Source organism: Microchirus variegatus (genome assembly GCF_963457635.1).
Source record: "Microchirus variegatus genome assembly, chromosome: 8".
In the NCBI taxonomy this organism is placed as follows: Eukaryota; Metazoa; Chordata; class Actinopteri; order Pleuronectiformes; family Soleidae; genus Microchirus; species Microchirus variegatus.
In genome coordinates, this window is record NC_139809.1 from 9,615,048 (window position 1) to 9,687,136 (window position 72,089).

Below are 72,089 nucleotides of genomic sequence, written 5' to 3' on the forward strand. Positions count from 1 at the left end.
GAGTTTTCCAACCAGGTTCCAGACTGTCTACCTCAACAAGTGTGGTGTCCACTTCCTCTGAATTACCTCACTGGACATCCACTACTCCTTCTCTACCTCAGCACATACTGTGCACTCAGCAGAGTTATCAGAGAGTTATCAGCAGGCTCAGAAACTCACTCACTTTTGCACTGCTGCTCCCAGGTATCAGTCATCCAGCGTAAGTGTACTAGTCGGAACGTGTTCTTCCTGCTTTACAGCCATAATTGTTATCTGACCCTGAGCCGGGAGGCGCTGCCAGAAGCAGCGATGTTACGAGTTAGTTTGTGATGTGCGAGCCCGGCGACGGACCTGGAGAGCGAGAAGGGGCGAGAGGAGGGTGGGGTGACACGGACGTTCATCCAATTGTGGTCGGCAGTGAAGATGATGTGCAGCACTTGGATGAAATGGAGACGAGCATGAAGAACGAGATGTTTCAAGAAGAAGAAATGGAGGATGATGACGATGAGTCGGTAAGTTGTAGGTTGTTAGGTTTGCACATAATCTGAGTCCAAGGTTTACGCGTGTATCATGAGGCAAACCTTGTACCTTGCATCTCCTCGGGTACTAAGATGGTTTTCTGTTTCAACTTTATGAGTTAAAACGTGGCACAGTTTATTTTTACGTTGAAGTTTTATCTCATTTTAACAATAACAGTCAAATGTTCTCTGTTGACTATATATGGACTTGGGAGGGAAAAAGAGTTAATTTTGGCTTCAGTGTTGGTTATTTTTAGGCAGTGGAAAATTAACAGGCCTGGAAAACTAAGAAGGGGATGTTTTATTTGGAATTGGATAGTGGAAAAAAAATTATCTTTTTAAAGTTTGGTGAGAGAACAATACAGTTTACGTCAATAACTTTAATCTCTGGTCTCTTTTATATTCCCCTCTATACATGGACTCTATGGTAGTAGTGCATTAGCTGCTTGCCCAGTGTACATAATCAGAAGAAGTTATTGAACAGGTTGTGTTTCAGGTCATATACTGGTCACACTAGCAAAGAAGCAGAGGCTTCTCATTGTTGTTGGAACAAATGAGCACAATGTTCTATTGGTGTGTTGTGCAATGAAATAGGTTATTGTAATTCTTCTATTAATGGGATAGCTTTTTATACGCAATCTTAACAGCCCTAATTGTTTGTTAAATTTCAGGTTTCAAAAAGTAATCAAATCACTGACATTGACATACATTCAAAACCAAATCGGTTGTCATCATCATCATCATTGCTGATTTTTATGGATTTACATTTCAGACTCAACTGTCGTTCACACTCTGTGTAAACTTAACTAAGCGTTTTATCAGGTGGTAAATTATAACACATTGTTGTTAGTTGTCTATATGTTTGCATGTATCCTGTCTCCAACCTCTCTGTGTCCTCCCCACCAGCCACCAGAGCGACAGATTGTGGTTGGCATATGTGCCATGATGAAGAAGTCCAAATCCAAGCCCATGACTCAGATCCTGGAGCGCCTTTGTAAGTTTGACTACATTGATGTGGTCATCTTTCCAGAGGAGGTGATCCTGGAGGAACCTGTGGCGAGGTGGCCCCTCTGTGACTGCCTCATCTCCTTCCACTCCAAAGGTAAAATCATTTAGAATATCTAGGTATATAAAGACCCACACCTGGTGTGTGTAGCGTCAACATCACTATCAACTTACATAAAATGCCTTACACAACGAATCAGTTCTGGTCATTGTCATAGAGCTATGCTGTGCTTTGCTATTGTGTAACAACATCTTTAGCTCTTAATGGAAAATCCCAATCGGAAACAAAAGGCATATAGTATATAGGAGTATAATTTAAAGAATAAACCATGCCACTGTGTTTGCACATCTGGTGTCTGTTAAAGTGGATGGAATAAAGTTATGATAAGTACAGTGTTCATCACTTCTGAGGTCACCAACAGTTGCCAAAAAATGCTTTGCTTCAGAGGCTGATGAAATCAGCAGAGTCCTGAACTTGATCTTTGTGTAGATTCTTAATAATTTGGTATGTAATTGTTGGTTGAGGGTGGATTGTTGATCATTGTCTGTGGTCTGACACTGTTTTTTTTATGTGACACATTTTCAGGTTTTCCTCTGGACAAAGCGGTGGACTATGTCAAACTCAGGAATCCACTGCTCATCAATGACCTCAACATGCAGTATTTCATACAGGACAGGTGTGTTAACATACACCCAGTTACACACAAACAAGCCAATGGGGTTTTACGGGATAATTGTCACATCGCATTATTGTATATCAAAGGACTCTCACTACAATGCAGATGATCTAACAATCGTCTGTAAGCTGATATTTAGTGGCCTTAACTGTTTTAAGGGTTGTATAAAAGAAATTACTAGTACAGTCTCACATTATCCATGTAGTCCCCAAAGTTTGCCTTTGAAAGAAATTCTGTCAAACATAATCATTCAAAAGGTACACTATAGTCCCGAGACAGCACAACAAAAAGCAAAATCTGGTAGCTACACTTGTCACTATAAACACTGCTCATGCTGTCACACAAAAGCAGCACATTGGAAATGATCTGTAACAGTTGCTTGATTCCCTGTCAGGAGAGAAGTGTACCGTATCCTAAAGGAAGAGGGCATTGACCTACCACGTTACGCTGTGTTGAACCGAGATCCCGACAATCCTGAAGGTGTGTAAGAGTTCCCACTGCTGACTTTATGCCAACAAAATGAATCAGAAATGAATATCAACCGAATCAACCTCGGTCATAAAGTAAAATACTGATCATTATTTACTTTGCCAGTTTCCCCGCGTGTGAGATAATGTAACTAGAGCTGCAACGAATGCATCCATTATTCATTATTCATGCATTATTCTCATAATCCATTAATCTGTTGATTTATTTTTTTGATTAATCAAGTATTTGTTTGGTCCATAAAGATGTTGAAAAACCACACAATTATGATGTTCTCAGATGTTTGAATGTGTGAACAATGAAACCAGAAAATATTCACATTAGGAAGCTGAAATATCAGAAAGCTTGTTTCAATTATTGAAACAACACTCTGGTTGTAGTCTGTCAATAGTTTTGTGAGACTTTGTGAATTTGCAATTATTGAAGGATTATCTTATGAAATTGTCCCATTTTTCCAGAGTGTAATTTGGTGGAGGCAGAGGACCACGTTGAGGTGAACGGAGAGGTGTTCCACAAACCCTTTGTAGAGAAACCTGTGTGCGCCGAAGACCACAATGTCTACATCTACTACCCAACATCTGCCGGAGGAGGAAGCCAGAGACTCTTCAGAAAGGTAACCGTCTTCAAAGTAACAGCAGCAAAATGTGGTGAAGATGATCAAATTCACACACTGAATTCTGAGAGTCCTTTGTCTCTCTGTCTGTTTGCTGTAGATCGGGAGTCGCAGCAGTGTATACTCACCAGAAACCAGTGTACGAAAGACTGGGTCCTACATCTATGAGGAGTTCATGCCCACGGATGGTACTGATGTGAAGGTATGATGCAAGTTCCCCTTGGTGGTCTTTTACAGATTTATGTACCAGTGATGTGATGAGTTATCAACTCTGAGACAATGTTTTTTGTTTGTTTCTGTTTTCTCTGTGTGCATTTGTTATGGACATGTCAGGTTTACACAGTCGGTCCAGACTACGCCCATGCTGAGGCGCGGAAGTCCCCTGCCTTGGATGGAAAGGTAGAGAGGGACAGTGAGGGCAAGGAGATCCGTTACCCCGTCATGCTGACTGCCATGGAGAAACTAGTGGCCCGCAAGGTCTGCCTGGCCTTTAAGGTAAACTTGAGATATCATCATATTTTTACTTATCAGCATAGTGACCCACCTTAGCTTTGCTTTTATTTTTTTAAACACTGGATTATTTGTGATTTTATGTCTTTTTTGCTTAATTTCAAGCAATTAGTGGCTGGAGAATTTTAACTCTGGACCTTGTTATGTGCAATTATCTATTTGTAGCCAACACAAACACTGCAACAACATCTGTATGGGAAGAGTGTATATTTAAACCAATTACTGAAACTATTATCCTTAAGGAAGAAACATTTTACCTGGAGCCTATTTACATCACACTGCTAAAATCTTCCCACATGTATTATGAATAATTTAGAGAACAATACACATTCCCAACAGCCTAATACAGATGGCTACTGGGGTGACAGAGAAAATTAATAATTCATCGTTTTCTGTATATTATGCACAGCTTTGGGCAAAAATACATATCAGAATATCAGTGCTCTGTTTTTTTAGATGGTGCTTTGAAAAATAGTAAATTTGATTCAGAAATATTTGATGTTGAAAAGCTTTGTTATTGTTAATTAATTTTTGCTTGAGAAATATATACACAATTAAGGTAAGTTAGGCACTTTAAAATCAATGAGTACATGTGTATGATCTGCTGGTATATGTTGCCTTATTTAAACCATCTCCATTTAGATCAGCTCTGCATTGGGCTCCAGTCATTCCTGTTCGCTCACATCTCGAAATGCAATTTAACACATTTTTGTGTGATCTTTCTTTTTAGCAAACCGTTTGTGGGTTTGATTTGCTCAGAGCCAATGGCCACTCGTTCGTCTGTGATGTTAATGGTTTCAGCTTTGTCAAAAACTCCATGAAGTACTATGACGACTGTGCCAAAGTCTTGGGGTAAGTGACTTTTGCCCACCCCCGAGCTGGGGTTCAGTACTGATCACAAGGTTTTTTTTTTTTCCTTTTCTCTGTTAATGATTCTCTGCTTCACCAGGAACATGGTAATGAGGGAGTTAGCTCCCCATTTCCACATCCCCTGGTCCATCCCCATGGAGGCTGAAGACATTCCCATAGTCCCAACCACCTCAGGAACCATGTACGTACTGTATAGATATGACATTATATGGAATCATGTCTTTGCAAACTTTATTTAAAAACATTTTGTAATGTTGGTGGATTTAAACTAATTAAGCCTCAAAGGTTTTTAATAAATTAAAATATATTGTTAACATGTATAATTTCCTCCTGATTTATTTATTTGTCTTTAATTAAGGATGGAGCTGCGCTGTGTTATTGCCATCATCCGCCATGGAGATCGTACACCAAAGCAAAAGATGAAAATGGAGGTCCGGCATCCTCTGTAAGTCTTATACGTTATGCATTACAATATCCTCGGTGTGAAGCCTATTCTTTAGAGAAAAAAAAAAAAAAACATTATCAATTTTTGGATTTTTGAAAACCTGACTTGCCCACTGACGCTGCTTTACATTTTTAAAGAAATTTAAATGACCCAGACTGCCTCCTTCTGTCCAATACTCTAACCAACACTCTTTTGTTTAATTCTGTCTGTTTTTCACAGATTCTTTGAGTTGTTTGAGAAACATGGAGGCAACAAGTCAGGAAAGCTGAAGCTAAAAAAGCCAAAACAGCTGCAGGTGAGTGAGATTGATTGTAATCATAGTTCCTTCTTTTTCCCACACTAATGAATGTTTTGTTTAACAAAATACTGATGTTTATATATACAGTGCTGCGTCACAGTCTCATTGTTTGGGGTCTAAGTATTTATTATTGGTTGAAAGAGACCTGTCATCCTGTCTGTGAAGCGTCTTATGTGAACCAAGTCATTGTAGAAGAAAAAATGTGATTTCCATCTATGCATAATTTCGGTGTGTAGTAACATTAATTAAAGGTCAATAAAGGATAGAAATTAATTCAGAATAACTGTCTCTTTGTCTCTAGGAAGTACTAGACATTGCCCGACTTCTGCTGGTTGAACTGGGCCAGCACACTGACTGTGAGATTGAGGAGAAGAAATCTAAACTGGAGCAACTCAAGACCGTTTTGGAGATGTGAGTGGTACACATCAGACACACACACATCTTCTCACTCTCATTATCTTCCCGTTTCTTGCCGTCACTGTTCTTCTGCAGTCGCCTCATCTCTCAACACTCTACCAAGGTTCAGTCATCTCTCGTGCTCAGAGGAAGAAACAGATTTACTGTGATTTTACTCCCTACCTCTTTCTCGTGTCTCTAACTCTGTACTTTGTCTTCTCTTCCCTCTGCCATCCATCTTTTCTCCTGCCAATCCATCCCTCCTCTTTTCTCTCCAAAAGGGAATCCAGCTTGATTGACACTCAGTACGCACCCTTTCCCTTCTCATTTTCAAGGATGAGATTTTACCTACCTCTATTTCTTTAGTCTTCACGTACTGTACGTGCAAAATATTAGGAAGTTTTCTTTTCTTTCGGACAAATACCAAAGAAAATTTAGGTTAAACCTGGCAGAAATTATCGAAACTAATTGAAGACCGTTGTTTAGGTCTAGTTTGTGTGAGGTCAGAAACTAGACTTGATTTCTGCGAGATATTCCTAATGTTTTGTACACAGTACAGAACGTACTGTATCATTTCTATTAACAGCCATTCATTTTTAGCCACTAACAGTGGACACATACACAGTTGAATGTTTTTGGTTTCACTGTGTTACTGTGTGTGTAAAGAAGTGTGTGTTGTGCTACTTGGTCTGCATGTCGTCCTCACCACATATCACTTGGTCTCTAGATCCTCTAATGTTTTTCTTCCCTCTGCCTTCCATCATGATCAACGTGTCTCTGTCATATTCCCTCTTCTAAATACTTCTACATACAAAATACCTCGGAAATAAAGGGGACATTGTGATATATGATAGATTGGTAAACTCATTATCACATTCTTGTACATTTCTCAAAAAATCCAAATTCAAATTCCTAAATCATGATTCTGCAACAACAAGCTAGCAAAGTGCTGTGACGAGACCACAATTCTCCTGCTACATACTTCTAAGTTTGGGCTCACTTAAATACAGGCTCTGTATGTACTGTACATCCTGTCAAGTAAAATATTTTTGAACAGCTGGCAGCATGATGTTAATCCCTAAAATCTATTTCCACAGGCATCTACACCTCAGGGACTTTATGGGTCATAACTTTGAGAGTTTTCCATTGTGGTCTTTGTCGACCCCATCCTCAAAATGTAGTTGCCAGCCCTCCCTTTTTATTTCACCCATCAAATTCTTGAAATAATCCAGAGTTATATGATCAAAGTCCTGTGTGATTGTGCTAATCTTTAAGTGTGGGTCTTTAGCAGCAGCTTTAATTCTCTGGCTCCCTGCTAGAATTATTTATCCTGCTTCAGGGTCAATCATCGTGTGGCTTTGTGAGGCGTCCACTCAGCTGCCTGTCTCATTACAGGACGCCCTGTGGTCATTAGTGTGGAGGATGTGCCAAATTCTTGACGGCACTACACGCTGTAGATGGAGGCTCCTGATATGTGCTTGTTTGTTTGTGTGTGACTTAAAACAAATGCAACAAGATTATGACTGGCAATGATTTTCACATTGTGTCATTTTTTTTAAATCAAACATAAAAATGACTCTGTTTAAGCTATTTAGCTCCAAAGAGTGCAATTATCATTAAACTGTCTGCTAATAGTTGATGAGCAGTGTGTAAGAGCTGACAAAGCTGTGGATATGATTCTTCTTTTTAAGCTTTTGTTGGAATGAAGGTCACATGTGCTTGGTGTGAAACGATGCAATGTATCTGTGAGATTTGCTCCTTTCTGCCTGTGTGCACATCAACATTGTTGTCTATCTTTGTGTGTGTGATCATTCCCACCAGGTATGGTCATTTCTCGGGTATTAATAGGAAAGTCCAGCTGACATACCTGCGCAGTGGCCAGCCCAAAGCATCCAGTGAAGAAGAAGGTACATTTGGAGTATTTGGAGTTATAATGGCTCCTTTTGAGCTAGTGTGCATGTCTGTATAGAAGAGAGATGACAAGATGAGTCAGATTTCCCAATGAAGAATTTATGATGGCCAAATAAATTAACAGCTTCTTTCTAAATCCATTTTTTGTGAGAAAATAAGGGGTACAATAGTGATTATAGATGATTACATATGACTTATATTTTCCACTTCTTGGCATGTAACCAGTAATTCTAACAAGATTAAGTAGAAGACGATGTCAAACTATGTATGCAGCTTAGAAGCTTTTCTTTAGCAAAAACATTCACAAGATGCAGCCAGGAAAATGTGAATCATCACTACATTTTAGAAAATGAAGAACCAAATTATGAAAGGAAGGCTGGAGGCGTATGTGTTGAGAAGTGGCAATCAAGCACAGTGACACAAACATGCTCACCAGCTACAAAGATGTCTAGTTTTCTGTGATTTTTAGTCGTCGTAGTAGTAGTAAAACACTGCCACTACATTGATACTAAATACGACACAAACACAATTTGAGGGTAATATACAGCATGTAGTGTTTATTGCTATGACTAACAAAACTGCTGGCCTTTTTCCAGACTCTAAGAAGGACGGCCCTTCTCTGCTGCTGGTGTTGAAGTGGGGTGGGGAGCTGACGCCTGCAGGCCGGGTTCAGGCTGAGGAGCTGGGCAGGGCGTTTCGCTGCATGTACCCTGGAGGCCAAGGTACCAGTTAGACAGTCAGAAACATGCAATAACTAATACATGTGTGTACAATGACCTGTTTGGCTCCTGCGAAAAATATGTTCTTATGTGGTAAAGTTTTTGTTGTTGCTGATACTTTTTGAAAAATCTTGGAAGAATATTGAGTTAATGTCAACATTTTTGCATTTCTTGTAGTCACTGGTTCTTGTATTTTGTGTCATTCACTATTTGCCTTCGTAGATAACATGTTAGATAACATGTTGACGAATTGCTGGCCTCACAAAAACAACAATGTCTATCACTAACAATACTGTTACTGCTTGCCCTGTTGCCAATGGTTGAAACATAGTGTTTGATGAGGTCCGGTATGCACTCGACTGTTTAAAAAGTGTTTAACAAAAACTTAATCACAGTTGGGTGTGGGCAGCACACATAACCTCACCCAACTGTGATAATCATTGTTGTTCAAAATGCACAAGACGGAAATGCAGCAATTCTTTCCTTACATTCAGAGTTGAATGTGAGGTTACACCTAAATGTCTGGAAAGACCATGATTAAGTACAGAAAGCAGCTGCACATGCTTGTCTTCACTATTCAGGTTTTTACGGAGCAGTGCCTTTTCAGTCTTTCATTCCAAATGCTTTGTTTCACAGTGCATGCACACCGACTCCTAAAACTGAGTTACGTAGATTCATCCAACCTGCTTCTTTTTTCACGAAAAGAAGCCTTTTCTCGTCACAGCTACTGTTTTCTGACCTCTTTCTCTAGCACACATTTTGTCTTGTAACTCTGTTCTTCTCTTCTTGCCTGTTATTGCTCTGTGTAAACTACTAGCTGGTAACCATCGGTCCCTTGGCTGTGAGTCCCCTATTGACTCTGGTAAGAGAAGGGTCTCCTGGATGTCACTGCTCTTCTCCGCCTCTGTCTTTCTGCGCTTTTTTGCTCCGCCGACTAATATGCTCTGATTTTTTTTTTTCTCTCATAATTTTTATTAATTTCATGTGACGGCTAGTGCCGTTGAGATTGCTGTGTATCGTCTGTGTCATTAATGTGATTCAGGTGTATTTGCATTACTTGTACACACACAGGCAAGTAAAGTGATTGCTGCAAGTGCAGCCATCGCCTTCGAAGATAAAGCAGGTTCTCTATCAGTATCATTTATCCTGGATTAAATCTCAGATTAAACCCTGAACATATTCCAGTTCCTTCTTTTGAAATAAAGGCATGTTAACACAAAGTCACCAACAGTACCACATCAGGCAATTTGACTGGAGACTTGACTGCATGAAGCATTTGTGTGATTTGACTTGACTTTGAAATGGTTGGTATGCATCCACCTTCTGCAGCTTTATTACTTTAAAAGTATTCAACACTTTAAGAGATGTTTAACATCTCTTTTCAAGTGGTATTTACTACTTAATTTAACTTTAAACTTTTGAAAACACGAACCACACAATTTAAGTCGTGTAAAACCTCATTAGTATTGTCAGGGCAATGTATTTATGAACTCAAAGGGATGTTGCCCTGCGTACCTACTTTTAATGAAAATCCTGGGAACTTTTGGAGATGTTACTATTTTTTTCTTCCCCCTCAGCTGTGTCTCTTGTTGTTGAAATGTTATGTTTACTGTCCACTATCACAGTCCAGTAAACTGTTATGCTCTCCTCCTTGTAAAATCTTTAGGTGACTATGCTGGATTTCCTGGGTGTGGCCTTCTGCGCCTGCACAGCACATACCGCCATGACTTGAAGATCTACGCCTCTGATGAAGGCAGAGTGCAGATGACAGCTGCTGCCTTTGCCAAGGTAATTTCTACAGTTTTGCCTAAAAGTGTGCCTAAAAGCCTATTACTGCTGAAGACCTCATTTTACTTAATCACCACAGTGAGTTGTTTTGACAGAACGTTGAGATTTGAACCTCATCAGATGTTCCACTTGTTTCATTACCACATTTCAGTTTTGAAGTATGTTCACACTGGTCAAAGGCAAAACATGTTAAAATGACTGTTTTTGTCATTAATTCATTTATGTTTGTAAAACTTGTTTGGTCTTAATAATAAAGGTAAGCATTCCAGAAACGGTGGTGATTCCCTTCCTATGTAATGTGTTTTTAGAAATTGTGTGAAATTTGGAAAAAAAGAAGAAAGAATTTATTATCAGAATAAATGTCTCAACTAATGTTGAGTATTAATATGAACAAAACCTTTTTGGGTCAATGATACTAAAAGGTTTAAAGTGGTGATGGGGAGCCACACCAGAATAATGATTAGGCAGAAATAAAGTACAATGGGCTCAGTTTAACTTCTCTGGCTGCTCTGCAGGGTTTGCTGGCTCTCGAAGGCGAGTTGACACCGATCCTGGTTCAGATGGTCAAGAGTGCCAACATGAATGGACTGCTCGACAGTGACAGTGACTCTCTGACAGACTGCCAGCAGAAGGTGAAGACCAGTCTCCATGAAATCATGCAGAAGGATCAGGACTTTACACCAGAGAACTATGATAAGGTATGGCAAAGTGTGAGGTTGTGATGTTTACAATTATTTAGATTTTATTCATTTTTCAATACAATTTTTTGTCCTGTTCATTTTTTATATCATGCTGTGTAGACCAACTAATACTACTAATTCCCTTGTGTTTCCAGTTGGCTCCAACAGGTAGTCCATCACTGGTGAACTCCATGAAGGTCATAGAGAATCCAGTAAAGACCAGTGACAAGGTGTACGCCCTCATCCAGAGTCTTACCTCGCAAATACGGAAAAGACTGGAAGACCCCAAAAGTGCAGGTAGTGTGATTTCTCAGTACCTGTGTAAATATACTATACTGGGTCAGGTGTACAGATGAATAAATATCACACTGCAAGTTTTGTTTTGTGTTAAAGGAGAGATTTTTATTTATCTGCCTGTTCTACACACAAATATTACAATGATGAGTCACCCTGTGCTTTGCTCCAGACCTGCAGCTTTACCACAGCGAGACATTGGAGCTGATGTTGCAGCGCTGGTCTAAACTAGAGCGAGATTTCCGCATGAAGAACGGGCGTTACGACATCAGCAAGATCCCGGACATCTACGACTGCATCAAATACGACACGCAGCACAACTCGTCGCTTGCACTGGAGGACACGCTGGAACTATTCAGGCTCTCCCGCGCCCTCGCTGACATAGTCATACCACAGGTTAAAGCAGAACAATGTTATATTTAGTGTGTTTCCTTGACATCTTCCAACAACCATGTGATTATGTGATTAAAAATGATAGCTTTGTGTTCCTCTCATTTCATTCATATCAGGAGTATGGCATCAGCAAAGCTGAGAAACTGGACATATCTCAGGCCTATTGTGTTCCTCTGCTGAAGAAAATTCAGCTTGACCTACAGAGGACCCATGAGGACGAGGCTGTTAACAAGCTGCACCCACTGTGAGCATTAAACCCACAGCTGAAGCACACAAGCATGTTGACATGTGTTTGTTAGTTAATGGTGGTTTCTGGTGTTTTGCTGACTGATGGGGACTTGGGTAATCTGTTCCTTTGTGCTTAGGTATTCCCGTGGCGTGATGTCTCCTGGTCGTCACGTACGCACACGTCTCTACTTCACCAGTGAGAGTCACGTTCACTCCTTGCTCAGCATCTTCCGCTACGGAGGACTGCTGGATGTATGTTCTGTTTTTTTATTTTCTCTGACAAACATGTCTTGTCTGTGTCTGCGCCTAATGAATTGGCAAATCAAGAGTAGGTGTTTATTCTAACATTGCACTAACCATCAGCAGAGAGATTATAAATAGACAGAAGTTCAACATCAGAAATGTTCTCAGCTTTTCAAATTTCACAGTAATTAATTCAATAAAAAGGTATTTTTCATCAATAAGTATTATTTTGATTTTAAAAAGTCGTTACAGGCACGTGTCGCACTCTGATTTCATTTGTTTTATCATGTGTATTGCATGTGTGTTTATATATATATATATATATATATATGTGTGTCTGTATACCAGGAGGAAAAGGACCAGCAGTGGAAACAGGCGATGGACTACCTAAGTGCTGTGACAGAACTCAACTACATGACACAGATAGTCATCATGCTGTATGAAGACAACGATAAGGTCAGCCTGCAGGAATCTTATTTATTATTTTATTGGTTTAGTTAACATTTTTAAAGTGTAGTCCCTGGACTGATGTTAAAAGTCATCCTAGCAATAAACAGTAATAATAAATAAAAAAATAATATATCTACAATATCTACACGGATTTTTCATTTGATATTCTGTTAGGTGTTTATACTTTGAGTAATATAGTATATACTTTTACGTGTGTGTGTGTGTGTGTGTGTGTGTGTGTGTGTGTGTGGTGAGCAGGACCCCTCCTCAGAAGAGCGTTTCCATGTTGAGCTTCACTTCAGTCCAGGAGTCAAAGGATGTGATGATGAGGAAAATGTTCCACTTGGCTTTGGCTTTCGTCCAGCCTCGTCTGAGGTGTGTAAATAATGCTATATGCTAACTGTTTAGTTTTTCTCACAACAAATTAAACCACCTATGTCCCCTTCTGTGATCATATCAGAATCAAGACAAAAAGCCAAATCAGGGCAGTCTGGAGGATCTCTCTCAGGACCAGCCTGACCAGGCTCTTCACATTTCAGACCCGATCAACATCCAGCGAAAGTCTCCCATGATTCGCAACCGCAAGACGGGTTCCATGGAGGTATCAGACCATAGTGCGATTGCAATAATGTTTAAACCACATTTTGCTGTTTTCCACACAGAAGTAACATATCGCTAGTTCATAGGTTTTATTTGCCTTTAATTTTTTTGTACCAGTCACACAGTGTTCATGTTCTATTTTTTTTTTAATGAATTGGATTCATCAGATCCCTGATATACTTGGCAACCTCTCAGTATTAACCCTGGTGTCATGACCCCATTCAGGTCCTCTCTGAGACTTCTCCCACCCAGTCCACCAAAGGCTCCGTGTCCCATCGACTCTTCCCCTCCTGTTCACGCCAGTCTCCTGAGATCAAACCAACCATTGGCTTAGGTGGGCTTCACATTTCTGTGTGTGTGTTTGTGAGAGAGAGAGGAAGAGAGAGTTTGTGTGGGTGTGTGTGTGTCGTAGGAAGAAAAGGAGAGAACTTAATGACAAGAGACACTGGCCTCACAACTCGATTATCTCCAGCTGTCATCATTTAGCCTCCTCCTCATCACAACCCCCCATCTCAGACTTCTCCCGCACCCTCCTACCTTTTCCGTGTCTCATACCTTTCTTTGTGTATTTTTCCTTTCCTGTTTTCTTTCCATTACTGCCCCCGCTCACTCTCTGTCGGTCACATAGCTTCCACTCAGCTTAGCTTAGCAGCCAAACAGGCTTAGACTCTAAACTATGTAGGCAAGAGGTCAGTGAGGAGAGCTGTACAGGCAGGCTCTCTGGTGTCACAGTGTTCAGAGAGGCATAGATATCCCTGCTAAATGATAAGGTGGCAAGGTATCTTATAGGGACCAAACTGTGGGTGTTGCTATCAGTTTTTTTTCTGACGTCTGCACAGGAATTGAACAGCCAAAATTCTACAAAGAAAGGCCTTGATATGAGTGCCCTTCTATTTGATTAAAAATGTAGCACCACTTCTCTATCACAATCTTAAGATGTTACAAGAAATAAATCAAAATGTTGTTAAATGAGCATAAACAAGCAACAAATACACTTAAATATATATTTTATTTGGCTCCTCAGGGTTTTTTTGTTTATCTTTTCCCTGCACATTTCCTACAATGGGGTTTTTATTCAGTTGAATATATAACATTTTCCAAATCATCATAATCAGAAAAGCATTGACAAACAAATTAGGGAAGGGCATGAATATTTGTTTATTTGTTAGATTATGGAAAGTTGTTCAGTTAATGGGACTAATTGTTGTTATAACTTTTACTTTCTACTCCAATGACTACCCAATTTATGGTGCATCTATTATCAGAAGGTGGCAGCAGCAGCAACCATTTAGTTAGTGGCCTGCATGTGTGTTTTTTCAAATGCATCTTGATGCTGCTCCTCTAAGCACGGCACACTATACATTCCACAGAAGTGATGCAAATTTAAATAAGTCTCATTAGCTGCTCCTCTTAACTCGACCAGCTGTGAACCCTGGATTATTTTCAAGAACTCTTATGCATTGGAGTTCAGAATATATTAAAAATAATCCAGTCTAAATATACAAATAGCATTTTTTGATAGAAATGTCCATCACTAAAACATATCTGATGAACCTAGTCTCATCTATGAATACAGTAAAAGAAAAGTAATTGAAGATCCCCTTGAAGGAGTCTTGTTTCACTGTGTGTACAGATCCCAAGGGCATGAACCTTACAACAACCTGTTAACATGGTTACACTCACTCAAGCATGCACGTGTCATGTAACATCTAAATCTAGATTTGTGGTCCTCAAACTTCCTGTACCTCTTCAGACATTTGACCTTCAGCCATGTAACCCCTACTCTCGCACACTTAAAGAAAAAATGTGTCCGTCTATTTGGTGAACATTATTTCTCACCAAAAAGACCCAATTTAAAAATTACCAGCATTTTCAGTAAGCAACACCAGTGCACTTTAATTGAATCCACATGAAACTGTGGAAATGGCGGGTTAAAGTCTGGTCCAAAAATCAGGCAGTGGCTTCTGATTCAGTTCCATTTGCAGGGATCCATGTGTTATGACCTCAATGATCCTCTCCTGTTCAGATATTGAAAAAGCAGCAGACATGGCTGTAAGTGGATGACGTATCCAACTGCCTGACCCGCCGCTAAAATCCTTGATATTTAAAATGTCAGCATGTCTTTATCTCCCAGACGTGTAGTGTAGTACGACTTCCCCTTAAATGTGTTCATCATAAAGTCTCTCAGCATGTAAGTATCACAAGTAGCAATTGTTTCTGTGTGACATTTAAAGCCTGTGAGAATTTTTTTTAAGTGTAGCTTTTCAGTTTGTTGGCAAGTGTGAGGCTACAGTCAGATTATTCTCAGAGTATATGTTCATATCTATCACCACCACCACCACTGACTGCACATGCCACAGACAAGAGCAGCAGGTGTCATGGACGACCTCTCTCACTGTGAGCTGCTTTTCATACCTACATACTGTTTTTAGAACAAAGGATTGAGGCACCCGCTTAATATTGGGTGTATCAGTTTTGTTCATATTTTTCTCTTCTGTGCTGTCAACAAACCTAGTAATGATTTAAAATATTATTAGGAGAGATATAAATGTATAAAAAAGAGAATATAGCTGTTTATTATTTGCATAAATAGTTGGGTTCAGCAGGAGCAAGGATCCCTTTTCTAATCTTGGCAGGTTCAAAACACCTCTGTTGGTATGTTGCATACAAAACACATGTTCTTTATGCACTTGTGTACGCTCACTTAGTCTTGTGTTTACATATCTATACACCCATATACGTACACAAATATGGTGCTTTCACTGTTGTGTAAACGTTTGTAGCCTACATTATTATTGTCATCAGTTTCATCCTTATCAATATTTCTAGGAATTCACAGGCTTGTTCCCAGATTGTCAAATTGTTCTCTGTTTTGAAAGTTCAAAGATGAATGCAACCAAAACTGTACTTCCAAGGCATTTTTAAAGATGTTCACACACGAGTGCCAAAAACTGACCATAGCCACTGTTTGTTTTGACAATAATGGCATGTTGTGAAAGTAAAAACTAGTGCTCACCCTTAACACCTTCATCCATTTCCTCGACCCCTGCACACCTCCCCCCGGCTCCTCCTTACACAGGCTCGCTCTGCTCTGGCCTCTTCAGTGCCTCCGTCCTTGGGGTGTCCTGTAGCGCCCCCAACCTGCGAGACTACGTCCGCACGCACCACCACCACCGAAAACCACCTCTGTCCCCTGGCAGTCTGCCATGTCAGACTGGCATGTTTGGTATGTCACACGACTGTCTGTCTTTCTCCACCAAGACGGGGCTTTTTTTCTCCCTCAAATCCTTTATCTTTTTTTGTCTTCTTTTAAGGCTTTAAAATGCATTTGTTTTTCTTGTTTTTTTGTCTTCCTTAAGGTTCAGCTTCCTTTAATTTTTTTTAATTTTACCAGGGGATAATCTGTACTGCCACTGCCTTTTTGGATCGAAACGCCAATCCTTTCACTCCCTTTTCCAAAACAAATTGCAAACTGTTGCATCAGATTTTCTTGAGTGATTTACTTCACTGCATGATAATGGTTCTGATTTGACTGAAGAGGGATTGCTGAGCATGAAACTTTGCATTGGACTGTGTAATATAATCAGAAATAATTTGTGTTTGTTTTTTTCCAGATCAGCATGAAAATTCACTGATCCCTGCACTGTCTGTTTGGGTTTGAATTAGATGAAATATACGCTCTCTGTGCATGTAAATGTGCGGTATGTACATTTAGTAAATCGTCTCAGGGAATTCAATTCCATAATCCACTGTTGAGTAGTTTTTGAGCTTGGCTTTTTTTGATCAAAGTTTAGGGTAACTGTTACATTGAGAAACTTGTTCTGTTATTTGGATTGGATATATTTTCAAGACATGATTATCCACTGTTAAATATTACCCATTCTCCTTCCACACCCTTTCCCTCAGTGTTATGTTGCCAATGGTGAGTACAAAGAAGCTGTTTTCTCAACCGCAGGGCTCCTTATTTCACATTTAATTATCCCAAACATCTGTCTTGATTCTTGCAATCAGCTGTTTTTCCTCCAAAATATGAATATAATAGCTTTAGGTTATTTTGGCAGCCAGTAATTTTTGTTTGCATATGGATCTGGACATTTTCCCACTGAGGTTTATAAAGACCAGAGGCTGAGGTCTTCAGTTTGTCCACTGGGTGTCACTCTGACTGCAAGGAAATTTCCTGGAGCAAAATTAATTTTTCACTTCCCACTTCCCTTGCATTATGTTATGTGCTGCTAAGAGTGACAGGCGATGGTTTATAATTACACCATTGCTGATCATTCAGTGAAAAAGAGGACGTGTTTGTTATTGTTTGAATTCTGTTGTGTAAGCAGTGGAAGGAGGATCAGACGTGGTTTAAATGCAGACCAGAAAATCAACTGCAATGTGGGTTGGTACTTCAGAGCAGAGGTGCCTGTTTGTTAAACCCCCACACCGTGGTGATTTGAATTTTATCTTGAATTATTCATTAATTCATTGTTTACCACTTTATCATCCACATGAGGGTTGCGGCTTGCTGGAGCCAATACCAGCTGACAGGGCAAAAGGCGGGGCACACCCTGGACAGGTTACCAGGGCCAACATACAGCCAACAACCATTCACTCTCACATTCACACCTACAGGGTAATTTAGAGTGTCTAATTAACCTTTTTGTCTGTGGGAGGAAACCGGAGAACCTGGAGAAAACTCACGCGCACACTGCAAAAACATGCAAACTCCATCCAGAAAGGTCCTCAATCGGACCGGGTCGCAAATCAGGTCTTAAGGCGACAGTGCTAGCCACTACCCTTCTGCTGCTACTATTACTATTATAACTATTTGTTACGTGGCTATTATAATGAATAAATATTGATACATTTTAGATCATTATTTTTTTTTGTGAAAGTTTAAGAAATCAGTTAATTGTGGGCACAAAACATGCAGAGAATCAATCTAATGTAACACATTTAAAGCAATAATACTTTATATTGCAGAATATGTAGTACAACGAATAAAATTGCTATATAATTATTATTTAATCACCTGGCCCCATGGCAATAATTAATATTGCATGTGTGTTTCACTTGACTTTTTGGCACAAGAAACAAGAGTATTCTCTGGATCACTGAGATTGGAGGTACAAATACAACCATGCTATAATCCCCTTGCTTCAGGCTTTATACTAAGCTAACCTGCTGCTGTCTGCACCCTCACATTTACAGCGTAGACATCGGGGAGATGTCTTATATATTATTCTTACCAAGAATGTGGTAAGAACTATTTCCAAAAATGTCAGTGAGTAGCTGAGAGTAGGTCAGTGAAGTATAGAGACATGAGTGGATTCTTAAATTGTTTCCTGTCGGACTCGGCAACAGTCTTCTTGCATGTTTATTATTCAACCAAACCATCGACGCCATCGACTCCACCACATTTAATTTCTGGACTTTTTCTTGTGTTTCCTCTTCAGAGATGTCTCCCTTTTTCAGGCATGTTGGTTAGCAGGTAGACATGGATGAATGGACTCTCTCTGTTTGTTCTCTCCTCTTTCATTCTCACATTAACACGAACACGCAGACACACAGGCAGACAGGCAGTCCCAGTAATACCAGTTACCTTTCTTATCTCCTCAGAGCTGTTCTCTATGCCGGCAGTAAAGAGATTTTCTGTGTCGTTTGCCAGGCATCCAACTAATGGTATGTCTGCATTTATTCAAGATTATTCCGACACTCCTCCAGTTTTCCTTGTTATCTTGCATGGCCTCTCTGTGGGAAAACATTTTCTGTGTTGTCTATTTTTGGGAGTTTGACATTTGAGTTAATTACCTTAAACGTCTCCGGGAAAAAACCCACAAAAAATCTCACAGGTTTCTTTTCTCTCAACACGCCGTCCGTGTTTGTGTTTACCTTGTGTTGGTTTCAACACTCACCTCTAACACCACCTGCTCTGCCTGCATTTGTTTAATTAGCCTCTGATACTACTGTCTCTTCATAGGATGTGTGTATGTGCCTTACATGGTTTATGACTCCTTCCTTATGTTTTCACATGTAGATAATCTGTGCACACATCACAACATTATCATCTACTGCACATTATAAATCACTTATTCCATGAATTTCTTACTTTGGGGTGTTAATTTTAAAGAGCAACTTAAAGCAAGTGGAAAGCAGTGTTATGTCACCATTTCTAATTCAAAAGTTTCAAATGCAGCATCACTGAATGTGGTCAGTCGTACTCTCTTGCATCTGTAATCACACATTGGACAATGTTAAGTTTGTGCTGAAATCCTCTTCTATGTCCTTCCAGCAAGGTGAGAAATCAACCCCAGAAAAAAAGTGTTTCGTCGGTTTGCTCTTTTAATTACATGCAAGTTACATTTTAACACTTGCTCCTCACACAAATCACAAACAAAAAACAAAATGCATGCATTTTTTTTTCAGTGTTTCTGACTTAATTTGTTGATCTCCTGCTTAGATGCAGTTTTTTTAACTGGCTCACCCAACAGGACCAAAAAATGTGTTGTGTTCAGTTTTATTTTTATCATCAGCTGAGACCATAACACAGCTGGAATCTATCTTTTTTCCCCCCTCTGTTAAGGCTAGCTTACTTTGCTGCAAACACGTCTCTGGTGTGAGTTGTTATTTGTCTTGAAAATGGGATATTTTGACAGTTTAGACGGTTTTATATGTCCTGAAAAGATTTGTTGTTTTGTGGAGCTGTAGTTTGATGCATTTCAATGTGTTCGACCACAGTGTACAGGTTGATCTTTCATGGTTGAACTCCCTGGTGGCTGCAGTGGCTCATTTACACTGAAAAGGAGCAAGTACAGCTCATAACCAAGTTCTGTTAGGATATGACTTCTTCTAACTGTGTTTCTGCATAGAAAATATAGCCCAGATGATCCCATCACCTGCTGGTGGTCTCATTGGTGCCAGGGTCATCATCTGTTTGTGCAGAATGACATAGTAGAGTATGTGTAATTCAGAAATGTGATGTTAAAGTGGTTGGACAAACTACTGGGAACCAGATAAACACCTATCACAGATGAGGAGAGTATTGTTGTGTACTGTTGTGTGAAGTAGATCTGTGGCTATTCTCTTGTGTTTTTTTCTAACAGTTGTTGCTTTTAGGTTATGTTTAAAATGAGAAGGTCTGGACTGTGTCTGTTGTGTTGCAGCAGTGTTCAGGCATGTTTGGCCTGCTTCATTCAGTTCTTTATGTAGTGCTCTGATTGAGTAAATGTAGTCGGACAGATCTATCTTGTCTGTCATGCTGATCTGATATTCTGGATACATTTCAGATTAATCTCACAGCTCTGCCCCTCCTCACCCTGCAAGCACCAGTGTGCTTTCTCTGTCCATTCTTGTGTGCCTGCTCTGCCTCTCATCCCTCAGAACCCTCAGTCGAGTGCCACATAGTCCAGCTGGTCAGCTCAGCTGGTGCTGCTGGGGTTTTGCCCTTCTGTCTGTGGACAGGTTCATAACCACCCACCTACATCCATACTCCTACCACCCATGTCCACTCGAGGCCTGGCTGATATCTGCTCAGCAGCTCGCAGAAATCCTCCACGCTCAGCTCTCCCTGTTGCCTCCATCTTTGACTCACTCTAATCCTGTTCACCCATGAGGAGCAAGTGGAACACACTGCAAATGCCAACTGAGCTTTCAACTTTTATTTGTGCGTGTTTTTTTACCCCTCAGTCTACTTTTCCGTCTTTGCTTGAATTCGTTTTCCTCTCCTCCATTTCTGCCTGATAATTGAATCTGCAGCCCTGCTTCAGTTTATGTCCAACCATAAACATGCTCTTATTTGCTCCTACATGCTTCTATTTGCATGTCATTGACTTCCTAAGCAGGAATTATTAATTTCCCGCCCTCTTACTTCAAATCACAGTAGAACTACAGTTACAGATGATTGGTTGTCTGTTATAAATTACAATTGTGTTTTTTGTTTAAAATTAAATTGCTATGAGGTGGGGGCGTTTTAATTGTCACTTAGACTGTTATGAATTTTTCCTCGTTCAAATATCACCGTGCTCTCTGCGCTGTCCTCCTGTCTTTCTGCCTGCATAGCCATCCGGATAAAGTGAGTGGTTAGCTCTGCTTAGCATCTGTGTTTTTGGTTCCCAATGCATCCAGCGTGTGAGCTGTGTTTGATACCATATGACAAGGCTGCAGTCCAGACGGGGAGGAGGGAAAGACCCACGAATGACAGTCGGTGTTATTTTACATGTCCTGCTTAATTAGACAGTTCACTGAGATGATGGCTGCTGTGCCACCTTAGCACTTCCTTCTCCGGCATTGTGATATAAATTTAAGCCAAAACGGGTATCATATTTCCTTTTGTCATGGGAACCTTGGCATCAAGGCCATGTCATTGTGAACAGTGACTTGGTGTAAGAGAGATAAGTAAGAGATACAGTTTACATTGTAGATATAAAACACGGACTGAATAGGCGATCAAAATCATTCACAACATAGTTTATATTCACACAGGGCCTTGTTGTTTGATCCTAGGAGAAGCATTTTATTATGTTATAATATTGAGAAGCTCAGCCAATGATCGACTGGGGCCATTTTTATCACTCACCTCCTATAGTTCCTGTCCATTGAGTTGCCGACTGTATGAAACAAATAGCGTTAGTGAACAGCCATATAAAGATATGTAGCCTTTAATATGATTTTTCTGCTTAAAGTATATTTTAGTGTTTTTCCCTACATGGCGTGAAACCAGTCTTCTGTGAACTGGTCACACTCAAGTGTCAGTTAAACAAGAGTTCACTGTCTATTATCAGGCTCTCGACAAAGAGTCAATGTGATGTTGGCCCAGCGAGGCAAAGGGACAAAAGGGAAATGAGATGTACAACATGCTGTGTGAGGACTTTGAGCTCCAAATACTCCATGGAAAGTAATCAAGTGAAAGTGTCTTTTTTTTTTTTTTTTCCTCAATACTGCAAGCATTGTAATACTGCTTCTCATGTATCCTGAATCCCAAACCTTCCTTTTGCAGCTCCCTACTTTTTCCTAATGCTTGTACATTAGTGATCGTGGAAAGAAATCACCATCGTCTCTGTAGAGGTGGATGAAATGGATGTTCTACTCCAACTTTCATCCATTTCCCTTTTTCCCTCCATTGAATCACTTCATCATTGTGTACATTACCAGGCTGCACTGAAACTTGCGACAGGTGCATTCCAGTGGCAGTTTGTGCTTTTCAGGCTTTCATGGCACAAGTAGTCAGCATTCATCACAACTAATGTCTTGCTCAAAGACACTTCAGCAGCTCTGATTATTATTATTATGGGCTGTTTGTTGTTGTTCTTCCTGCATGCCTGATTGTTAAAGTAACCTCCTCTTTGGTGGTTCAAACCCTGGCCCCATTATGTAGGAAGATGTACCTACAGCCTCACTGCTTACCAATCAGCATGTAAGTGGGGTTTAGGGGATGAACTCGGATGGATTATCATCTCACCCAAAGAGAGGTTGGTGTTAGTGGCTTTGTGCTATGGAAACTGGTGATAAGCACCAGCCACATGACTGAGTGTATGACCTAGTTATACAACCAACAACCTCTATCTTATACCATCAGAGTGATTTTGATACAGGTCAGTAAATCTCAGTAAGTTCTCTGTCTTTCAGGTCGTTGTATTGTGTTCCGCATTTGCTAGAAATGTGATCGGGCCATTTTTTTTGTTGGAAGCACCTACTTGATATCTGCTTGAATATAAATAACGTTTGAGATACTTGGACAATAATCACAACTATCTATAAGACTTCAGACTTTGAAATCCTGTACAGTATTGACATTGACACCAAAACGATGAAGAAATGAAATACACCGTGTGGTTGAAACTCGTTCATTTTGATAATTTTGGTTGGTGTGGGAAATTAACACTTGCTATAATGCTGATTATGCTAGCTGACATAAATTTTTGTCTCTTGTATTATTTAAATTTGAAAGGTAAACAAGGCCAGTAATTCTAGTTGCCCTAATAGTTTGCGTGGCTTGTTAACAAATAGAAAATGGCTGCCGCACTGAGCAAATTAATGGCCGACATGCACAGAGAGCCACGACTTCACCATTGTTCCTCCACCAGGTCAGTCTGGTGGAGGAGTGGTACAATCGGCTGTGCAATCAGCTGTGTCCCCTGTCTGTCCCCATCTGTGCTGCAGGTTTTGAAGGCTGCTCCATGGTGCCCTCTATCTACCCACTGGAGACACTGCACAACTTGCTCTCGTTGAAGCAAGTGGAAGAGTTTCTCAGCCGCGTGTGTGAGAGCAGCAGCGACGCCCATGCCAAGACCATGAAAGGTGAGTCTATGCTTAATTATTTTTCCAATAAACCGTTAGAAATAAATAGATCAACTGTTTCTTATTTGGAGTCAAAAAGGTCAATACTTTTTATAACGATTTGTCCATATTAGAAATGATGCATCATTATATGACAAACCTTTAAGTTGCTGTGTTTATCACACATTTGGTCAGTCTTTTTGTATTGTGTTGGATAACCGATGACTGTTTAATGACTTTGAGTGAAGTTTGTTGGAAGTATAGTCCAACACATTGGTTTTGAAACAAACCTTTCCTTTGAATTTCAAGCACTGCCTTTCAATGTTAGGGTTGTTTGTGGGCATTTTATATCGGCAGTGGGTGAATCAGATCAGGGCAGCACAACACAAACCTTGGATGCTCTTAACTAATCACAGACTCAGCCATGTGAGTCAGTTGTGATAGACCAGACTAGGCAGGGGCCAATAATTCATTTCAAGGTATCAAAACCTGTAGAATTTTCTGTCAAACTGTGTGTAAGGTGTGAGATATTTTAATAACTTGTCAAAAACAGAGTGCAGGAATCACTCAGGTTGTCATTGAGAAACAAAGACCCCTCCAACTCAAGGTTGGTGCGAGCCGTCAGTCACGTTGTCTTTTCAATGATGTGACGGCTGAATGAGGTGACCTTTTAGAGCTGTAATTGCAATACCATCATTCCATTAAGGTTCTCACATGGTCAAAATCTCATACTGTCCCATGCCTAGACCAGACTGACCCTGAGTCACCAGAGAAGATGCTACATTTATGCTGAATGTCTGTGGATTGTAGACCACCACTGTAATATTGAGTTGAGCAGGCACCAACCTTTACCCTATTGCTCCACTGAGTGAAATGAGCTTTGGTTTGTGACATTTGTAAACTGATAAACTGTGAATGTGTTTTTGCTCTCTTGGCTCCAGCACTTTCCAGCTTGTTTAACTCTCAGAGCCAGACGTCTCTCTACTGCCTGCAGCAGCCTCTATCCTCCTCTGGGTCTGAGACGTCTCTTCGTCCACCAAGTCAGCCTCTGTGGCGTCAGTGTTTCTTTTCTTTATTGAATTTTTGAATGATGTTATGTGATATAATGACATCCATTTATTTCTGCTAGTAGATGCTCAATACAAATTATAAAAAAAAACATATGACATATGCCATAAAGTAGAATGGTGCAGACCTATCAGGGTCTGACAGGAGTGAGATTCACCCTGTTATAAGTTGATTGCCATTTCCAAATCTTCTCTAATTCGGCCCACAAAAACCTATCACTTTCATGAGTAACGCTCTAGTATTCTCTTACTTATTATTTGTTTAATAATGAAGCAAAAAAATTAACATTTGTACAGCAAATAAGGTCTCTGAATGATTTGGTTACAAAAAAAAATCACTCCATATTAATCCATCCATGTGAACATCTGCAAAACAACTATTTAAAATAAACCAAATATTTTTTTATTTACAAAACTATGTATGCACCTAAATCTAGTGTTCCACTCATGCATACTCAATCTCACATTTCATTTAGTAGTGGCGATGTCTCACCGGGAAAACAACCTTTGTAGTCTGTTTTGATCAAAACAATATTGCACCACCAACTGGATTGGAAAGTGATGTGTTGCACGGAGCGTGCTCAGTTGGCACGTTTGATCCATGGGGGATTGATGGGGTGCACACATAATTGTTCCATCACGTGGAGCAATTATGGAAATTGGCAGATGACAAACTGTGCATCACACAGACACACAGGTATTCCCTCGCCCATTTGTCTATTGTTACTGACTTGTTCAAAAATTGTATGTAAAAAAAAAAATACCCTTGAATTTATTTGGTTAGGTCAGTGCCAATTTGAATTAATGCATTTATTGCAAAAAAATAAAATAAATATCCCAGAGGTCTATTCAACACATTTTCATTATAATGTTCTACCACTCGGCTCAGCAGCTGTCGGTTTCAGATGCTGACTTGAACAAAGCGTTGGCTCCTCAGCAGCACCGGGCAGCTCCCATGTGTGGAGATGAGTGAGTGCAAAAGACTGTGCAAGCTCAGCAAAGCCTTGATGGAGATGAATAGATCACATTGACTGTGACCGTCATGTTCAAGGTAGCGGACATTCAGTTATCTGCGATGACCCACTGGTAACGGAAAGGTCACATCTCGCTTCCTCATCAGCTCAAAGGCAAACGTACCAGAGCTCAGAACTAAGACTGTAGCTGTCAGCTGTTTTCCTTTATTTATTGTTAAGTTATTTATTTTAGAAATAAATAAATCAGGAAAACTTCATTAAATGTACAAACTCAGTGGTAGCCTGTCGTTTTTTTGACCCTTTATAATTTCCTTCCTTTCCTTCTTTCCTCCGTCACTTTTTCTCCCTTTTATTTCCTTGAATACTGAGAGGATTAATTCATCCTTTCACAGTGTTCTGTTTGAAAAAAAATTCCTTCACATTTTTTTTTTTTTACCCAATTACCTCTGCTCTGCCGACATATTTTATTTCAATCTGACTCACTCTGAGCGGATTCCCAGCTGTGTGATTGGTTATCAGCTCTAATGTGGGCTGCTGTGCCTGCTGAGAACTCATTTAGCCTTGTTCATCACACGGCAAACAGACAGGATGCTGGAGGTTAGAGCTGAGTGTGGGGCTGCAATGTGTCACTCGGCAATCCCAGACTGTCACGGAAAACGTTCACTCTTGATTCTTGACTAATAAATGGAGAGGGAAGCTAATTTAACTTGTCCTGTGAGGGATCAGAGTCTTCTGTTATTTTCTCGTCCGATTATTGATATGTGGCTCCGTTAAACAAACCAAAACTGATTTCCTCTCAGCCAACCAAGAGGATGGAGCTAAAGCCACACATGCAGTAACACAATAGATTATCAATTTAGCAATTTATTGTTTTTTAATTGTAGGTTTTGTGCCTACATTTGGGTTACTGATTTTTTTCTTGTTGTTTTTTTTTTTTAAGATGGCAGCATCCCCTCCAGTGCTGTATCCAGTGCGGGCCCCTCTTCTCCGGTCACAGATAGCTCCGGCATGAACTTCAGCTTCAGTGAGTAGAAAATGGAGGGAAAACACGAGCACCTCCCAGTATCCGGTTCTCTACAGGCACCGTAACTTCCTCTGTCCCGAGAAGCTCGCGACAAAAAGACACTGGAGGGAATTGCTACTTTCTGGAGTGGGACCACTTTGCCTTAGGTAATACACAGAGCCAGACTGTAAATATAACCACTTTATCAGGGAACATGGACTCACCTGATGCACCCTGACAACACAACACCATCCTGACTCTTTTAACGTGAGGCAACACTGAACCTTCCCAAGTTTAAAACCACTCATCACCTCAGTGTTCCTCTTCAGTGTTTCTCAATATTCATGAACTGAACATCAAGCTAACAGTCCACCACAGCTGTGCCTTTAATTTAATCCAGATGCTGCCCACATTCAAACCAAAATCTATTTTATAGAGCCGATCAAACACCAGCTGCCTTATTTCCTTATTTCACACTTTACCTGCTGACATTTTGGCTAAAACGCGTTCGACTGCCAATCTGTCAGCTGTCGTATGTTATAATCCTTTAAAATCCAGAAAGTGACTGCAAACTATTTTCTTTACTCAGTTGCCTTACAACAGTACATGCAGCCAGTCATAGCAGGGCGAGAGAAAGAAAAAGGGCATTTCAGCCTCAAATGTCAGCACAGAGAGTAAAAAACTGTGAAAGTGTGAAAAAATCCTCTGACAAATACAGTTAAGGTAGATAAGTACATTAATACCACTCATATATCTGTATATATGATGTTCTGTAGCCAGATACCAGGACTCTTAGGTAAGGAACATGTGCAGTCACCTCTCAATGATGCATCTCATTTTAAAAATTTGGAGATGAATGAAAACATAAAACCGACAGCTTATAATTCTGAAAGTTTAATTTATGCAGGACAGTGTTTGTCAACCTTAAAGAAATAGAATCGAATGTATTTAAATCCCACCGGCTCCATCTGTCTTTATAGTTTTCTAGTGCGTCTGCAAACCGTTAACTCTTCTTTCCACGTTGATATGATTTCACGTTGCTCGCCTGGTTTATGTAGAAGATTCTGTTTGATTGAAAGCCTAAGGACCTTATTCTCAGATTGTTTTTGAAAGTGTGTCAAAAATCTAACTAGCCAAAGGAGACAGTGCAGCGCCAAAGTAGAGATTATAATATAACGAACATCCTCCCTCAGGAATCTGGCATGTGCATGATTTTACAGGTTATTAATTTCAAAGGTCTGATTAATCTCAAGTGTGTGTTTAACTGTGCGTTTTAAGCCAGAGTTGTGTTGTTCTACACACTGTAGGTTTCCTGCTGTATTCGTTTAACTTATTTTTCAAACATTTTTGTGGGAGTGTTTACTCATCCAATCAGAATTCAAGAAAGTCTGTGGTATAGATTTATTCCAGAGTTAGAGGGAGAAACCACTTCTTTAGGATAATAAGAGTATACATTAGCTTTGATTGACTGCCTGAATACTGCAGTTTTCTTGATTTATTTCACTCTTCGCTGAATTCAACATGCAGTTCATGCCAAATCACCTGTATTTTTCAATGTTTAATCCAATGACAGTTTAAAGCTTAGGTAACCATACGACAAGTCTAAACAATATTTTCTTTTTCTTTTTTTACCACTGTGTGACTGAACGTAGCTTCAAATCACTCTGTTGATTTAAATGTGTTAATAACATTCAAGATTTCTAGTATTTTATTACTTTGACCAAAAACTTGACGAGTTAAAGCTCCATCACAAAGCAACGACTTGCAGTTTTTTTGTTTTGTTTTTAACAGTGAGCTTTAGTTTCACTCTGTGTTGTCAAGAGAAATAAAATGATTCCCTGCTTATTTTCAAACAAAGTTAACGTGAAAATGAACACACTCGCCAAAACATACCTGCTGGAGAACAAGCATATCTGTATATTTTAGATGATATTGACTTTTGGAGCGTTATAGCATTTATTCATTTTATGTACATGGGGTTGTTGTAGTTAATTTTACTTGTGTATTTATGTGCTTATTTAATGTGCTATTTAAAGCCAGCCAAAGAGGAGTGTGTGTATGTGTGTGTATGTGTGTGTGTGTGTGTGTGTGTGTGTGTGTGTGTGTGTGTGTGTGTGTGTGTGTGTGTGTGTGTTCTGTGATGAGTTTAGCTGCTGGAGAACAAAGTTGTGTTCTATTACTCGAGGTTTACGTGGTGATGTGATGTGATGGCCGGGGAGGGGGTTAACTGTGAAAATTGTTCAATGTGTTATAAAGAACAACTCTGTATGTGTGTGTCTGTGTGTGTCTGTGTGTCTGTGTGTGTGTGTGTGTGCTGTTAACGACCCAAGGTCCAGACGCATAAGTCTGTTATTGCTTCATAAACAAAGCATCTTGTCACTGCCAACTCCTGTCACCCTCTCTCTGTTTGTTGTGCTTTTCTTCTCCTCCCTTGTTTCACTCTCCTTCTTTCTCATCAATCCTTTTTTATGTCCCGCTCGCACAAATCTTCTTTCACATTTCCTCCTGTTTCTGTTTCCTTCCTTATCCTACTCTTTTTTTTTTTTTTATCTCCCCCATATTTCCTACCCTCTCTTCTTCTCTCCATTTTACCTCATTCCATTTAAACTCATACGTCTCTTCACCCATTACTTTCTCTTTTTTCTCTTCTTTTTACTCGTCTCCTCCCCCTTTTCCTCTCCTTTTTTATGTCCTCTCTTCTCCTCTTCAATCTCATTTTTGTCCTCGCACCAGTTTTCTCCTCTTCTTCCTATTTTTACCTGGCACATTTTCGTACCCCTCTCCATTTTCCTTTTCTCTTCCCTCTCTTCTCCTCCTCTTCCTCATCACCCTCTCCTCTTCACACTGCTTTAAAGAATAGTGATTACTCACGCCTCCTAATATTGCTTCCATGCGTTGCCATGGCGGCGGCGCCCTCAGATGGAATACACTCCTCCTGAGTAACACTGGATACTGAGAGAGAGAGAGAGAGAGAGAGAGAGAGAGAGAGAGAGAGAGACTGAGACTGAGACTGCGGACTCACTGTAAGCCAAACGCTGATGTCATTCATTATGTCTGAATGGCAAGTGTTTTTCAAATGCGTTGTTTACTACAGTCAACACAAAATATCTATTCATTTACTCTCTCTCTATGTGTGTGCATATATATATATATATTTGCATGCCTTAACCGTAAAACATTCCTTTTAATGTCATCAAAAAACCGCCCGTGCAATTTGATTAGAGGCAAGAAAAAACATGGTTTTTTTTGGGGCTGACATTTTACATGTTACACATGCACGGCATACAGACGAAGTGACGCAATTAACCGTAGCGCAGCCGAATAGAACCCGATCCACATCCCACAGCAAATCCAAATATGCACAAAGCAATTAATGTTGGTTTTGTGTCAAAGAAAATGGAACCATTGTCGGATAACTCTGTGGTTTAATTGAACATCATAAATGTAAAAAAAAATAAAATGTGAATTGCTAAAAAAAAAAAAGTCTATTCCTGTATGAACCGGCTGCAAAAATAAGTTTTGCTCTCCTCTTACTTGTTTCTCATTTGTTTGTCTTACTCACCGTCTATTCAGGGAGATACAAGTGGGAGATAAATGGAAATATAAACAACAGGCTACGTCGTTATCCGTCTGCCGTACAATTCACCGAGGCTTCCTCTCATCTCGGTGTTAGTTTCTTCACATGTGTATTCTCAGCAAACTGGTGAGAATAGAAATGTAAATGCTCAGAGAGGAGAGTGGGAGGCAAAGCCAAGTGAGGAGAGGAACTACTAGTTATGCTGACGAGAGAATTACCCTCATTTACTCTCGATCAAAATCCCGACAGAGAGGCAGGAACTGTTGCCCAGATAAACCTTTCAGTAAGTTCTCAAAAAAACCCCGTCCTCTAAAGTCTCGATGTGTCGCCATGGTAACTGTGGAAGGATGAGGAGTTGTTTTGTTGCAGCTGAGCAACAGTGTGTGTCGTCTGGCCTCAGCAGAGACTCACACTGAGTGTAAGAGTGCAGGGATCTGTCAACATAAGAGGACTAAAAGGCACATTTTCACATTCAAACAGCGGCAGAGCTCAGGCTCCAGTTTGACAACTTAATTGAAGATGAGGAAAAAGAAAAAGGGCAGACAAAGATAAATTAGGAGTCATTCATCACTGGCTTAAGTTAACGCAGCGTGTCGTACAGTTCCAGGTAAAGATTTTCGTAGACCCAAAGGTTTATTTTTCCTCTTCAAACCGATTACTATGTCGTTTTCTTTATGTCAGTTGGGATTATTGTGAACTTTGTTTGGACAAGTGCAGGGTGGAAGCTTAGCGGCGCTACAGTATATCCACATCTCAAGCCTGTCGTCTTTAATACTGAAGCCAATATTTCATTTCAGACTCAAAACTCACTCAGTTTTTTTTTTAATGATTTTTTTTTTTTTTTACAAGAAATGTTTTTGCCTCCCAACCAAACCAACAAGCTTTTTCTTAAGAGAATATTTTATACCAACGTTTTTGTGCTGTCCACGTTCAACTTATTAAATAAATTGTGTTTTGCACTATAATAAATTGACACTGTGTATTTTTTTTTAAATAAGTGAATGAGCTGCTTCTTACTGCTGAGATGTAATTGTCGGTGTGTGTGTGGTGAAGTAGAAGCACATTACAGATGGAAATGCAGGAAATCTTCTTCATTATTCCCTTAGTCTAAGGAAAGGTTTCATTTTCAAGTCATCTTGGCTGCACTCCATTATTAACCACATTTTATAAATCTCTTTGAAAAACATTTTATTTTTGTTCATTTTACTACTTTAAAGACAAATCATTGTGTATTTTTTTACTGACTCATAGAATAACTAAATAAATAAAACTAACACAGGTTGTTAACTTCACCATGTTGCAGATGGAAGATGAAAAAGATTGTTAGTGCCCTTTTTTTTTTTTGAATGACATGTTTCCACAGTTGTTGGTGTCCTCTTTTGTCCTCTTCATCAGGAGGATGACCATTTCTTTTAGCAATATTCCCCTAAAATTAATTATATATATATATATATATGTACATATGTATTTAACACCTCTCTTTAGAGGACATGTGACTGTAATTGGTAATTATACTGTTGATTGCTCTATGGTGGAGGTCAGTAAAACACATCCACAACAGTCACATGGACTCATATTAATCCCAGTCCCCAGATTAATTGAAGGCAGCCTGAGCGAGGGTCACTAAATTTTGGTTCAAGAATGTAATGTTGCTTGTGGTCCATCACTGGGATTATGTGACTGTAAAAGTCAGGGTTTCTCAATCCTGGTCTTGGGGACCCACACTGCCCCGCATGTTTTAGATGTTTCCCTGCTCCAACATGCCTGATTTAAATGTTCGCCTCATCAGCAATCACTGATAATGAGCCGTGTATTTAAGTCAGGTGTGTTTGAGCAGGGAAACATCTAAAAACATGGAGTGCAATGAGTCCCCATGACCAGGATTGAGAAACCCTGACATATACAGTGCTCGACTAATGCCCTAAATTAACAGCATATGTAAATAATTATGTATGTTTCTATAACGGTTAATAAACCAGTATGTAGAAGCTCTTTAACCAAAATGAGATTTTTAATGCTAAAATAATTATTTTTGTTATCCATAAACATTTAGATGTACTGTATTTTACTGCAGAAAGAAAAACATGAAAAACATAGGAAAGCACATCATTATTTCTTGATTAAGATTATAGTCAAATTATAGTTATTTACTTGCATTCCTGACCAGAGACATTAGGTTTAGTGGTTGAATGTTATGTTGAATGAAATCAGATTGTTTTTATGCCAAATAACAATAACATTTTTAGTTTTAAATTTTATTTAAAAATATATATATATATTTATATTTCTCAAATAGTTATGTTTTCTTGTTTTTATGACAGGTGATCTCATAAAATGACTTTTACACATAGACTGGGAGGAAAACTGATGTGGGGTTTTTTGTGTGTGGTAGTTTTGTTGTATTGGGTTTGTACGGAGCCCCCGAAGTGACAAGAGAAAAAAAAAAGACACTTTTTTTTTTTTTTTTGGAAATCTCGAGTTTCCAAAAATACTATGAAAAGAAAAATGTGGGGAAAAAATTGTTTCATCTTTTTTTGGAAACTTGAGATCTCGAGTTTCCAAAAAATTATGAAAAAAAAAAAAAAATACAATTCATAATTCTTTTGGAAACTCAACATTATTAAACATTTTCTGGGAAAGCTGCACCCAGTGGGTTTTTTAATACTGCATCACTGGTTTAAACAGTTGCATCATACAGAACCACAGAAGCCTCCTGACGTGTCAGGTCCATGTTTCTGGTCTGATTTATTCAAATCCAACATTTTCCTCCCCTTATTCTTCTCATTAATCACACATTGCATCTGCATAAAGAGTCACGACAACATCCACACACTTAGATTTAAATGTACTTTTATTGATGATCACCAGGCTGTTTCCCTTTTACAATGAATCTGCAGTAGTTCTAGTTTAACCAGTTTAAGAGAGAGACAGAGAGATATTGAATATTGCACCGAGAAAGAAAAACATAACTAAGATTAAACAATGCCAACAAAAACAGAGTGTTGAGAATAAAACAGAACTACCAATACAGCGTCTTCTTAACAACATGTTAATAGGGCAAACAATGAAAGCACAGCCCAGTATTATATTAATGTAGGTCATTACAGTACCAGTTAAGACAAGTAGCTTTTTTTTTCTCAAATATACCTCTTTAAAATAGCATTATATGTTTTTTTATTATTATTTCCATGTTAAACAATTACATTCAGGATTATAACTAAATAAATCACATGCAGAGATTAGATGGAGAGATGACACCATGTTGTGATCCAACGATAGCTTCAGTTTTAAATGCAGGTATGGAGGATGAAATCGAAGTGAAGGATGCACTTTTGTTTTTTCTTTCCGTATCTTGTCAGCGTCGCGTGTTTATTTAAGCGGAGTTAATCTTACTGTCACTAAAATCTGCTAAAATGAACATGTTTTACAGGATGGATAGTTGTTTTATTTCGTTTCGTGTGTGTGTTCTTTCCAGAGCGCCGTGTACGGTACATTAAGTGCACACGAGAGATTTGTTTAATTTTTTATTGACGTTTTTTGTTTTTTGAGTTTGCATGTGTTTCAAGTCATATTCAGGTAAAAAGGAAACGGTTTCAGCTGCAGCTTTTTTTTTTCGTGTGTTCCTGTTATGGCATCTCTGTTCACATCTCTAACTGATCTCCTCTCGCGTAAAAACAGACCTATCACTGAACAGAGAACAGCATCTGCTCATAGTCCCTTCAAATGCATTACCCGTCTGTGCTAGTGTAAATGTTTTTTTCTTTGTCTATTGTTTTTGATCCAGCAGCGTTCATTAAATAGTACCAACTCTACATTCAGAAAAATAGATCTCCTTTATAGTGCATTCAGCTTTCTGTATAGTCATACAGTTCAGTGTTGAGTGAATCACAGCGTTCCGCTAATGCCTTCAGCTTCTCAAGACTGGGTATTTGGAATCTGCCAACTTAAAAACATCACCCCAAAGACAAGACGACTAAGTCCAAGCATTCACAAAGTTTAGATCCGTACGTTAAAATACATTTCCTTACAGCACTGCAGACGAGGTGAGAAGGCCTTTTTGCTTGATCGGTTCTTCTCTAGTTTGAAATGTTACGGAACTTTAATTAATCAACTCCTTCCAGAGTCTGTACTTTAATGTATAAATATTCAGGGGGATTTAAAAAGAAAAAAAGGAAGCTATATTTGCCTATACAATAAATAATGAGATGCATATCAAGGCATACACAGCGCAGAATGGTCCAGTATTGAGCCAGAAAAAAACACCCTCTGATTTGAAAGAGCAGAGCAGCAGCACAGAGGCTTTGGATGATGAGGTAAAAAGTCAGCAGAACAAATTGGCACTGGTCCCAACTAACACAGGTTAACGAGATGTTTTAGTTTTCTGAAGGAGGATTTTCGAGACTTTAAATCAAGGACTGGGAGAAGTTAAGCAGAGTGGCCGCCTTCATTTTAGTTGTTAACATAAACGGAAAATGCTGGATTCAAACATGGGATCGCAAACCTGCCCTGTCTGACCTCTCTGAGCTGTCCTCAAGCCTCAAATAAGAGAGTTCCACATGCTTCTCAGCAAAAATTGTAAGTGAATGATTATGTCTATAAGTTACTCTCGAGTCCGTCTGTGAACAAGCAGAAAGACCTCTCACACTGAGCCCACTGAAGAACCCACTCGCCACATAACCCTAACCAACAGAACATGCTGCGCAATAAAAACAGCTACACGTCGTGTGTATCGTATATATGTATAGTCTCTCTCACACGCGCAGGCACACACACAACTACTTAGAACACATTCCTTCTTCATAACTGCGTTCCGGTGCAATCGTAATCATCACATTCATGCTCATTCTATAAATATTACTCTGGGATTAATATTAGATCATCGCTTCTTATTAAATATAATCGTCCCTCCGTTTTTTCCGAGGAGCGTCTTGTCGGTTATGTTATATTACAGTGAGACTTTCGTTTTTCAGCTGCGACACTAAAACTCTCTGTGCTTCAACGAGAAACAGACATTTGAGTTCTAAACTCCTGTTTGGTGAAGACATTCATATTTGTTTGGAAGTTTATCAGAGTGACAGTTGGATTTGACAGCGTTGACATTATTTCATCGGTTTGGACGAACGCCAGTGTCCAAACTTCTTCAGTGTCCTGGGTGTGGATCGTTGGTTTGTGTGTTCTTGATGTGTCTGCTTTGAAAATGTCTCTGAAGTGTTTTGCCACAAGCTAAAGGCACATGAAAGAAGCCTCTTGTAACACATTTATCACATGGAATTCTCCTGAAAACACCCCAAATGTATACGCACTAAACTACTGTAATGCACCGGCATATCAGACAAACTTTCTTTGCTACATTTGCCACAAGTTACTACCTCTTGTGTCCCTTTCTGAAATCGATGGAGACGACAAAAATGTGGGTGGAACAGGAGGAAATGATGATGAAACCTTTTCTCAAATACTCAAGAGTCATCATTTGCTTTCATCGTCACAAAAGAAAAAAAACAAACAAAAACATGTTTATGAATACTGGATTACACATAACTAACAAAGACCGTGACGGAGAAGAACGATCACGTCCAGCAGAGATATGACGTGGTGTAAAGACATTGTCCTTTTTGCCTGTTGAATTCACTGGAGCATGGACGGCCCAAACAGTGTAGTGAACCCTATCTACACTATACTGCATTCCACACTTGAAAAAGCTGGCTAAATTAAAGATTAACCCTATATTTCTCTGCTAAAACACAAGCGTCATGCACCAGCAAAACCGTGAAAGCCGAGAAGAAAGATTTCAAAGAGCGGAAACTTCAGGCAACCTCCTAAAACTTCACCACGAATGACGAGAGTTATTTTTATTTTTATGATTTTTTTGTTTTGTTTTGTTTTCTGTTTTTTGTATCCAACATAACATCACTTCATGTCACTATTGAGCAAATCCAAACACTAATGTTAGTGTGAGCAGATTTGCAAAGGATGAGTTCTGCCCATCATCAATCTGAAGAAACTATTGATTGCTGGAGAAGCTGGAGAGATGTTGTTTTTTCTTCAGAGTCCAATAAGAATTCATGTAAATTCATGTGTTGCCACTAGTTTGGCCTTTTGAATTAGAAATGTGCCACGTGGGAGTGTTTCAAATTTTGAATTGTGCCAAAGTGCAAGAGTCGTGGGATACAGTGGGATAACTAGTCTCCATTTGTCTGTACGATATGATTATGTTGTTGTTGTTTCTATTTGGAGCATGTTAGGGCAGGTGTTTAACTGACTGAAGAAAGTAAACCTTAAAAAAAAGTAAAGTATTTCAATGAAGTGATTACCTTACTGTCACAGAAAGCCTAAAACACTGAGATTTGATTTCATTTAACAGAATTTCGTTGTGCTGAGGGCTGCAGCAGGATGTTTGTGAGTGGTACCACAGGGTGAGAAGCGCTGAAGAAGCAGAAAGTGCCGTTTGCTCTCGCTCCATTTTCCCTTTGTAAGCAGCTCATGGAGGCGGGGGGTGGGGGTGTGGAGGGGAACGCAGGTGGTGTGCTCGTGAAGCTTAGAACTCAATCTTGCAGGCGGGGAAGGACTCGTCCTGCATGACCACAGTGCTGCTGGAGGCCAGAACCATGATGTTCAGGTCCTGCTGCCTCTCGTGCGTCTGCTGGTACCACTCCCGCGTCACCTCCGTGTCGTGGGTCGGGATCAGAGTCACCTGAGGTAATGAGGGGGAAACGATTTAAAATACCAGGAAGGGAGAAAAAGAAAGTGCACTAAATTCAGCAGAAGGCATTAAAGGAGTAGCTTAGCATTTTTTGGAAAATATATCTTTTTGCTAACCCTTTAAGGAACTACTCAACTATTTGGTCGACCACACTTTAAGTCACTATATCTCATTGAAAAATGCATCAAGCTGAACTCACTAACACTAAATTAATGCAACTTGTTCTGAATGTTGTACTTTATGAATTATGCAAACCAGGTTTATTATGAACAGACATCTCAACTGTTTGGTAGAGGCCTGTATCTGAAATACTGTAGGGTCTAAAAAAATATTTATAATGCAAAGAATCATTTTGGTGCACACCTTAAAGGGTTAAGAGGACTGACGACAAGTACAGTACATACTTTATTTACCTCGAGCCAGCAGCTAGTAAGCTTAGCTTAGCTTAGCTTAGTTTAGCATGAAGAAAACTGAGAGTTGCAGGTCGTGCCAGGTTAAAAAATCTATGTCCTCATGTGCATATTTCTCTAAATCTCAATTTTCTTTAGGAATTTATTTTTGATGAATCTACAGACAGGGATGTGCTGTAAAAAAGTGGCCTCTACGTGTCCAAGCACACCATTATGCACCAGCCCAGTTCTTCCTAAACTTTCTATACGGGACCCACTTTTTAAAGATGGCTATAACTATTATGACCCAAATCACAATATGAAAACCATGACAAGAGCATTTTCTTTTTTTTGCATAATGTACTGTAGCAAGAAACGTACAGCCATATCTGGAAGCTACCTCATACCATTTGGAATTGGAAAACAAGCAATTTCCCAGAGAATCTTGGCAACTTAATTTGAAAACTTAATTTCATGCATGTTATTTAAAACATGTATAAATATAGCTTCAGTAAAAGTAGGGAAAATCCTGCGAAGTCCCCCATGACCCAGCTGTGAGTCCAGACCCAGTGTTTGAGAATCACTGCACTGACATGTAAGCAGAAATCACGCTGTCAACGTGCACCAACTTATGATAAATGGAGTGGTGAAATAAACACCTGTAAGTTAGAGCCCCACTGAGATTTGCCCTCCAGCAGGGCGTCCAGGACTCCACGGCTGGGCTCTCCACCGCCTGGCTCGTTCCCGCTCACAACGTAGTACGCAGCCCGCACTCTCTTAAAGAATTCCTGGTCCACGTTCTTGGCACTGCAGTGGTTGGGCACGTAGGCTAGGTCCACATAGATAGGGGGTCCAGGGGGCACGGCCGGACTTGTTTTTTGTGAGTTGTTACCTGGAGATGAACGAGATTATAAAATGATATTACAGCATAGTCTGAATCTGTTTTGGAGGCAAAGAAAACAGCTTGAAGAAATGTTAATAATTGACTGTGTGTCCTCACCAGAACTGCTCTTCACACCGTTCACCAAGCCTTTTCCTGGATTAAGGATCTCACTCCTGGAGCCCTGACTCTCAGACATCTTGATCAGCCTGGAGCTTCTCTCTGTGTCCTTCCTCCTGAGTGAGGCTGATCGTGGTGAGGCAGAGTCCTTAGTTTGCTTCACCGGAGTAGAGGACCTCTTCCTGACTTCTCCCTTACGGGCAGGAGAGGCAGACTTGGGTTTGCCCTTCCTGAGGCCCTTGGTGGTCTTGTGCTCCTTTTTGAGAAGTTTTTCTGTGCTGCTGTGGTCATTGAGAAGAGCCTCTGGGTCTACCATGCACACATCTGGGTGGGGAGGATGAGGAAGAGGGTCCTTCATTGGGGTAGGGAGGGGATCGTGAGTCCTCTGAGATGATCTTGGTGATGGGGGATGGCGGCCACCTCCAGCTCCACACGCAGATGACTTGTCCACTGGCAGATGTTCAGCATCTTCATCTGAGTCCAGGTTTCCTTCAGCTGTTATGGACGGACACTCCTCAGTTTCTGGAGGGACGTCAGAGTCTGACTCTGATGGCAAAGACTCACTCACTGATGTTGGTGGTGTCTCCTCTCCAGCTAAGGTCACAGCTAAACCAGATGACATTGCCCCAGAAGGCGGTTGTGGTCCTGGTCCAGTGTCTCCATGGTAACTCTGAGTGTGGTGGTGCCTCTCTTTGTGCGACCTCCTTTTCACAGAGTGCTGCTCCTGATCATCCTCATCTCCGTCCTGGAAGTGGTCACTGTGGTCCTCCTCTTCCTCGTCCTCCTCCTCACCTTCATCACTGGAGAGCTGATGAGGACTGGGGTTGATGAATGATGGAGAGAGTTCTCCTTTGTGATGTTTGTATTCACTTGAGGAGTAACCTGGAGGGGAGGTGGCACCGGTGTTCAAGTCTGATGGACGATCAGTCCTTACAGTCCCTTTGTGATGGGTATGTTGTGAAGAGGACATCGGACCATGACCACTGGCCATCCATTCTCTCGCCTCTTCTTTCTCCTCATTATCACCATAACCTGGAGGTGGCGCACTTGGGCAGTCATCGGGTTTATGGAGTAGCTCCCAATCGGATAAACTGCTCTTCCTCCTCAATTCTAATCTCTCTGGTAGCTTCTCCAGGAGTAGACTTTTCCCCTCCACACTTTTTTCCTCTCTTCCCTTCCCAACTTCTGCTTTTCCACTCATCTCTGGATCAGCTGTAGCTTTCTTATCTGAAATATCTTGAAATGTCTTTTCATCTAGTTTCTTTTCTTCCGTCTTCTGATCCTTTTCACACTTTTTGTCTTTTTCTGTCAACTTTGCGTCTGCCATTAAAAATGCAACCGCTCCATTTGTCTTTTCTTCCTTTGGCTCTGACGTTTCATCACGCTTCTCTTTGCCCTCTTCTGTTTTAAGCATGTCTGTTATGGCACATGAGGTTTTGATATCTCCACTGTCACTCAGTAGAGTATATGAGGCTGTCTGTTGACTTGTTTGCAACACCATATCAGGTTTAGACACAACAGTGGTAGAGGTGATTGTGACGGTCGTTGTCTCGGTGGCATACGCTGTACTTTCTACAACACATGACTCAGTTTTTGATGAAACGGTCTGTTTTTGCTCAGACATTTTTTGACATTCAATACGACATGGTAGGGTGCTGTCCTCCATTTCAAGTGTATCATGCTCCTTATCTTCTGCTGATCCTTGGGACCCCCTGTCAGAGGGGTCAGCCCTTTGGAGAGAAGAGACATCAAAGCAAGCCTCAGTTTGTTGTCGAGATGGAGCTGTAGCAGATGTCGATATCTTCGCTTCTAGCATATAAAAACTGTCAGTGCTTAGCTTTGTGTCACTTTCAGGCTCAGTGGAGTGTGTTTGATCCTCAGTTCCCTTGGCAGTGGTAGACGGGGCTGGAGAGGATGGCTTCGTCTCCTCAAAGTGACTGAGTGTAGACACTTGTGTTGTAGGTTTTGTTGCCACCTCCATGTACTCATCTCTCTCAAATCCTCCAAAGCAGGAGCTTGTAGAAGCTTTCATAAAAGACGGCTCCTCTTTGCCGAGAGGTGCGCCAGACGCTGATTCTGATGTCAACCTTTCAACATGGTCTCCAGACTGTTTGCTCAAAGGGCCAGAGGTTGAGGCTGAGGATGAGTAACTATACGATGTGGAGGAGTATGTCGTAGTAGAGTATGTTGATGTGCTAAATGTGCAGGGTGATGACTGAGTCTCCTCGTGTTTCGCAGTGAAATCAGGGGTGATGTGTTCACGTTCGTCCTTGACGCCTCCTTGGCTGTAATATTTATCATCACTAAGCTGGGAGAGATGGGATGCAGCTGAGATCAGCGGTGTCCCTTTCTTATCTTCCGTCAGTACTTGACTGTGTTCACTGTACAAATGCTCAGAATAATCTCTAAATCCGCTCGGCCTGATATCGGCGTAGCTTCCTGTTAGTGGAGGGGAGGGACTAGATGCAGGCTTGGGCTCTGGTGGTGAAGAGCAGCCTATGAAACAGCTTGTGGGCTTTGATTGACAAGTTTCTTTTTGCAGAAAGCTTGCAGATTGTGATAGCTTTTCTTCATCAACTTTATGTGACTCTGTAACTTGAGGGGAGGTTACATCGTCTGTCAATGACAAGCTGGCCTTTGTGGTTGTTTCAGGGGGGAAATGTTTTTTGTCTGCGTCATCTTCTATCTTTGTTTCAGTAAGTTTGGGTGCGGCAACAGAGATTGCGTCCACTTTGGGGCCCGTTGATGGAATTACTTCTACGCCATTGGGTTTGGATGTAGCCGTATCACCGGTGCTGTCCTCTTCTTTGAGTGGTTTCATGTCAGGAGACTGTGGTTTTTTACTGATGTCCTGCTTGTCTGTCTCTGTGATTTTGGACGCTGAGGCACCATCGGGTGTTTGTTCGCTTGATTCGGGCAATGGAGATTTCTTATTTGAGTCCTCAATCTCTGCCAACCTGGCACTATCATCAGGACTAAGCCTGCATATTTCTTTTTCAGACTGCTCTCTTGCACCTTTTTCCATATCGACATCACTTAACTCTTCTTCCTCCTCTTCCTCCTCTTCGTCATCATCATCGTCCTCATCATCATCGTCGTCCACACTGAAATCTTCCCCTTCTACAAGTAACCTTTTATCTATCAGGCTTGCCTTTCCTACAGGAAAGTCTGGCATCGCTCTACAAGTGGCAGAACTGCTGATTTGACTATTATCAGAGGCAAGAACATTATCATCGATTTCATGTCTTCCAAATGTGACGGCCGTTGCAGCGTTCGGGTCAGCTGATGCTTCTATTTTTTGTTCAGGGGATGGCGTGGGAGGTAAAATGTCTTTTTCTGCAGGTGAGTGGCGACCAGAGGACAAGAATTCTCTTTCATGATCAGAATCTTTTAGTGACTCAGCAAGTTTTTCCTTCTCTTTTTCTGAGCTTTTTCTCTCTGTAAATTCTCCAAAGGGTACAGGAGGAGCTGAAGCTTGCACACCAAGATCTGATTGGCTCCATGGTGGAGTTGGCATGTCTTGTCTTGAAGTCATGCTTGCTGATTGAGCCGCTGTGGCGCCACTTTCTTCCCTCATCCCAGGGTGAAGTGCTGCTGCATCGCCTTCCTTCATATCCTCTTTCTCTTTCTCTGATCTCTCAGGTTTGTCCTCTTTGGAAGTGAAAGAATCAGACTCAGCAGCTTGGGACATCTTGTTGTCATGCATGTCAATGGAAGAAAAGCTCTTGTGAACGTGAGTTGTATCTGGTCTTTCTTCTCTTTCTCTCTCCTCCTCTTGGCCTTTTTCTCTATCTTCGCATCTCGGCGAGGTGCTTTGACTGTGGTGGCTGCTCCTTTCGCTCTCTGTGAGGGACACCGGGCTGTAGTCGACTCTGCTGAAGGACAAAGGCTCTTCTTTGTACTGATCATCAAGCAGGAACATAGCCCCTCCTGCCTCTGCCTGGCTTGATCTTCTGTTATCATCAACATCAATGTCTATGTCTATGTTGTGATCAAAACCTAAAGAAACTTCACTCTCTTCTCTGGAGTCCAAGTCGAGATGTTTTGGGATGGGCTTTTCATACGGATCATACTTGGATGCACCAAAGGTTTGATTCTCATCTGGTCGGCTCCCACTGACAATCGCGTGCTCTGAGGTTATTTTTTCACCGCTCTCAATTTTGGCAGTGTCTAACTTTATTGCATCGGTGTGTGCAGCATCTTCAGCGTCCTCTCTGCCCAACATAAAATAAGAACAAGGCTGTGAAAACCCCGGAGAAGCTGCTTCTCTTTCTCCTTCCATCTCCCTTTCTGCTTCTTTCCCTGGTTTCTCAGGTGGCTTCGTCTTTTCTGAAGCAGTATCTCCAGGACTCCTCTCTTGTTGTGGCATATCCTCCATGCTTGACTGGCTCTCAGTGCTTGAAAGTGTGCAGCTCCTGGGTTGACTGTCTGTGCTTGACACCGTTGACAACATAGGCTTTTTCTCATTTGAGTCTGAGACAGGTTCTGCTGAAGCAGATGGGATATGAGAAGCTGGATCTTGTTTTGGAATAAAGGTTATCTCCTCCTTTGTGGAAATATCAAAGGAGAGCTCTGGTTTGGCAGGAGGAGCAGTTTCTGTTTTTACAATTGCTTCGTTCGACTTCAGTGAACTTCTGGATTCGTCAGACTCCTTTACTGTTTCATCTATAGAGGGCTCCTGCATTGTAAGTGTAGGAATGACGACTGTGGTCTGCTCTGGTGTTAGTGGTTTAGTTTCCAGTGTTGTTTCAGATAAAGGCACACCTGTAGACGAGACTGTCTGATGGTCTGATTTTATTGGCTCCACTGACAAAGGTCTGGAACCTGCTCCTCCCATACAGATGACCTCTTCCTCCTCCTCCTCCTCATCTGCATCTTCCCTTTCTTCATCGGAGGACTGAACCACAAATGCAGCCTTGAAATCAGATTTGGATGCTAATGCTTCCCCTGTTTTTGTCTGTGTAGGTTGTTTGACCGTTTTGTCCTTGTCTTTCTCCTGTAATTCCTCTCTTTCCCATTTCTCCTCTTTCGTGTGTTCTGCATCAGATGAGTCATACTTTACATTCTCTGTGATCTTGTCCGTCTTTGTGTCTCCAACATCCTCTTCCTTAATCATCTTGTCCTCTTCTGCTGTTTTGGTCTTTTCATCTTTGTCTTCAGTCTCATAACTGTACTCTTTTTCTTGTTCTTTTTCCATTTTCTGTTCTTTGCTAAGCTCAGCAACATGTGTATCATCCTTTTCTTTCTCCGTCTTCTCTTCTGGACAAATAGTGATTTTGGCTTCTTTGTCTTGTTTGTTTTTCTCCTCCTCGGTGTGATGTGGAGACACAGATGAGTCGTGTCGCACTTCTGCTGATACAGCACCAAGTGTGACTTTTTCTGACTGACCAACAGGAAGCACATCGGATATTTCTTTACATCCATGTTGTTCACTTATGTCACAAATATCCTTTTTAGTCGCCTCACCTTCCAACATCTGACCCATAGTGAGGTCTACCTTTTCTTTGTCATCCCTCTTTGGTTCAGACTCAAATGAATAGTCATGTTTCTCTCTTTCCTCGTCCTTGGTGCTGAATGTTGGATGATCTGTCTCCTGTTTTTTGGATTCAGTTTCATGACTTTCCTTTTTGTCTACATCTTTAATTTCCTCCTTGATGGTTTGTGTTTTAGATGGATCTTTTTCTGTTGCATCCTGGGGCTTCTCAGCTGTGGATTCTGTTTCTTTCTCAATCTTCATGTCATCTATTTCGGTTCCTTTTAGTTGATGGTCTCCCATAATGGCCTTGTGGCCAGAAATGTCACCCTCCACCTGTTCTTTAGTGTCCTCTATTATTTGTTTGGCAGCAATGTCAGTTTTTTCCACAGCGTTGTCATCTGTAGACGATTTAATAGATGAATCAACGATATCGTTTTCCTTCTGCTCTTCTTGAACCTGAAAATGTCCATCAGAAATCTCCTCTTTCTGTGTTTCTTTTGCCTCCTCCTTGATGATACTTGCATCAGATGTAACTTCCTTCAATTCAACCTTCGTCTCCTCATCCTTGAAGGACTGAACACCAGCAGAGTCTTTGCTTTCTTCCTCCATGGATTGTTTAATATCTGACAAATCTTTCTTAACTATGTCTTTATCCTTTTCAGTGCTGCTGTCCTCCTTATCCACTACTTTCATCTTTTCTTCTTCTATTGATTTGCCAGCAGAAATGTCTATACTGACATCTTTCACCGTTTCGTCCTGCACGGTGGGTTTAGCAGGAAAAATGTCAACCCCTGAACTTGTTTGGTCCTCGGACGTCTTGACAGTGGAAATTGTTACATCGTCCTCCATTGCAATCAGTTTGACAGCAGAAGTGTCATCCTTATCCTCACTTGCTTCTTGTCCCTTTTCTCCTTCCATTACAGGTTTGACAGCATCCTCACAGATTTCTTTTGCTTCTACCTTTATTGGCGAAGCAGGAAAATCACCATTATCTTGACATATTAACCCTGGCTCTTCCTTGAGTTTGGTAACTATGTTGCCAACAGCATCATCTTTACTTTCCTCTCCAACTAAAGTATCGTCCTTGGATGTAATTTTATCTTTTTCCTCCTCTTTGGCCTCTTCTTTTGGTTTAATAGCTGAAGAATCATCTTTATTTACATCATCTTTCTTGTCTTCTTCTATTGTAAGTTTCAAGATCACAGCATCAGCCTCGAGCGCTGACACATCCTGCTCCGTAGAAAGTTTGACAGTTTCATCTTCACTTGTCTCTTTCTCTTTTTCTTGCTCTGTGACTGGCTTGGCAGCTTGACTCTCACCTTTGCTCGTTGTTAAATCCTCCTCCTTGGTGAGGCAGATGGTTGAAACAGTATCTTTACAAATCTCTTGTCCCTTTCCAGCTTCTATGGTAGCTGGAGTCACACCATCCTTAACAATAATTTCCTCTGTGGTGAGTTTAATTTCTGTTTCGTCACCTTTCTCTTTCTCATCTTCACTCACTTTGATGTCAGATGTTTCTGTGTCCTTTAGCTTTTCCTCTTCAGGAGGTGCAATAGTGGGTATATCGTCCTTTGCCTCTTCTTTAATTTCATCTTTCACAGGCTGGATATCAGTGACATGGGCCTTTTCACTATCCTTTTCTTGGGGCTTTACTGAGCTAAAATCAGACAAATCAATCTTTTCTGTCTCTATTTCATGTGTTTTCAAAATACCACTAACGGACACATCATCTTTTTTTAACTCTGTCTCCTTTCCCTCATCTTTGGTTTCGTCATCTGTTTTTGTATCTTTTTGCGTCTGTTCATCTTTGGCTTGTTTAGCCTCAGAAGAAACTATTTCAACCTCTGCTTCTTCAGGACCTTCAGGAGTCTGGTCTTTTTCAGGGTGTTTTAGTTCGTCTTTACCTGCTATATCAACAGTGATGGTCTCCTTTGTATGTTGCTCTTCTTTGACACCTTTAATATCTGGGATTTCATCCTTTACTGACCATTTCTCATCTTTTTCATCCAGAGCTGATTCAACAGGGGAAACATCGTCTTTGATGACAGATTTGGCTTCATGCTCATCTTTAATTTGTGTGACATCAAAGGTGTCATCCTTTTCTTTCTCATGTTCCACTTTGTTGGTTTTCATAGCAGATGTATCATCGTGATCGTCATCATCTTTCTTGCTTTCATTATCATCTTTAGATTTACCAGGAAGAGGCACTTGAGATTCTCCGTCTTTGAGCCCAAAACCATCATCTTCATCCTGTTGGCCGGATGAAATGACAGAATCCCTGTCTAACACAACTGGCTGAACTTCTGCTAAAGATGTGGCTAGAGCAGGTATTGTTTCCTCCCGTGTTCCTTCATCTTTTGACACAGGTGAAATTACTTTGTCTGTCTCTTTCATCATTGGAATGTCTTTTACGTCTTTTTCAAATGCTTTCTCAAAAGGTGTCACAACATCTACCTCAGGCTGACCCGTTTTCTCTTTGTCGGCATCGGTTTTTGCTTCATCCTCTTTCTTTTGAGTTTCGTCTTCGGTCGGTTTAACTACATGAGGCAGCTCCTCTTGCTTTTGCATCTCCGAATCAGGGAAGACCTTCATCTTGTCCTCCACAGGTGACTGACGAAGTGGAGAGTGAGCCGCACTTGATGGACCAGACTGTGGAGGGGAGGCCATTTTCACAGTGATATCATCCGGACTGTAGCAACGCTCCTCGCTCTCCGATGTTACTGAATCTGATCCAAAAGGTCTCGTAGGCACAACAGAGGAAACATCTTTAGGTGCAACTGCATCTATATTTTCCTCTTCGATTGGTAAGTGGACTGGTTTGGTATATTGTACGGACTTTGAAACAGGAGACACTGAGCCAGCAAGCTGGTGAATGTCTCTCTCTTGACACTGAAATACTTCTGATGACGCATAGCCCTCTTGGAGTTTTTCAAGTGAAATTTCAACATTGGGAGTTTGGTCCTCCTCCTCCTCCTCTTCTTCTTCTTCCTCCTCTGCAACAGGAGCCACTGTCTTCATTCCGCCAACGGGAAGCTGTAAGTCATCAGACGGAGACTTCATTTGTTTGTCATCCTCTAAAGAAGGTGGTGAAAGAGTTCCCGCAGAGAGTGGCTGCTCTTTGCCTTGTGTAACATCAGGTGAGCTTGACAAGGGAACAGCAGTTTGGGGTGGTTCGTCCGCCTGAGGAACAGCAGCAGATGCCACAGATTGATCTTCGGCAATCGAGGTAGGGAAGGAGGACACTTTGTCATATTCTGTGATGGACGTTGCAGAAGACACATGCTCCTCTTCTGCCAAGGGAGCAGTCATGATGTTTGTGAACACAGATACTTGCTCTTGCACAACCGGAATAATCCCTTTCTCACTGACAGCGGCAGCTTGCATCTCCCTCATGCCATGAATATTCACGAATGATTCAGTCTGATCTGGAACAGAGATGTCATAGGCACAGACGTCATATTGGAGGTGCGGTATCCTCTCCTCTGCCTCTTCATGAATCTCCTCATCTGAGATGGTCTGTTCTGTCTCTGGGTAGCCAGGGATGGTTTCGTCCTGGATGTAGGAGATGGCTTCAGCTGCAGCAGCCCCTTGAGCCACTGAAGTGATGGGAGCTGTGGCCCCTCCTACATGTGACAGGTAGCCTTCCTCATCCTCTTCTTCCTCGTATCGAGCCGTGCTCAAGGTTTCAGCAGTTTTGCTTTCAGTGACCATTTGTTCGTCAGCTAGATCTTCAGGTTTAACTTTGATCTCTTCATCGGCTATTACATCTAAATCTTCCACCTCTTCGAGTTCAGCTTTGTCTTCTCTCTCCTCTTCTTCTCCTTCCTCTTGCTCCTCCTTATATGAAGTAAACGGCAGCTGCTGTTCTGTCACAACCTTAGCTGAGAGATTTTCGGATTTCTCCATTTCTTCCATCTCATGTTTCCTGTCAAGCCCATCCTCTTTCATCTCCTTCCATTTTGACTCATCTTCCTCTTCACCTATCCCCATATCTTCCTCCTCCTCTTCTGTTCTCTCTCTGACAGGTGGGGCCACTATTTCTTCCTCTTCATCCTCTTCATCCTGAGATGCTGCTCCCTCATCCTCAAACTTCTGGGCCTCTTCTAATTCTCTCTCTTGTGCTAAGTCTTTTTCTTTGTCTTCAACTTCAGCTTCCTTTTCAGCAGACTTTGTGTCAGCTGGGATTTCAGACGATGTTTCTTGTGCTTCCTGCTCCTCTAGTGCTGCTGGCTCAGAGGGAACTTCACTGCTATCTGGTGGTTCTGCTGACACAGTCACAACCTCACTTTTTTTCAGTTCTTCAAAATCCTTGGTGAGGTCTTCAGGAGTGGAGATAATAGATATTCCTTCAACAGCTCCATTTTGTATTGGTTCAGGTTGAACTGTTTCAGGTTTTGGCTCCTCTGGTTTAGGTTCAGCAGGTCCAGTCTTTGCGCCTTTAATTTTCCCAGTTTTTGCTTTAGTCGACACTTTAGCTTTATGTAATGTCTTTCTCACTTCTGGTGTGAGTGGTTTTAGGTCAGGCTTTGTAATTTTTCTCAGCTCAGGTTTGGACGTGTCCTTCTTCTTGTCCTCTTTGGATTTAGCATCTTTCTTCTCATCTTTTTTTGCAGAGTCATCTTTCTTCACCTTCTTGAGCTCTTTCTTTTCCTTATCCTTTTTCTCGTCGAGTTTTGACACCCTTTCCTTCGAGTGCTTTTTAATGGATTTTTCTTTCAAGAGTTTTTTCTTTTCTGGAACTTCAGTTTTCGATTTTATCGTCTTGGTCGTCTTTTTCTCTTTTTTCTCTGATATATTTTCCTTCACAGAGTCGCTCTTTGCCTCTGTGGTCACTGACACATCCTCTTGTCCTTCAGTTTCTTTCTTTGTCACCTTTGCAGTCGTTTTCGGAGAGGATTTAAGACTCTCTTTGCTGTCTGTTCTTTGCTTTAACTTGGTCTGTTTTATAACCGAGGCAGGCGCTCCTGAGGCAATGTCCTTTTGTGTGGCTACAGGGTAGCGCAAGAAGTCAAGATGCTTTAGTTTTTCTAGCCCCTCCAGAATCTTGTTTTGTGGTGCGTTTCCAGGAAACAAAACTCGGACAATCTTTTCTGTCGGACTGGCAGGGAGCCAGACCACTAAGGCTGTAATGGATGTCAGATAGGGTACAGAGATTTCTCCTTCTTTCCCATTGGGCAGCACAATACCAGTTTTGGCCTTGCTGTTTCCTGCCCATTTCTGCATTAGAAATTGCATCTCTTTACTGTCTTTGACAGGGTTGAGAATGTACATGTCTAACCTTCCCACTCCCATTTTGTGGAACAGAGTAATGGGATCAATAGTGTTGCTCACTACACGACAGAGAGGCTCTGGTTTGATTCCGAGTTTGCTAAGGTACTGCAGCGTTAGCGAGGCCTCTTCGATGCTGCGTTTTACTTTGAGATTAGATTCTGGCATACGAAGCTTCTCTGGTACATTGAAAAAGACCACTCCCAGTTCGGGGGAAATCAGGTTCTTCATCCAATCACTGTAGTTGGTGGAACCTTGAGACTGCTCCTCCTCCTGTTCTGCTATCTTCCTCTGAAGAAGCCCATTGATACCGGGGAGATTGTCAGCGCCGATGTGCGTAAGTAGAATCGAGTCGATGCGGTCCAAGTGTCGCACAAGCTTCCAGAAGCAGGACTTTCGCTCGGAGCCTCCATCCACTAAGATGTTGAAGCCATTCACAGCAAAGAGAGCAGAGTCTCCTCGTCCACCGGGGAAGATGTAGCAACATGGTTTGGACAGTTTCAGGAAGCCTCCAGAGGTGGGCGGCTCCAGAAGGTCAAAAGATGAGGGCACGTCAACTGTCTCAGAGATGTACTCTGTGAACTCGGTAACGCCCTCCATCTTGGGGAGAACGGACTCGGGGTTTAGTTTGTACACCAGGAACTCCCTTAAGGTCTGCTGGTGTCCCAGGGAGCTCCAGCCCACCTCCCCGCGGCAGGACACAGTAAGTGTAGCCTGCTGCTTGGGGGCTGTGGTGCCCAGTAATTCACTGACCTGCAGCAGGAGGGACATATCCAGACACATGAGTCAGTGAGACAAGATCTATAACCATAAAAAAACACAAGAAAGAGCATTTCGAGAAAATATTTATCAATTTAACTGGAAAGTGGGGAAATTGCGGAATTAATTATCTCCACTTTATGTCATAGGATGACATTTATTCACTTGTATACATAATCTGAAGCCACTTTTTCACATTGTGATATCAGAAGGCAGCAAAATTGTTACATTATCTCATTTCATATTATGTTTTAATATAAATTCATCCAAGAAAAAGGATAATGACCATTTCCATGGAAATGTAAGATTCTGGTTCACCACTTTTGTTTCTAATATGATATTATTTGAATAAATACAGCTTATAAATACAGACCAGGCGGTGTACCTGAGATTTCATATTAAATTCTTTTAAGTCACATAATATGTGTTTAAAGTGTGAACCTTCATGGGACTGATCAGAGGACAGTAAATCTGACTCACCCCAAGATCAGTAAAGACACTGGCAAATGTCTGGGAGGAGAAAAACCCAGTTTGAAGAAGAAGACCCCCGTGATCTGAGCTCTGACCGCTCAAGACCAGAAGTTTGTGTCCTGCTGAGTCTGTGACCAGAGACTGGATCTAAAACAAAGACACACACACACACACTGAATGAGAGAGAGAATGAGAAGGGGAGACGGCTGACAATTAAGGGAGAGATAACACTTTATCACTTAAATGTTTTTCCCACCCCCCAAAAAAATACAGATGCTAGAAATAGATGCAGACAGCTGTTTCCTACTTCAAGGCAATCTTAGTGATTAATACCTGATCGGAAATTTTGAATCTAATTTAAAAAAAACACTTTGGCAGTGACTGAATGTGTCTCTAGGACTCAGAATTAACAGCTGTCAAGTACCAGCAGATGGCATCCAGTGCCAGGCAAGGGTCACATTCTCATTTCCTCTGATAGATAAAAAGTAAAGTTTTTCTAAAGTTATATTTTTATTACTCTAAACAAAGACTCTTTTTTGCTTGACCAATATTAGCCTTTTGCAAATATACTCAGAGATGCTAATGTCCCGGAAAAAGTACAATAAGTGACAGCACTGAAATGCTTAAGGTAATTTAGAAACATATATAGAAAACAGACAATTTCTTTAGGAATGGGATATTAGAATAACGATATTAGTCTGATACAGTCATTTTAGACCATTTATGAACTATGAAGCTGTTAAGAACACATATTTATCCAGCTGTGTAACAGATATTGCTCTCCGAAACAGAAGAGATAAACAGCTCAAACATGACTCGGCTAAAATGCCTTTGCTGATTTTTATTTACATTTTTACAGTCTGTGCATGCATTGAGATAAGATAAGATAAGAGGTGAGATAAGATAGTTACAGCAGCAAAACAGTAAAGATAAGGATAATAAATAATAATATGCATTAACCAGAAAAGTACAATATATAAAGATATTAACACAAAGACTATATAAAGTATGTATACAGTATTATACAGGATTTCTGGAATTTATTGGATTTTACATGTTTATCTTTATGTCCTGTGTCAGATCCAGTGACTTTAACCAGTATTGGACAGACGCAGATACCGACTTACCTCTAATACAACAGTTTCTTCTGCAGGGTTGACGAGAACCACAGTCTCTAGGACATCACTCCGGTGATGGAGCGTTCTTTGTCCTGTAGAGAAAAAGAGAGAATAAATTAAAAACCTATATGTTCGCTGCCTCCACCTTTGAGGCATTAAAGTTATCCAATCTCACTGAGGCACAAAGGTCGGAACGTGCTGCGGATCTGGAAAGCCTTGTTAAGGTCAGTGTATGATGATATGTGTATCGATGCATGAACAAAAGTGTCTGCTGTGTGTAGTTCAAAATTAAAGCTGTGAGCTAAAACATTAATATCACATGTCATTCTTTCTTTCACAGAAACGGGACACTGACTGTGGAGCCATAGGCTAAAAAAGCAGCCTGTTTTTTTTTTACATCACAGACCAATACAACCAGTGAGTAAAAAACACAAATGCACAGAAAAACACTCAGGGAATATGACATATATATACGTTTCCACGCATCCCCGTCCTCCTAAACGCTCTACACACTGACTGTTCCATTCAGAGGTGATGTTAATCTTTTAATTCCCCTATGTTTCAGCACAGATGCACACTCTATTATTAGAGAGGTCTAATAATAGCGGGATCTCAGTGACTCCGCCGTCCGCCGGGATCATCGGTACATCTCCAGAGTTTGCAGTGCTCTGTTATCGCTTCGGGATCTGGGTATGATTTCCATGAAAGATGCTGATTTCTGAAATATTAACAGCCTTAGACAGATGTGGCAGCTGCAGACACATGGTCAGGATTATCAGCCGTTTGGATACAGACGTAGGGAATGAATCTGATTCATGTGAAAAGTAATTTGCCTACATTTAATAAAGTCCCACTCTGAAATAACTCATAACTGAGGAAGGTGCTCAAAGTGGAGCTTTTCAGAGAGTCAGAAGAAGAAGAAGAAGCACCTGGCAATCAGCAGCTCATGATTGTCCTTTATGCATTTTCATTCTTCAGTGAATTAATTGGCAGTGACAGCATAACGCGGAATTAAGTCCTCTTATATTCAACCACATTCTCCTCTTATCGAGTAAGAGTATTCATCTGTGACATTTTTCATGGCTGAAATGAGTTTTTCTATATCTAATTATATTCAGACTTCAGATCATAGTCACTGATTTGGTTCATGAAAACCGTCGCTCTTGTTTGTTGGAGTGTGTTTTGTGTTCAACATTTTACCATATAAACACATTTTCTGCCGCACTGAACCAAGGACAGGACAAATGGAATTTTATTAGATTCATTTATGTACTAATTTGCAAATTAAATTAAAACATTTTGACAAAATGGTTGGTGTAGTGGTTAGACCATGCATTTATTTTTCATCCTGCAGACTCACTGCAGTTATATCACCGAAAAGAGATAAAGTAGAGATTTTCAGCACAGAACGTGAGAGAGAGAGAGAGAGAGAGACCGGCCGCAGGATTTTGTGGAGGGCAGTAGAATGATATCCTTCACTTTTCAAATGAACATGCTGCTGCAGCAGTCAGGAGGAGTTCTTCTAACACTTCAGCAGATCTGCCCACAGACGCCGTCCACTCTCACACCACCGTGACTAAGCTGCGAGGGTGAGGGATGATTTGCTACTTTGCTCTTGATACTTCCCGCGCTGACAAGTGCAAAACAACAACAACTACGCGGAGGCAAAACCTCACACCGACACAAACACTGGAGGCGCTGGCGTCATGCAGCTATAGCTTACGCTGTGAATTCCTCCATCTTTTCAGAAGAATGAAACCCCAGAGGGACAGTGTGTCCCTTTGACCTTCCACTGTGCTTTTTCGCAGGTGAAACAGAGGAGAGGGGACTGCATTAGCAAGTGTTGATGGCTGCCTGCAGGCCCGACTCTGCTCGCTTACACTGCAGACTGGTACGATGTGACTCCACAACAACAAAGACACTAAGTCGGTTTGAGACGCTGCTGTTTGGGCCCAGCAGTCGGGAAACATGGACAACACGGAACTGGACTGACAGGATAGATTTGGTCCCCAATCTCTCAGAAAAGAAGTGAGAAAATAAAAAACCTTCGTCTAAACATAGACTGGACATAAAAGTGAACATATGTCTTCTGGCTGCCAACAAAATCCTGTTTTGAAGTCTGACAATTTAAGACTTGACCGGCGCCATGATTTGGAACGAGAAGTTCACAAACATCACCTGCAACCAGGCTCTTATAGGCAGGAACCAGCTGTCAATCACACTGGTGTCCACTCTGCCCTGCTTTAGTGTCTATTTTCCTTTAATGGGAACATCATTTACAAAACTGACATCATGTTTATGGCGGCCGATCAATATTAAATCAAACCAATGCCGCCGTAGGCTATGCACAGGAGCTTAGTGATGACACGTACACACCAACACATATGATCACTCTTTTACTGCACACGCTGCACATTATACTGGCTCACGCTCGAGCTAATCACTAGAACCGTGTGTTGTACAATAAACACACATTGATGCGGTCAACAAACGATATCGCTCCACCGCGCACGCCCGACGTCATGAGCGACAGGCGGAAGAGCAGTCGTTGTGACAATCACACGTGTGCAACAATTACAACAAATTAATCAGCGCTTAATAAATATGCAGAACTCTCGGCTGCAACAACAATGAGAGAGGAGACGTAAAAAGTGTAAAAAGTAACGAGAACAATAAGCATCAGTGTCAGTAGTCAGTCGGTGTAGGCATGTATGGATGTGTGGCCCACACAGATGGTGGTGAGAGGGAGCGAAAATGGGGGATAGAAGATGACCCCGCCTCCCTAAGCCTGGCAGAGAAAGAAAAGGCCAGCAAGTGATCACTGCTAATGATAGGGAGGGGTCGTCACGAAGAGATTGAGATTTACCCCTCAAGAAAACACCAACACTATAAATCAAGTGAGAAAAAGGCAAATTTTTACCATAGGCTTCCATTCAAGGTTCTTTCTACAACCAGAGAAGTTGCCTCCTTATAGCTCACTGCAACCTCCATCCTACTTCTTGGGTTTAACCTTCAAATCAGAAGACTATTGCTGCGTTCCAGAGCCCATCCAAACCAGTTGGACGTTGGGACTTATCCTACCTCCAACGAGAGAAAGTGCACTGGAATGCCTGTCGGAGTGGGACCTCCTACTCGCGAAGTCGGGACTGATCGACCTACCCCGATTTCCCCAAAATGACGTCGGAGAATAATGGCGGCTACCATGGAATCACATGAATAGGCTATAAACTTTACTTTTCTGCGTGTAGAGTTGTTTTAGACACAGCAATTTTATCACATCTTGTTTTTCATGTTATGGCGTGAAATGATGTCGTCGTTGTTATCTGTCAGCATGAAGATACGTAGGGCTACGGTAAAAGTACACTCATGATGTTATATGTATGGCTTTTACATATACGGCTTGCTTGTGTATGTAAGCAGACTGAATTGCCGACAGTCAAAATGCCTCTTCAAACATAAATCTAAAGCGCCGCGATCGTCCATGTTTTCTAACATTCGACTTCAATTGCTGGAACGCTTTGAATTAGGAGCTAGTAAAATTCAGGTAGGATAAGTCCCACATCCCATTTTTATTTAAAGTCAAGTCGTATAAATAATTTATTCACACAATCTCACCGACTGCTATCTCATTTTGAAATTAAGAAGGAATTCTGAGACCTTTGGCAACAAGCTTGTGTCACGAGAACTCGACGTCGATCGTCAATCACAGCTTTATAGAGGATTCTGACAAAATAGTCACGGCTGTGGACTAAAGGAATCTTCCCTGCTTGTTTCCTCCCTTGATGCAGGTCACGTCCCCCTTTTCATCGACAAACACGGGTGATGACTCTGTAATGTGTGATACAGCAGGAGCATCTGTGTCGACTGAGATCACACCTCATCTGCAGTGATCCACTTTCTTGACAAAAATAACTCAAAAGAGTAGACACCACGTGTCACCTGCTGCTCCGCTTCTGTCCATTGACTTGGGCTTGGTCTCGGGGAGGTAAACTCTTCACTCTCCCTCTCGGTCTGTGTACTGCACTGTTCTTAACTGCAAAAGCCCAGTGGAAGGGAAGGTCATTTGTCAGACAGAGCTTTCACGGCTGACCCTGTTTGATATAAATATCCACGTCTGAACTCCCAAAAGGAGAACACCCTGTTTAAAGGCATCTAAAACGGAGCAGTGATCGACCGCGGCACAGCCGCTGCACTGCTCCACATATGCGCTCCACATTCACAGAGGCAGGAAGACGATCCAATGGATATTTAGGCAGGAGACTCATGTCATTACAGCTATTTAGTACATAGCTCACTTTACATGACTTCAAGATTAAGATCAAGCCTTTTTGTTTAGTCAAATCATTTCAATACAAAACTGATAAAACATTCTGTTTTCCTCCCACAGTCCAAAAACATGCAGATTTGGCGACCAGTAAATCGGACACTCTCACTTGACCGTAGGTGTAGGAGTGTGAGTGGATGGTTGTTTGTTCTCTATATGTCTCTGTGATGGACTGGTGACCTTGTCCACTGTGTTCTCCAATGTTTGCCCTGTGTCAGCTGAGATTGACACCAGCGCCTCCCACGACCCTCAAGTGGAGGATAAAGTGGTAGAAGATGGAAGGATGGATGGATCGCCATTTATCATCTAATACTTTTTCTACAAATCAATGATTCAGCTAATCATTGCATCCTATTAAATAAGTTTGTCATTTCAAAGTATATTATAGAGAATATCACCAAGACATTTCCTCCTCTGGGACACGTTAAGTATCAGGATATAAGGCCTGGTTCATATTTACTATAAATGTTCTGCAGAATGGAAAGACTCATTTATGACTTTGAATGTGGAAAAAGTTTGTAATTTGATAGAAAACCTCACTTTTATAGAAGTATTAGAGCAACTTTAGGTCATAATTAGTGAATACATTATGATGAGTCATGCACAGGAAGATGCAGCTGCAAGAAATGGTTGTATTTGAGGCAGGTTATGAATTTGAGATCATATAAAAAACTTATGTTTTTGTTTACCTTATTGCAGTTGATTGACATTGACGTGACACCACCAAATATGAACTATTCTATATTTATTTTTGCAGCAACCAAAAATACAAAATCAATTGCAGCCTTTGCAGTTTACTAACGGAATTATTTCAAACTGTAATTTAGATCTGAAAACAATTAATTGTTCACCCCTAGTTATAGTTATTTGTTCCTGTATCTTCATTTTCTTAAATTAATATCAAAAATATACTTTATCAGAAGAGATATTTAAAATAACTCTTCCATTATTTTTGTCACTTTCATTATCTTGTATTTTTTTTCTCCTGATTTTGAGTTAAAAAATAAATCCTGAGATGCTGCTGGATATTTTTGTTTTGCATGTGAGAAACCAATTTAGCAGGATCCAAACTGTTTATTTGGAGCTGAACCGCAGTGATTTTCAGAGCTCAATAAGGGAAGAAAAGTGTCAACTCCCATTTTAATAATAGTCTCCAGGACCATGTGTTATGACCACACACACAGAGAGAAATGATGATCTGCCTCATTAGGACCAGGTTTTTCACTACTGGTCCTGCCGGAGTCGGCGTTTATGACAGAAATTGTCCTAAAATGGTGACAAATACAAGTAAACACACACACAGGGTAAAACAATACTGTCCTAACATATTTAGTCTTTGTCTCCTTCATAGACCTTTGCTGTAATTCTGACCTCATTTCCTGCGGATGAATCAAGTAGTAAAGTAATGGGTTAGTTAATGAACGTGAACTGATGCCTCCAGCTTCATCTTCATACACAAGTTTGGATCCTTACATCGAAAAGTTATTGCCCTTAACTTAATCTCATTTCCCCTGCGCTCTATATCATTGTCTGAGAGTTTAGAGAGAGATTAGAGAGAGAGAGTTTAGAGAGTTGTGAAGTGGGTTGGAAAATTAAAAGTGCGCTGCGTCTCCGTGTTCATTTCAGCCCGGCAGCAAACGTGTCCATGGAAACCGCAAGTCTCGCCCTTTCTTTGTTTGCGCTAAAGCGTCCAGTGACTGCTGAGTCACTGCTGCAGTCTGCAGTACTGACCACTGACCACTGAGCTGCTGCTGCGTCAATCCAGTTTCTCTTGTCTGAGAAGATTTGATTTCAAATTGTGCAGAAATAAACATTTACAATTGATTTGCATGTTTGCTGTTGGCAGCGGGATTTGTATTACTAAACACGTTTTGTCAAATTTGGGACCAAACTTTTTTTTCAAAAAATTGTCACATTTTGGACGATATAGTGTAGTATGACGTATTACATAGTATAATATGACGTTTTTGTCAAGTTTTGGACCAAAAAAACTGTTTTCAAAAAAAGTATTTGATTTTGGATGACATAGTATAGTATGACATTTTTGTCCAATTTTCGACAAAACTTTTCTTTCAAAAAAAAGTGTCAGATTTTGGACGACATAGTATAGTATGACGTTTTTGTCCAATTTTGGACCGTTTAAACACGTCATGTTTGCTACATGTTGTTTCCAGTTATGAAAACATAGCTGCTTTGTTTCAACTGAACCACAGTCTCTGCAATAATCTCTCAGCAGCAGAAGAGATTATTTAACTTTCCATGGCAAAATTAAGATATGATTTTCGGGAGAATTTGAGGTCATATCCATCCATCCATCATCTACCGCTTTATCCTCCAACAGAGGGTTGCGGGGGGTTCTGTGCCTATCTCAGCTGACATAGGGCGATAGGCGGGGTACACCCTGGACAGTTCAGGTCATATGCAGGATAGGTAAATTACACTTTGCTATTAAGACTACTCTTTTTTATTTTTTTGCTTTTATTTCAGACATAAATCTCGCCTGAGAAGACAGACTGTGTTGTGATTGGCCAGTAACCCGGAAGTGACATATCGGCACACCCGCTCTCAGAAGCGCAGCTCCCCCTTCTGGAATGGTGGATGCACTGCTACTCATTATCAAAACATTGTTTTAACAGTGTTTAAAAATAGCTTATTCACGACTCCCCGCCGCAGTCCCTTTTATGACTTTGACCCGGAGTCAGACCCAGAGTCAGAAGACACTGTCGCTCGTGAAACACCTCCACAACGGACGTTATTCTTCTTCTGCGGTTCAATGTACGCAACTGGATGTGCCCGGACTAGTGCCCGGAGCAGGACGATCAGCTGTTCCGGAGAACAGCTGTATACGTAACTATAACGGGATTTTCAGAGATCTCGCTGAGCCCGAGATTACAATAAAACACAGCGTTCTAAGCAATGGCTGAACTGTTTGTTTAGAAACTTCAGGGCTTCTTACTTAAAAGAGTTATGAGTTAAAATAAAGACTTCCTACTTAAAACCAATGTTAATTAATGTTGATCAAAGAAGTGGTGTTTCCTCAAAGTACTACTACTTTACTGTGATTTTTTGCTTTAGTGATTACTGTATTTCTGAATATACACAATGAGATACTGTTGCTGATTAATTGTCTGTTATTAATGCATGGGTATAATAATTTTTTTTATCCGCTAATTTTGCATTATGAAGGTAAGACACATCAGAAAACCCATTAGTCACCAACAAAAAAAAAACACCTGCTACATTATACATAACATATAACTTTGTCTAGTTTAGTGTCCTACAGTTTTCAACATACTCTAATGTACATTCAACGATTGTATTAAGAGATACTAGAACAATTCAATAATTATACATTATCCAGATATAAAAAGTGTACCTAAATGTTAAGTATTATTAAAGTGTGGCACTGTAAATGAAGTGTCTTCATGCTTGGGCTCTGGTTTCCATAAGATGATATGATAAAGTAAAACGTGATTTGATTAACAGCTGGATTCTGGCTGTGGCTCTTTGTTGTTTGTCCTTGCCTTCCTCCTCTGTCCTTATATGTGCCTCGCTGCAACGGACTGAATAAAGTCTTAATTAGAAGAGATCTGGCTCAGATCACTGTCCTCACCTCTTCTGCTCGGGTTCTAAAATAGCTCCAAATCTTTACCACGCGACTTAAGAAGATGAGAGAAAAGAACATCAGCCAACTGAATGCCGAGTTCTTTACTGACTTATCCAGTCTTCTCACATGACCTTTCTGTCCTGGTAATCATGATATACAGATACAATCAAAAGAAATGGATAGAAATATTAGTGGGAATGACAGGATAGTGATGCAGGACATGAACTGCTGATAAAGTCAGAGGTTCTTCAGTGTGAAGATTTCACTCTCTCTCTCGTACTTTTCTTGAACAGCTTCTTAGCTCCGTTTGCAAGTCTATGATTCAGTCATTGTTAGACCTACTGTAGATTACCATGGTTACGCACAAACAGACATGTCTGCACAGCTATTCATCTTGGGACAATGCATTGACTTCCATTCATTTGGACATCATAAACAAACTCCCTCACCTTAACTAACGTGAGAAATTTTGAATAAATATCTACCTTTTTTTAACTGAGATTGCATTTTTTGAAGAAAAAAAAAAATATGGTCCAAAATTGGACAAAAAATTCATACTATACTATGTCGTCCAAAATCTGACAATTTTTTTAAAAATCATTTTTTTGGTCCAAAACTTGACAAAAACTGCATACTATACTATGTAGTACGTCATACTATACTATGTCGTCCAAAATGTGATAATTTTTTGAAAAAAAAGTTTGGTCCCGAATTTGACAAAAACGTCATACTATACTATGTCGTCCAAAATCTGACAATTTTTTTGAAAAACAGTTCTTTGGGCCAAAACTTGACAAAAACGGCATACTATACTATGTAGTACGTCATACTACACTATGTCGTCCAAAATGTGACTATTTTTTGAAAAAAAAATTGGTCCAAAATTGGACAAAAACGTCATACCATACTATGTCGTCCAAAATCAAATAATTTTTTTGAAAACAGTTTTTTTGGTCCAAAACTTGACAAAAACATCATACTTTACTATGCAGTACCTCATACTATACTATGTCGTCCAAAATCTGACCATTTTTTGAAAAAAAAGTTTGGTCCCAAATTTGACAAAAACGTCATACTATACTATGTCGTCCAAAATCGGACAATTATTTTGAAAAACTGTTTTTTGGGCCAAAACTTGACAAAAACGAAATACTATACTATGTAGTACGTCATACTATACTATGTCGTCCAAAATCTGACACTTTTTTTTGAAAGAAAAGTTTGGTCGAAAATTGGACAAAAATGTCATACTATATACTATGTCATCCAAAATCAAATAATTTTTTTGAAAACAGTTTTTTTGGTCCAAAACTTGACAAAAACGTCATATTATACTATGTAATACGTCATACTACACTATATCGTCCAAAATGTGACCATTTTTTGAAAAAAGAATTTGGTCCAAAATTGGACAGAAACGTCATACTATACTATGTCGTCCAAAATCTGACACTTTTTTTGAAAAACAGTTTTTTGGTCCAAAACTTGACAAAAACATCATACTTTACTATGCAGTATCTCATACTATACTATGTCCTCCAAAATCGGACCATTTTTTGAAAAAAAAAGTTTGGTCCCAAATTTGACATAAACGTCATACGATACTATGTCGTCCAAAATCGGACAATTATTTTGAAAAACTGTTTTTTTGGGCCAAAACTTGACAAAAACGAAATACTATACTATGTAGTACGTCATACTATACTATGTCGTCCAAAATGTGACTATTTTTTGAAAATAAAATTGGTCCAAAATTGGACAAAAACGTCATACTATACTATGTCGTCCAAAATCTGACACTTTTTTTTGAAAGAAAAGTTTGGTCGAAAATTGGACAGAAACGTCATACTATACTATGTCATCCAAAATCTGACACTTTTTTTGAAAAACAGTTTTTTCGTCCAAAACTTGACAAAAACATCATACTTTACTATGCAGTACCTCATACTATACTATGTCGTCCAAAATCTGACCATTTTTTGAAAAAAAACTTTGGTCCCAAATTTGACAAAAACGTCATACTATACTATGTCGTCCAAAATCTGACACTTTTTTTGAAAAACAGTTTTTTGGTCCAAAACTTGACAAAAAAAACGAAATACTATACTATGTAGTACGTCATACTATACTATGTCGTCCAAAATGTGACTATTTTTTGAAAAAAAAATTGGTCCAAAATTGGACAAAAACGTCATACTATACTATGTCGTCCAAAATCTGACACTTTTTTTGAAAAACAGTTTTTTGGTCCAAAACTTGACAAAAACATCATACTTTACTATGCAGTACCTCATACTATACTATGTCGTCCAAAATCTGACCATTTTTTGAAAAAAAAGTTTGGTCCCAAATTTGACAAAAACGTCATACCAAACTATGTCGTCCAAAATCGGACAATTATTTTGAAAAACTGTTTTTTTGGGCCAAAACTTGACAAAAACGTCATACTATACTATGTAGTACATCATACTATACTATGCCATCCAAAATGTGACTATTTTTTGAAAAAAATAATTGAGTCCAAAATTGGACAAAAAAGTCATACTATTCTTTGTTGTCCAAAATCTGACAATTTTTTTGAAAAACAGTTTTTTGATCCAAAACTTGACAAAAACGTCATACTATACTATGTAGTACATCATACTATACTATGCCATCCAAAATGTGACTATTTTTTGAAAAAAATAATTGAGTCCAAAATTGGACAAAAAAGTCATACTATACTATGTCGTCCAAAATCTGACAATTATTTTGAAAAACAGTTTTTTGGGCCAAAATTGGACAAAAACATCATACTATACTATGTCGTCCAAAATGTGACCATTTTTTGAAAAAAATTCATTTGGTCCAAAATTGGACAAAAACATCATTCTATACTATGTCGTCCAAAATGTGACAATTTAAAAAAAAAAAAAAGATTTGGTCCAAAATTGGACAAAAACGTCGTATTATACTATGTAGTACGTCATACTATACTATGTCATCCAAAATGTGACCATTTTTTGAAAAAAAAATTTGGTCCAAAATTGGACAAAAACGTCATACTATACTATGTCGTTCAAAATTTGACAATTTTTCAGGATTTTTTTTTTTACTTTAATTTGTCATCCAAAATCACCTAAACATGCCTTTGTTACTGTACAGGAGATACAATTGTAAAGGAGTGTCTGTGGTACAAAATCTGACCATTTTCTTGAAAAAAAAATTTGGGTCCAAAATTTGACCAAAACATCATACTATATACTATGTCGTCAAAAATTTGACAAATTTTTCAGAAAACGTTTTTTGTTCCAAAATTTGACAAAAACTCTAAACTATACTTTTTCGTCTAAAATTTGACAAAAAAAATAGTTTGTGTGTTGCACTTGTCATTATGACCAGCAGAGGGCGCCAGAGGCTTGTTGCATGCACGGAGTGAAGTGTGCCATCTCTGATTGCCTTGTTGTGGTTAAGATTAAAGTAAGAGTCCAGGAAATTAATTTTGGTTCAACACCAGCCATTTGAGGACATGTTGACACAGTGGGGACATTTTTTGCAGGTCATCACAACTTCAAAGTGCTTTTCAAGGGAGGATTTTAAGGACTGAGAGTTAGGGCATGATGAAGATAGTGTAGTTTAGAAAACGAGAGAGCTGACAATGTTCTTTTGTACTAGACCAAATTCATCAAGTCAACATTAGTATCGGTAAAGCTAAACGACCTTGTACAGCTCAAAACTGCACCTACAATAAAAAAGGGAGGTTTTTTTTAAGTCATTCATACAAGAGAACATAAGTTCTGAACTATTACATGGCCAATTAAAATACTTAAAACGGCACATTTGTGATAGCGTGATATACTGAGCAGCCTGGTTTACATTCATAAACCTATCAAAACCACGCAGCACCCTTTAGATTAGATTAATCTTTGTTCGTGGTGAAAGTGAAAGAACCAAACAGACCAAGAGAGCGACTGACCACCCTGAGAGTGAGGAGAGTCCTGACAATGCAGTGAAAGCTGCAGCTAGAAAAAAAGGGGCAGCAGCATTTTGGCAAAGTGTCACTTTCTCTTTGAGTTCACTCCACATCGATGCCAACGATGACATCACTGCGTCCCCTCGTACTCCTGCCACAGTCTTAAGTTCAAAACACTCGCGCACGCTGCCAAAAACATCACGGTAAAATGTGTCAGGCCATCGCAATCCACTCCACACAGTCGTTGGCCTTTTGTGCTCACACTGTATTTAAATAAGAAGTCACATTCAGAATTGTCAGCATTGTTTGTGACTTATATATACATAAAGATGGACCTACAGTATGTTCTATTTCTGCAACTGTCTTATTTCATTAAAAAATGTCTATTGCACTTGTTCTATTGTTCTTTATTTACTAAAGACTTATTATGTCTACATTTATTCATATTTTTACAACATCAGAGCACAAAACGACAGTGTGAACACAACGATGGAACGGTGGCTCATTGGGATGAATCCTACACAGCTTTATACACTTTATAGCCATAAAGCTAGCGATTTTTCAGTTGTGGTTCACTCTCACTGTTCTTACAGAGCCCTAAACTAAATCCATTTATTTATCTTCTACCACATTATCTGACACATGAGGGGTCAGACATGAGGGTCAGACAGAGTACACCCTGGACAGTCTATCACAGGGAAACACAGAGACAAAGAGACAAACCAGTCACTCTCAAGGTCAATTTAAAGTGTCCAATTGGCCTTATCCTCAAATCTGCATGTTTTTGGACTGTGGGAGGAAACTGGAGAAAACCCCCCCACACACACACAGGGAGACAGGGTTATTATAAAAAAATAATAAAAATTAAAACGACAATTTAAAAAATGAAATAAATATAAAACTAAATAAAAACTAAAATGAACAACACAAAACTAAATAAAAACTAAAAAAAAACTTTGGAATACAGACCATTTGACTGACCTGATTTACCTGCAGGTGTTAAAGGTTAATTAAAGTAATAATCCACATTTGTCACACATTCTTTCATCCTTTTCAGCGTCTACAAGTCAAGGCTTTCTCTTAATACCTGAAAAACTAAGACTAAGACTAAATAAATAATTTGTTGAAATAACTAAAACTAAAGTGAAATAAAAAAAAATAAAAAAAAGCAAACTGGAAAACTAAATATAAATAAAAACTAATGAACATTTCAAAACTATAATAACCTTGCAGGGAGAACATGCAAACTCCATGTAGAAAGATGCCTGTTCCAACAGTGTGGCCCCTAAACTAAATCCATTCTGTAATTGCTGTTGTCGTTGTTGATGATTAACAGCAGCTAATAAAATATCACTGTGTTCACTAATTGTTTCCGCCGTCTCCACGTGGCAAAAACTATCGGCCAAGTTGGTTTCATTAACTGTGATCGTATTGTGAGAGTCTGAGACGAAAGGCATTCATCGAGGCGTGTTCTTGGCAGCGCTGCCGTGTCACTGGCAGAGGAAGTGAGCGATTGTTATGACCAAGCATGTTGCAAAAATGTGTATTTCGGGTTGCTACTGGAAATGTGTTTTCCTATTCTTTACTAATATTAGTATTGAGACACTCGTCCTCTTCTGTTTTCAGACATTTCCTTGAGACCAGTTACACAATGTTGACGTGTGAAAGTCATAATAGTGCCATCTGCGATGGTGCTACACATTGTGGTGCTTGTCCACTTTACACACTACTCCTGCTGGCTGTAATCCACACACACACACACACACATATATATATATATACTATATATAAGATGCCTCTTTTTTAAAAGAGACAATGCTTATTTTTCATCGCTCAGAACTTGAGGCAGAATGGTTACAAATTGGCTGTCAGCAATATGTTGACAAGCGGGGACATCTCATTCATCACGGTGACGGACACAAGATGGGGTCTCTGGGTCACACACACACACACACACACACACACACACACACACAGCCAAGGGATAGGTAGTGGTGAGCTACGAGAAAATAATTGTAAATGTGACCTTCCCTTACACAATGACAAGATATTCAAGCCCCGCGCACAGTAGAACACGCCATAGATGGGAAAACGCTGAGAAAATACTTTTTTTTCCGTTTGGAGATTGGTACGGAGAGGTGAAAAATAAAAAAAATGCCATTCAAAGAAGAAATCAAAGCCTGTTAAATTGGTCACACGCCGCTGTTTGTTTGGAGCATTTGCTGCAGTGCCTCCTGGGGCGACGAGAGGCGTCGGCCCCTTCAGAGATTTACTCTTGAGAACTGCAATGTGCAGCTGCAAGTTACTGTACTGACTGGTCTCCTGGTAATCACAGCTTAGCAAAACAACAGTCGCTCGGATACGTGGCTCAGAGTATGGGATGCTGCTCCTGTGCAGAAGCTTCTCTAACGCTATTACACTGGTGCAGCGGCACTGTGACTCGCAGTTGAGACTCTCAGAGAAGGAGATCCATATGTATTAGCAGTGGAAAAGGAAGCTGGAGCTTCTGCTTCTACAGTTATTTATCAGCTGTGTTCGATGACGGGAAAAAGGGCAGCTGCGTTTGAGTTTCTCTTTGGGCTCAGCTACTCATAGATTCGATCGACATTTCTTCAGCGGCTCTGATCAACCCTCCATCTGACCTTGCAATTTCATTCTAAAATGACAATAAGAGCCTTTTCCCTCCAGTCTGCTGACTGACGTTTTTGCCGTTTTAGACAGCAAGAGAATTGTGAAGATTTGAATAGCAGTCATTTGAAAAACGTAGCCCCTGAAGACTTAAAGAGACTTGTGTTAAGTTGTTTGCATCACCTCAACATTTCGCGCAAACACTCCCGTCTTCCTCACAGCACATAACAAACGAGGGGTTATTTAATTTTACAGCACGGTGAAGTGAAGGACAGGTTGCCGTGGACATTAGTTATCGCCTCGTTTGCATTTCCTGTTTGTCGCTGCACATTAAAACCTGCCACGTTCAGCAAGATGCAGGACCTCGGGTCAGACTTCATCATGTTCTCACGTGGACAGTTTTTATCTCATAATTAGGTGTTGTCTCACTCCAGAAACACACTTCAGGTCATTTGTTAGGACATGTTGAAAATGTTCATCCTCTTAAAAAGCTTCCTCACAGAAAACAAGTGGAAACTTGACCTTCAAAGCCTACACACAAAAAACAAAAAAAACAATATTAGATTCTATTAAACTTTTAGGTTTCGTTTTTCTGAGGTAACTGGCAACCTGAGGTTGCTCGGCAGCTGAGACTCTACTGACTGCAATGATTGGTAGATTGGCGGTAGGTGGCGCCACATGCCAAAAAAAGGTTTCAAAACATAAACATGATTTTCAGTCTGCAAAATATTTTTTTAATGCAAATATTTTGTCTGTACTGTTGTTGTTGGTGAGTTCAGTTTGTTATATGAACATTATTCCTGAGTCTCTGTGACATATTAGGAGGAGTTTAGGGCCAGTTGCTTTAGATTTATTACATGATGCACCTTTAAAATAGAGATGAAGGCTCAATAAAGGCTACAAAATGCATTGTCTTACAGTGGAAACATATTGGAGGAAAAGTAACAGGGAAAATACTAAAACCAGCAGCTGTGGCAAAGAGATAAACTTCATATTCATAACTGTAAAATAACAAAAATGCTGATATGAACCCAATTACTGAATCTAGCTTTGTCAATATAGTAATATACAGTGTAGAGGGATCAAGATAGTAATATACTGTAGCAATCAAGATTGATTATATACTGTATACGATGTTAAAATGATATGAAAATAAAGCAAAAATTATGATACCGCATGATTCTTTGTCTTCCATTGTCGTGATATAAAAGTGACGCTACAGGATTTAACGTTGATGCATTTATGCAGAATGGTGTAAACCAAGGTTCCGTTCACAGAGCTGGGGCGTGTCAGACACGACGGCGACAGGACAGCAGGCGTCTCAGTCAGCACATCACCGAGTGGACACAGTGTTGGGAGGATGTGGCCTGTGGGGACAGCCCCTGATGGACGGATCAATGTATAAATGCTGCTCTGCACCATCACACGGAAACAACATGGAGACACAACAGCATCACCTCAACACTTCCTTAATAAAATATGACTCCTTTTTCTCTTTCTGTGTCTGTCTGTCTGTGTCATGTTCACAGTCGTTCTTCAAGTCATTCTTATTCAGACTTTTCCTTTTCTTTCTTTTTTTTTGCTTTGTCATTCAGACTCTTTCTTCTTCTTGCTCTCCACTTCAGTGAAGCTGCATAATAGGTCATCTAACACTCACAGATATGATGAAGAAGAAGAAGAAGAATATCTGAATGTTACATTGTCAAGGATGACACTGAGGAAATACTGCTGGCTCATCAACCAGAGGATAGAGACGGAGGCTGTGGCTGAGCAGCTTCTGCTCACCAGGACGCTGTTTTCCTTAGAAAAACACGAGTATTCTAATCTCAGCAGTGAGTGTTTGAGGATCGAAAGGGAGGGGCCGGTCGCTTTGTTGCAACTGAGCCAAAACGGCCTCTCGTCTCACTAATATAATACACACATGCAGATATCTTCACATTTTTCTCTTCCTCTCTGTCACACACACACACATATATACGTACACACACACACAAGCAGCAGGGAGAGCTGCTGAAAGCAGTAGAGCAAACACGATGGTACAAAACACTGCATAGACACTGCTGCAGTCTCCGAGCCAGAACCTCCCCTCTTTTCTCTCTATTGTTGTCGACGAGTCCTGTGACTCTGGGCTCAGTTCCCCTTCTCTCTCTCTCTCTCTCTCTCTCTCTGGATTTTCCGAAGCAGAAATAAAAAAAAACAGACTACGATGATATGCAGCGATGGTGGGAAAAAGTAATGTGATGTCCACAAATCAGGTTTGTGCATGTGTAGAAAATAACTTGTGATTGCAAACAAATATGTAAATAAACAAATGGACTGACGTGATTGGACTCTGGACTCTTATTTCATTGTTTTGTTATTGTCCAATCAGTACAATTACAAAATCTACCTTCTTTATGACACTTTTTTTCAAAGCATTTGCTCTTTCACACCTCAACAATCTACACTATCTACATTTTCGCAGATTATATAACAACGTTATTTACTACATTTGCTGTGCACCACTCTACAAGTTCAATATTACTATTTCACCCATGGCTGTGTGACATGGAATGTGCTTTGTCTTTGAAGAGTTAATGACAGGAAGAAAACCTGACTGATATCACAGAGCAGTGAATGGGAAACAGATCCTCACAACAAAGAGCAAATAGCTGCACATGCAGTAAAGGTAAATAAAGTGAATTACTTTATGCTCACTATCACTTTGACCAAGATATAACTAGGTAAAGCCTCACAGTTATCATCACTAATGAGATGCAGGAGATGAACAATAGAAACTTTTTGAAAATGCCTCAATTGACATCACTATGTCTTAATGTCTTGTATCTTGGTCATGTCATGTCAAACTTTGTGCTGACAGTGCAAACACTTTCAACTACAATTATATTACAGCTGACAACATGGAAACCAATACATTTTCATTAGCAAACAGTGTTCCATAAAATCAATCTGTGTCCAGACTAATACACCTAAAAACTTAAACTGCTCCACCATTCAGGATTTACCAGGCATGCACATGCTGGTGTGAACAGGAAGCTAATTCATGTCTGTGCAGTTGATGGCTTAATTTCAGTAAATTTGACTCACAAGAAACAACAGCAACGTTGAATACCTGCATTTTTACAACAGCAAATACAATAAAAAAACTGTCAAAAAATTGTCTACAAAGATAACTCCAACTCCTCGAATTGAATGACTTTGCAGTATGTAAGAAAAATCGCATATGAGATTAAAATTATAGATGATATTTTACTCTGCCAACCATGGAGAGATAAGCTCCTGGATTTGCAGAGTCATACAGATGTTGATGTCAGTTTCATGTATATGCTTTGTAATACTGCTCGAGTCCGTCCAACAAAGAGACACACTTAAAAGATTTCAGCATTTAGCTGATACTCTTATCTGGACGGAGCAGGTAGGGATTCAGTGTCTGTGCCTTAAAAAAACCTGCTACTGTTAATGGAAGACAGCATCAAAGCCTCTCTGGCTGCTCACTGCCTGTGGACGCCAGATAATGGAAACTGACATGAGTAAAAAAAAAAAAAAAAGTTATTTATAAGTTACATATTTGTTCAGACTTATGGGTCGGACGGTGGAGTAGTGGCTAACATTGTTGCCTCACAGCAAGAAGGTTTTCACTGGTTTGAAATTGAATCCTAGTTTGACCAGGCAGTGGAGTTCTTGAGTTTTCTCCCCCAGTCCAAAACAAGATGCCGATTAGGTTAAAGGAATACTTCACCGATTTAGCTTTGTATTACTAGAATAGAGGTAGTATTTTTAAAATATTGTGCTTCTCAACCTCAGTTTCCCCTGAGTTGAGAAATATCTTCATTCTTTTATTTTTTGTTACAAGCCCACCAGTGACACTTGGCCAAAAATGGCGGACACTGTAATGCTAATCAGGCAATTGCTTGGGCCCCCAAGACAACGACTGGTTATGAATAACACGCAACGACAAACGGTGTGAGCGCACCTTTAATTTCTGTGATAGTCAATGCAGTAGGTGCAATGACTGTTATCCGTATCCACCTCAAGGGGGCCCCTCTGAGTAGTTGCTGACAGTAGCCAGCCAAGTTCATGATCCCTGCTGCCTTGGGCCTCCATGTCCATTTTGCTTGGGGCCCCAAAATTCCTTGAAACGGCCCTGATGTTAATTCCGCACTTTTTAGACCCACCCATAGGGGCACCGAACCTCATTCCCAGAATGTAAACAGTGTCCGCCATCTTTGCTAACAGTTATGCTAAAGGGACCAAGTGTCACTGGTGGGCACGTAACAAAAAAAAGTAGTTTTTTAAACTACCCATATTCTAGTAATACAAAGGTAATTGCAAATCGGTGAAGTATTCCTTTAACTGGGCACACTAAATTAAGATCAACTTTTTAACTGAATAACTTGTAAGGAATTACATGTCGCATAATATTAGCTTGAACTTGATTGTTGGGAGAAAAGTTGACGGCCGTAATACTCCTCAGGCTGAGAAAAGAAACCTGTTTGAATGGAAGTCTATAGAAAAATGTCTACTTCTTATGTTATGTTTAACATCAGTTAACATTTTCCTGAAAACCTAATAATCACAATCACTAGTTTCAGGTCTTCTTCAATAGCACTTGTTTTGCAGACAATAAATGATGTCACATATGAGTGAACACCAATGTGATTGACAGCTCATGTTCTCCAATAGGTGAGTGGTTGCAGGTGATGTTGAGCTTCAAGACAGGAAGTACACATCTAGAAGACCACATACATTTTGTATCTAAAAATCATACAAAGTCCAGCTAAAATTCTCAAGAAGCTGGATTATGGTGAGTTCAAGCACAGACAGTGTAATGACGTACGTCAACAATCACAGTAGTGTGTGCATCTCAGGCTCAAACCAAACCACAAGAGAGTCATGGGAGTTTCCAGGATGTTATGTTGTACATGTGTAAAGCTTTTGTGTGTCCATGGCTGTGATAACTGAAGATTCTGCCCTAAACTGTGATCCCTCCCAGATGACCCTCCCCTCCCCCTACTATAGGCCAAATTACATAATCTGTGAATGGGTTTGAGGTTTGTTGTATCTTTAAAATTCTCAAAAAAAAAACAAAAAAAAAAAACTTGCATCTTATCAAGTAAAACCCTCTTGTCGTGGGTAAGAGTTTGTGATTCAAATATCTAGTAGCTAAGTCTGTTAAAGTTAATAATTCAGAGGCAAAAACAACTGTGGGAATCACCTGTTTTGTTGAATTAATTGTAAATGGAAGCGGGATTAAATTATAAAATGATATTCTGACAGTTTTCAAGCAAAGATAAAACATTCACAAATGTTAGTTTTTAAATATTTGGGCTTTTCTTTGTGTAAGGTGATACAAAACGGAAGAGTGTCGATTTTGGACTCTCAAATAAAAATGTGGGCTAAAAAGAATTATAATAGATATTTTTCTGACATTGCCTGACATTGTTGACCTAACAATGAGTTAATTAATTAATGACATTTCCCATTAGGTAACTGTTTAATTATATTAATGTTGAGCTTCGCTTTTTCTTTTTTATATTACACAGCTTTTATAGCTTTTGAACCCATGTGAGAACTGAATCATGGGCATCAAATGCCACAAAGTGACTCAGCGCTCTCAGTGCAGCTCCTAATTGTGGAACGACTGCCAGGATAAGCAGCTAGTCTAAGTGCAATTGGCTTATTTTGAATGACACCAGCCGTGACTGAGCGTCACCACATTTCAGATGTGAACACTGTTGTGTGAAGTCTGTTTCTACAACTCATTGACTGCTTGACAACAGGAAAACAAGGAATATGAAACACAGACTCTGTGAAGTTGATGTAAAAGTAATTCTTTTAGGACACTGCGATGACTTACAACCATTTGGACGGTTTAAACAAAGCATTATCCTTAACTTTATCCCTAACCAGCTCCTCAGAAATGAGGTTCTGCCTCATTCGGAGCAGGTTTTGGTCTCCATGACGACTATTGGTCCTTACAAGGTCAGTGTTTATGCCAGAAAAAGTTCCTACAGAGGTAACAAGTACAAGTAAATAGTTATCAGAGGCAGAATGTTAAATCTTTCACCTTCATCTCATTAGAGAATCCCCATAACGAATACAGTCATTATTCCATTTTAATGATGAGTACTATATTTTACGCTTTGAAGTACATAGTACAATAGTTCTACTCAAAGTCACAGGGTCAGACTAATGAGAAATCAGAATCCCATCTGCACAAATGATGATGATGATGATGATGATGGATCAGTTTCATCCCAATATTACATTTGGGATTAATATGCTGCAATCATGGAGACACAACCATGTACAGTATGTAGACAATCAAGTCCCCACTCTGCTTAATATTAAAACAAATTCACCAGAGCGTCTCAGACATGATTTTAGCTTGATTTAAATCATGACAACGA

At 40.2% G+C, this 72,089-nt stretch overlaps 2 protein-coding genes across 2 annotated transcripts; one reads left to right on the forward strand and one right to left on the reverse strand.

Moving 5' to 3' along the window:
• Positions 1-421: 421 nt before the first annotated feature.
• Positions 422-26,439, forward strand: ppip5k1b (diphosphoinositol pentakisphosphate kinase 1b; the record flags this gene model as incomplete). The annotated part of the gene is made up of 31 exons (XM_083894044.1): positions 422-491; positions 1,404-1,599; positions 2,089-2,179; positions 2,574-2,659; positions 3,124-3,278; positions 3,379-3,480; positions 3,612-3,773; positions 4,519-4,640; positions 4,738-4,839; positions 5,017-5,103; positions 5,323-5,398; positions 5,703-5,812; positions 6,079-6,102; positions 7,619-7,704; positions 8,305-8,430; positions 9,245-9,289; positions 10,094-10,215; positions 10,731-10,913; positions 11,051-11,192; positions 11,362-11,585; positions 11,699-11,826; positions 11,948-12,062; positions 12,402-12,509; positions 12,762-12,878; positions 12,964-13,104; positions 13,329-13,437; positions 16,183-16,329; positions 18,711-18,773; positions 23,250-23,387; positions 24,308-24,421; positions 26,348-26,439. Exons 1-31 carry the CDS (start codon positions 426-428, stop codon positions 26,437-26,439), a joined length of 3,579 nt encoding a protein of 1,192 aa, XP_083750170.1. The 5' UTR covers positions 422-425.
• Positions 26,440-36,522: 10,083 nt separating this feature from the next.
• On the reverse strand, positions 36,523-49,435 carry map1ab (microtubule-associated protein 1Ab; the record flags this gene model as incomplete). Its single annotated transcript, XM_083893743.1, has 3 exons — positions 38,077-49,435; positions 37,736-37,968; positions 36,523-36,678 (listed from the first exon to the last, which is right to left on the reverse strand). The coding sequence occupies exons 1-3, from the start codon at positions 49,418-49,420 to the stop codon at positions 36,523-36,525; spliced, it is 11,733 nt and encodes a 3,910-aa protein (XP_083749869.1). The 5' UTR covers positions 49,421-49,435.
• Positions 49,436-72,089: the final 22,654 nt, after the last annotated feature.